At 45.1% G+C, this 50,543-nt stretch overlaps 3 protein-coding genes across 3 annotated transcripts in view; 1 reads left to right on the top strand and 2 right to left on the bottom strand.

Annotated features, from left to right (window-relative positions):
- Positions 1 to 9,391: 9,391 nt before the first annotated feature.
- T265_14995 (hypothetical protein) lies at positions 9,392 to 12,944 on the top strand (the record flags this gene model as incomplete). The annotated part of the gene is made up of 2 exons (XM_009176142.1): positions 9,392 to 9,737; positions 12,849 to 12,944. The coding sequence occupies 2 exons, from the start codon at positions 9,458 to 9,460 to the stop codon at positions 12,932 to 12,934; spliced, it is 366 nt and encodes a 121-aa protein (XP_009174406.1).
- Positions 12,945 to 19,778: 6,834 nt separating this feature from the next.
- On the bottom strand, positions 19,779 to 31,654 carry T265_09911 (hypothetical protein; the record flags this gene model as incomplete). The annotated part of the gene is made up of 3 exons (XM_009176127.1): positions 19,779 to 20,127; positions 21,942 to 22,101; positions 31,477 to 31,654. The coding sequence occupies 3 exons, from the start codon at positions 31,598 to 31,600 to the stop codon at positions 19,950 to 19,952; spliced, it is 462 nt and encodes a 153-aa protein (XP_009174391.1).
- A 17,368-nt stretch (positions 31,655 to 49,022) lies between these two features.
- Positions 49,023 to 50,543, bottom strand: part of T265_09913 (hypothetical protein) — a gene marked incomplete at both ends in the record, with an annotated part of 47,715 nt that continues 46,194 nt past the window's right edge. The window contains one exon of the mRNA XM_009176129.1: positions 49,023 to 49,343. Within this exon, the coding sequence (XP_009174393.1) occupies positions 49,137 to 49,343 (207 nt within the window). The remainder of the gene's footprint in view (positions 49,344 to 50,543) is intronic.

Consider the following 50,543-nt stretch of genomic DNA (forward strand, 5'->3'; position numbering starts at 1 on the left):
GTCACGCAGCGAGCAAACAATATGATAATGCGGATTGTGGCAATACTCTATCCCCAGCTATGTTGCTTGATCCAGACTCCTAGCAAGGCGAATAGTAAGAAGACGAAAACCTCGGACACAAACTTTAATGATCCAAAAACACGCGATCAACAGGCGATGCCCCGAGCTTCCGAACCCAAGTCAGTGGTCGGATTTAAATTTCCTTGGAGTATCAATAGGCCATTGGTTTTTCATAGTTTGACCTTGAAGATGCCGGGAGTTCGCTAGCACACAAAAACACAGAGTTTTCTGGGGGATATTGATATTGATATTGATATCGAATATCCTAAAATTATCAAAAACTAGTTTCCAGTGCTGAAGTTTTATGCAGGGCTCTCACCAAGAACTAGAGACGTCCGCCCGCAGGAGACCTCTCCACAGTAGAGATGAAAGTTACCCAATTAATCACCTGTTCAGCTTATTCGGGAATGCTTAATAAAAGGCCTTTTTAGAATGCATTTTTGTTTGCAACTTGACCCAATCATTTGCCAGAACAGTCTGGAGAGTGATGCCGTACTGGGGATTTGCAAATGGATGAAAATAGCGACAAAGTGTATGAGAGATTTTTCCATCTTCGTTGAACTGAAAATTGTGGATTTTTCTCTGTTTCTGAACATTAGCTGGAATACCAGATCCACACCGGTATATGTATCTGTTTTGTACCCGGGAGTCTTTGCGAAAACCAGTTGATCTTTTTAGCCGATTGTTCACCACGCTTCTTGATTCATGAAGTGTATAAGTAACTTCTTTTCTGAATCGGATCAATACTTAAAAAACCACTTACACAACCGTCTACTTTGCAGTCACTCACGCAGGATAGTTTGTACAATGTATAACTTAAAGTGACATAGGGAAGACGCAGAAGTGTTCATCACCCTTTATCAACCTTTTATCCGAACCTTGAACATACGGTCTAAAGAATTGGAGCTTTGTGACAATTCATTCTAGTGGAAGGGTTCACAGGTTCACTACTAATGCCTCAAGATAAGCTGCGGTCTCACGCGCTTTTGCATGGTAAAAAAACGCGGATAGCTGATTTCTGCTTTCATAGACCACGGTAACACAGGAAATACATTGAAATATGCCCTATTTCCATAAATGAAACCATGAAATAACTCGGGAAAAAACCTCCCTTGAAGATTACATCTCCATATCTTTAGTACATACTCTGGAGGAGTGCTAACTTTTACATAAAGTAACATTCAGAAACGATAACGCAAATGAGTATTAGAATTTGTAAGACAACGTTACGACTATATTTATTGTGAGTAACATATTGAACAAAATTAGCTTGCTCATGCTTTACCTACACCATGTACAGCTTGGATACTGTCGTTATGTCGTTTAGCCAACAGCTAGTCTAGTCCTATCTTGCTTCAATAGCTGTTTCGGGGTCCCCAAGCAAATTTGAGACTCCTAGGTCACCGTCCACCCAGTTAGTAAACAAACGTACCGATAAGTTAGCTGTCTACTCGGGTTACTTAGTAGTGTGGCAACCCTAAAGCATATTGAATTATTCACCTGTCTTACTCTCTGTGGTTAGCTTCTACCTTTGAAATGGCAGTTTTGTTTGAACAAAGCAGTGACGGATCAAGGAAGGAGGTAAGTCAGATTCCAGGGCTGGATTTATCTTCAACTACTGAAAACGTGTCAGTAGCAAAATCTCACTCGCGAACTCTGCACGCAGGCATTGTCAAAGCATTGTCGGAATGAATTGAGGAAGCCAGACTTGTTCGGTGGTATGCTGTATTCCGAAAGGACAAGGAATCTACCAGTATACTACAATGATTCGCGTACCGGTTGATCCAGTTACCCGACCGTGTTGCTGCACTATTTGACTCTCATTCAAGAAAACATAGTTAGCCGTACCTAATTTATTGTTGTTTCAATCTTAACGTCAATTCGACAACGTTAGATTGCTACAATATTTTCTAAAAATTACTTATGGGTCATCCCCTCTTAGTGTGTACATCAGAGTTTGTTACGTGCAACGGTGGTGTTTGGAACATACATTGTTGGCTGCTTTATTAATTAGATTGCGTGGATGTCTTATTGTAGTATTGGTCTGTCAAACAATTTGGGCTTTTAGACCACTGGACGTAAAGCACAAAGAACGTGTGCGTCATCTGCGTCAAATGACCGCTCTAACATAGGTCACCACGGCGTCGCCGTTCAGCGCATCCGTGAAAATATACCTACCAGATACCACCAAAAGAAGTGTATCCTTCAGCGTTATCGAACATGAAAACAAAACCCACTGGTTCTCCGAAGAATGAATGAATCGTTCAGCTGTAGCAACCTTTCGATGCCTAGCTGCTATGCCACATGAATAAAGCACGAGGGCTGGGATACTGTCATATGCCACATAAATAAAGCACGAGGGCTGGAATACTGTCAGGTCACCCAAGCCTAGACAGGGAAAGTGGAGAGGCAGAGGTCGGGTTCGAACCACAGATCTTCCGGTCAGTAAATTTGCGCTCCAACCTTTTGGTCCATCTCGCCTAAAGAATGGTAGAGGTAAAAGCAAATATCTAGCTACCTCAATTAAAATCGTAATCTAATCATATCAGTGAAACTTGAGTGTCTGTCTATTTGCTTTCCAAAGCCCTATACCTCCAGTTTTTCGTTCTTAAATGCCTCTAAATGGGGGAGGCGTATAGCTAGAGAATCCAGCTCTCATAGGCTCGTTTTAACAATAGTTCAAACGCCTGTGCTCACGAAGAAATAGCACGCCTTCCATCCTTCGTCATTCAAATGACAGCAATTTTGTTTGCGTTGGGTGGATGAATATGAGTGACATGCTTAAGGGTGCATAATTCAAAAGTTTAAATTACCTGGTGGGACAAAGTGACGGAAGATGTTCCATATGGAACAGTAATGTAACTGACTAGAAGTGTTCAGATCCACGAAGAAATATGAGAGCTACTTTCACGTGCACACCAATGGTGAACAGACTATGTGTCTTATGGCGAACAGTGAACACCATCAATGCGCATCATCATCATCAGCAGCAAAGACAGCAACATCAGTGTTGGCACTGATGTTTCACTGCCGTACAACCGTAAGGTTCGTCTTATTATATATATATATATATATATATATAATAGTATTAAAAGCCCTTCAGTGAAGAGAAGAGGAAATGAGTGGATAATGGAGGGAACCTAGTGCTGGCCTGTCAAGCACACTGAGGTGCCTATACCACCATCAATGCGCACTGGTAGCTGACTCGAAATCAAGCCACGCATGCCAAAAGATAAAATGATCGATGCACCACCAGCTAGATTTTCGTCATCTACATGTTTAGCCAATCAAAGAAAGTCAGGCCAAATGGCCCAACAATCACAAATAACCTGGTATAAGTCGGCCACAAAGTCGCGGACAAATCGGTCAGGTCGAGCAATCAGTGGAATCAGAAGACTGGTTCAACTCGATCCCTTCATGTGTAACGGACATTGCAGCTTGCATATGTGTTTTCAACAAGTTGATGGATGACGAATGTCTGCGCCGTCAGCACACCCCTGAAGAGTGATTAGGACCAAGCCGCATGTTTCAACATGCACAGCAAATGAGGAAGCATGAATGGATCGATCAAACCAACTTTTAAAGCGAGAACATTGACACATTCTATTAACATGTGACAAGCCTTTGGCTAAGCTTCACTACTGAGAAAACGCCTGGGTGAAATTTTGGTTGCTCTATTCACTTGATAACCATCCGTACCTTTGCTTGTATCTCACAAATGATACTGGTGTATGAAGCAGTCTTACTGAACTTCACTTATTTACTCCACCGGATACAAGTAGTAGAACTTTGTACGCATTAATCTCACTCGGTGAAACATTTCTTTAAGAGGCTTAACTGAAGACCGAGTGCCTGTTTTATGAAAAGGCTATAATAATGGTGCAACAAGTTAAGTCATAGAGCATCTATGCCACCACTCTTAGCGCTTTACACAAGGAAACCCTCCAGGGGAGAAGCTTCCGGCAGGATAGCCACAAAGACTGTTCAACCTCTGGTCAACCAATCAGAAGAGCTCCTTTACGTCATACCTCTAGAGTATAAGTTTATTGTAGTAAGGACTGGAACGTGCGGTAACTAAGACAGCCTATTTAGTAGATTAGAACGTCTTAAGTAAGACCCCTTCCCGAGTTCCCACTCAGTCGTTGATAGTGTCCGAGTGCCACTGCTTCCTAATTATTAACGACCAAAAATCTCCCAGGGTTGGACGTCCTAAAGTTTCCTAAGGAGTTCAAACACTCTCCTCTCAGTTCTTAACTACAACTCCTAAAAGTTGCTTCCTTTTTAGATGGACGACTCCCAGAGGAGACGTAGTTTGGAGATAACTTTCTCCGATCTTTCAAAACTCCTGTTGTACTATGGGCTTTACCGGACAGGCATTCTTCATAACAGATCAATTTAAATCACTTTCTGTAGGCAATACAGTTTGTACAATTAAGGTGACTTCCGTGATACTCAATCACTGGTTTTATGCAGGAGTCATCTGCATTGTCATCAACTTACTTTGCACACCTGAAGCCTTCAATAAGGTTTCATCAGCTGTATTCAGGACAAATTGTTGTCAATCAGACGCTGGTCACGACCATTGTTTTCTTTCGGGTGTCTTCTTGTCAACAGAACAACCAGGCGAGACCGATTACCGATTACTGATTACTGTGAAAGACATCCATTTTCAAACACCACACTACGGTTGGCTCCTGCACGATAAAAGCAACCTCCATTAGTCTACAGGACATCTTTTACTGATTAGGCAACCAGTTCCTGGTAACAATCCGGTTCTGCAACTAACCGATATCCATTGGTCATAAGGTCTGTCCCTAGACGCACTGATATAAGACCTAAATACGGCTTCTCGTGTGGCATCTTTGGTCTCAGAAAAAACATTTCACGTTGCAGACTTGACATTTTGGTGGTGGTTTGCTCCACAGCTGAGTAAGCGTTCCTAATAATTACGCGTCAAGCCTTTCGAAATCGATAATTCTTTGCATTGAGGTAGCAAGGGTATTTGGCACATGTGAGTCAAACTGCCCGTGACATCTTCCGTGAAGTAAATCATACATCAACCAGATGCCCAGAAATGCCGTCAGAACGTGCATCAACGAACTATTCCTTAGGGCCCCGGATGAGAGTAGCCTCGAATTCGGACGTGAATTGTGGCGACTATGAGAGAAATCGTGAACATTCTTGCGAATCACTCACTTAAATCTCCTTGTGGGTATGGTTTAAGGAGGGAGAGTTCTACTGTACAGCAGTCTGATTAGTGCATCGTTCCACTGGTTGATCAGGTTTCTGCTCTTAACAGTGTAGACCGTGCCTAACTCAGATGAAGACATCAATAGTGTTTGGGGTTCGTAAACGGCTATTTGGGGAACTCTAATGGTTTCACTAAGAACAACACAGCATGGGCGAACGGAAATTTCTCGGTATCTCTTTTTTGGTCAGCAAACGGCAGTCAGTCGGCAGTGAAACGGCCAAATGCCCAAAATATATTTTCACACTGTTCATCGCATTGTGATGTGCGGTTGACATGTGATTTATTACTTAATATCTGTGGCTCAGGAAGTGGCTGAAACTCTATAGGTGGTTAATTTCCTTGGTGATCCTTCGTTGACTTCATGAACGAGGGCAAAGTAGATGAGTGGTTAACCTGATATCCCGTATCGAGCGGTGGGACCTAAACTTAACTGCTAATGACATGGCCCAGTCGCGCTCCCAATGGCGCTCATGCATCCAAACGATTACTTTCAGTGCATAGCTCCCTTCCCAATCCCCTATCTAAAAGTCCACTGGCAGACCTGTATTTACGAATCAATTATGTCAACTCCCTCCTCCAGTGCCCCCTCCCCAAATCGTCGATGGACGGAACTGTATCAGCGACAACCACTGCACCACGTACGTGGTTTTCACAGCTGGTAATGATTTGTATTTACGAATCAATTATATCAACTCCCTCCTCCAATGCCCCCCCAGATCATCGATGGACGGAACTGTAGCAGCGACAACCACTGCATGACGTACGTGGTTTTCACAGCTGGTAATGATGATTAAGATGAGTGTCTATTGGAGGAAACTTGCCGGAATGTTTTCAAACGCCTTTACGTATAGCCGCACAATTTTTCTACCGATACACCAGACATCACGGAAGATGAATTGATAGATACACGGAATTGTTATATGGGGAAGCTCACCCTTTAGGTGTTGTCTGATGAGACAGTGAGTGACGAAGACGTCTCTTAACTCGAACATCCCGAAGGTTTCCCCAAAGTTTTCATTTAAACTTCAGTGTGTCCGACATTCAGAATTTACTGCCCTTGGTCAAACTCAAAAGCTTCAGCCATCTTCGTTATACCCTGTGCACCAAACATATTCACAAGATAGATACATGTAACTTCATCATGAAGGGTAAACTTTTAGTCACAGTAACTTTAGTTCTTTGAGTGGAAATGACTATGAACCGATCACAGGAGACGAAAATCCAACTCTCCACCGACTCATTCGGCAACAATAGAGCCATGGCACTTGTTTCAGACTATCTGATTCTAAATAGTGTTCACAGTGGTTTCTCACAGCCATCTACCCTATAAGATCCTTAACCAAGTACTCTTCCCCTTTCGAACGATACAACGGGCGGGGAAACTGTGCAAAGACAACCTCCACACAAACGTGACGCGAGATAGGATAAACGAGAAGTCCAAGTGAACTTCATCTGATATTACTTCTACTCCGACTTTTCGTAATACACGCGAAAGTTTGTGTTCCAGTACAACATAAGCTAGGGGACTAGTTCTGGCGGTGATCCGCGAGATGGATGTAGATGCCAGTCGTCGTCTATAGTTTTTCTAGCCTTATACGCAACAAAATAAACAATTTGCACCAGCCAAGTGCCTGCACGCAGTTGGTTACTAAATATAGACTGAATATGTATGGCGTATGTTTTATTCCGGTGTTGATTTCGAATTCAGTCGGAATAACTAGACAAACAGACATTTGAGCTTCACACCATTTTGAAAGGCTTTGATAAAGCTTAAGATACTATCCGAACAGTAAAGCTTCCTTAAAGCAACCTACATTACTTCTCCATTAACTGCAACGAAGGCCTTAAAGCAATCCACAAACCGTCTCTAGAGTAATACTTATTTCACTCGTCAATCGAGACCGTCTCAACACTAACTTTCAGGAAGGATTTCTTCCAGATTGCCAGCTACCAGTCAACTGAGTGAGACGTGAGCCACAGCCATGCCTGCTGCGTAGAGTAGACTAAGTATGTAGTAGCCCGCCCACCTTCCAACGACTTCCTTTTCCTTTATTCATAGCAGTCATTTTCTAATTCTCGGAGTCTTGCGGAACTTTTTCCTGTCCCCAATACTGTGCATGTCAGGTGAATAAATCTGTTTCGCAGCGTCGGTTTTCCAAGGGTTATGAACTACGCAGAAAAGCCATTAAGTCTCCCTTCTCCTAGACTTTGCACCTGGTTTGCTGTAACTGCGAAAGGTCTTTGACAGCAGTTAAGTCATCCGAGCTGCTTTCATAATGAAGGTGAGTTTCCAGCTCAACTTGATATCTTCTGTCTGTCTGAGTATTGGAGAAAATTGCTTTCTCTGAACTGCCAATTTTTCTCTGTTTTTTAGATTTCACCGGGTTCTTTTGTTTTCTATTAACTTAGAACGCAAATAAATCGTTCCATAGATGCCTTTAATTTTTACAAAAGTTCCTTGTGAAAATGGTTATTCTCTTTTGGACCTCATCTCATCCTTTTTTGTAGTAAGCGTCTGAGAAATTTTGCCCCGGTGCTTCTGAGTTGCTTTCAAGCTACTGCATTTGTTCGACCATCCCTTGTCTTCAGAGACCTCGAATTCTCCCCTTGGATCAAGGTGAATTGCGACGAATCATTCTTATTGATAAAATTTCATCTCTCCTCTTGCTTTATTCCATTTATACCCATTAAGGCTGCTTGCATATGCTTGTGTTTGATTACACCGGATTTCGAGTACACTTAGGACTTGATTATTCATAAGCTCTTGCGTTATGGCTTGGCAAAACTTAGACACAGTTTCCCGGTTAATCACCTTCCATGCACCTAACTTAGATAAGGTTCTTAATGGTCCGTGAGGGACTTGATTATGCATAAGCCCTTGTGTTATGGCTTGGCACACTTTCCCGGTTAATCACCTCCCATGCACCCAACTTAGATAAGGTTCTTAATGGTCCGTGAGGTGATTGGGTTATAATCTAGTTTTACTGTGTTGTGTGTTGTGCCTTCTTAGAATTGTATAAATGTTGTAGACCGCAATGTATCATGTATCTGAGTTTTACCACGCTTTGTGGTGATTGAGTGTATGGGCACGCCTATCCAGAGAGTTGGAGACGATCATGCGTGTGCACAGGTACCGAGGGTTGGTGCGGTGCCGTCTGCAGCTGCGCACTTTAACTACGATGAAGCAGGTGTCATATACTCCCTAACAGATAGTGTCTCCAAAGAAATACTCCCGAATGAGATATGGCAGTTGAATTCAAGTTGTGGTTGAGATAACGAATAGAAAACATGTCTTTTTTGTGTTTAACTAATAGAGTAATTTGCTGGCACACGGAACCACAGTAACCGTAAACTTCTATGTTTCTAGCGGGTTGTACTGACGAGGTAAGAAGCGCGGTTGCTAAAACTTGTTGCCCTTCTGTGAGGCTGCACGGACAGGGGTCCCCAAAAAATTGCTTTTTTAACTAATCTCCTCTCTTTTCCCATTTGTAATGACCCACGTGATTAAGAGCGATGACTGTAATGCAGTCCAACCGAAATAGTGCTGCACGGACAGGGGTCCCCAAAACATTGCTTTTTTAACTAACCTCCCCTCTTTTTACATTTGTAATGACCCACGTGATTAAGAACGATGACTGTAATGCAGTCCAACCGAAATACAGAATTGACGTATTTCTTGTTAACCGGTCGCCGCTCAATAAACTCCCCAAAGTCTGCCAATCACTACCAAGCCACAATCGATTTGCGGCCAAATGTGGTGCCAATTAGAAATACCGAAATAATGCCTGAGTTTATCAAATATTAGATTAGCATATGATGTTGGTGGTAAAGTTGGTTAAAGGGCTTGTCAGTTCATAGTCAAAAAGGTATCAGTTTCTTAGGCTACTCATAGGTGATGGTTACTGCGTTTCTATGCGCCCTTACTCTCACGACAGTACAGCAGTTGAGGAGGTTATGCCTTTTCGCACCCCATCATTGTATCAGGGGCCAATATGTCCTACCTTGTCGCATGCACTTTTTGGACTTGTTTGTAAACTTCCGTTGACCTATTCAAATCACGATCGATAGATCACGTATTCGCGTGACAGCCGCTTCCAAGAACAGGGGCAGTGGGCTCTCACCAAAGACCTTGGCGTGTACAAACTAATGACAACACTCGGCAATAACGCTGCCGACGAGAACCAGGAGATTGTGCAGCAAATTGAACGGATCCAAAACCACAAGAATGTACAAGGATTAATTTTGGTCAACGCGGAGGGTAATCCGATTCGGTCGAATTTAGATAATTCCACATCGCTCCAGTACACGAGACATATGGAAGAGCTACGAGTCATCACTGACCACGTAGTGCGTGATTTGGACCCCTGTGACGAACTGGTTGTGCTACGTGTGCGCACGAAGGTGAACGAAATCATGGTGCTTCCTGGTGAGTCCCCCTCATTACAATTCATGCAAATATTGATTCCTTCGATCGGCTAAAAAAAGGGGTCAAAACCATCGGTTGTAGATGAAATAGAACGAAATCATGGTGCTTCCTGGTGAGTCTCTCCTCATCACAATGTATTCAAACATTGACTCCTTCGGTCGGTTAGAAAAAGAGTCAAAACCATCGGCTGTAGATGAAATGTGCGTTGATATGCCCGCCTAGCTTGATATTTTGCTTGCGCTTGTAGGAACCTCATCAATACATTCTCCAACCCTGCAGCAGTGATGCCTCTACTGTCGGTGGCTGAACGAGTGAATTGCCAAGCTTGGCGATTAGACCACCAGCCACGAAGCCGCAAGATCCAATCCAGTGCATAATTGTGCGAGCTGGATTAGGGTAACATCTGAAACGATCGCAATGTATATTTACGGCAGAATTTCGTCATCTTCCAGCATTAAAATAGATACGCGTCGGGATCGGTTGCAAGTTATGCGTTGCAGCTGATATTTGAAGTGAACGCACGATTCATATGACGGCAGAGTAGCCTAAAGGGTCTAAAAGTCTATGAATCCGAATCTCTTCATCTGGCCCATAATCACTTAGTCCTGATTCGTAGTAAGATAACAGCATCTGGGTAACCCCTAAGTACACGTGAGTACGAAAAATGTACCCGTTACGAATTAAAACACAGAGCCCAGAAGTGCGCTAATCCGTCCTATTCGGCCATCTGGTGCCGCTATTACGGTTGGTGAACTGAGGTTAGGGGTCTTGTCGCCATACTTAGGCCGGCTGTTATGGACCTACAATGGCTTCTGGAGGCTGAACTGCCATAAATTCAAAAGTCCTGTTGCTACGTCGGATGCAGTTGTCAATTTGGAAACTAGGGGTGCCCACTCGAACAACCTCTAGCTGTTGGTGCGCATCCAAATCCAATGGAGTGAGCTCATTCACTAACGGGAGTTAGTTACGGTGGATCGGTAGCCTTCAGCTGCCACTTCCCGCTTGTAACAACGCTGTTTTTTAACCCTCGTCGATTACCAGTCGCTGCCTCAAACGCTTGAACACTTCACATATCAGCACATCATCCACATCACTGCACCTTACCATTTTGAGGAAGTATTGAATCAGTTCATTGGAGCTATTTGCATCATATTACACTAAAGTTCAGTATATTTGAGGTGCAAAGGCATCTCAGTCAACGCGTGCATCTATGGTGCCAACCTTTGACGCTGGCAATTGAGTCGCGGTATGTTTCATAAACAGGCATATGTGATTTTAAGGAATGTGATATTTGAGAATGTCAACAACGTTGGTGCCGTCAGCTGGTGGAAAAAACAGCAGTAGCCATTGAAGCTGAATAATTTGAATTTGACTATAACCTTTTATACCGAACAGAAGTGCATCCAACCGTCCATTCAATGCTTCAAATTGGTTTTCACTTATAGGTACGTGTCATAATGTAGGTCAGTATTAGTGAAGCATCCGCAAACGCACCAGTTTTGTTCATTTACTCAACTACTGTGTTTTACCAGAAAATACATCGGACTAAGCTAAAACTGTGTCCTCAAGACGTGCCTCCCTAGTTAAACAGCCCAGGGAAAATCAGATGCGAAGCAAAAAAGGTATAAGGTTTGTTATGCGGTACAACAGGAACGTACTGTCTAAACGAGCAATCAAATTCAATAACGACAAACATCTATGTCGTTAAGTTCTTTGTTTGAGTTCGATGACACGCAACGTCTCGCACATTTCGGTAGTTTGTTGCTCCTGGTCTCCTGTAATCCAATGCTAACAAATAATCAACTAACTTAGATTCAGTCAGGTGGGAATTAGAGCAAGGCTATAAAATGGAATTTCTTTATTACTATTTAGTTGACCTAGAAGAGTCACCAACATGGTATTTTACTCTGGATGACTGACAAGTTACGAGATCTTCGAATGAGACAAATTCTTTCGCTTATTTGTACAGGTGAGAAGAAAGTACTGAGCTATCCTAGACCTAAATTCCAGTGTTCAAACTGTGAGATATCCGGTTGACGATCTTACTACAGTCCACAAAAATGAGAATATTTATTCAGTAGATTTCTCTGCTGCGGTATTCTCTCAGGTGAAATTCCGTGAGACGCTCAATTTCTTGTCTCACTCAACGACCAGGCTAGAACGATTAACAAAATGATTATGCATCCTCAGGATCCAAAACAGCTTGAAGCATAATATCACCATCGTCACCAACAACACAGTGCAATAAAGCGACCGGGTGATAGGCCCATCCATCCTGGCCTAATGGATCAGGGTGAGTCTTGTGTTGCCTGCAACAAGGACAACAGTATCCTTAGGGCTTACGTTGGCCCGGTCATTCGTATTGAATGTTTGCTTGATTAAACCATTTTCAGCACTGTGTGTGGAGTGTCAAAGTTTGACAGCAAGCTGCGAATGTGATGCCATTGCATGTCACGTTGCATACATAGCCTACCAAAAACCAGCCTCTAGAGCGGATCCATCAGAAGTAAGCGATGAAACTGTTTTTACGACTAATCCGGAAATCACTCACTGGACAAATTAGTCCTATGGATGATACCATTTTGCACCGGTCTATTAGGAACCAAAGCTTGCACGGTGTGTGCTCAGTGGCCACGGTAGTGGTAAAATACAATGAAACAAAGGAGTCATGGGTGGCTCAACTACTTGTAGAATGCTGGAACTAGGTCTCTATTCCACTGCGCTGTTCTTCACGCATAAAGGCTTTCTCTAAACAGACTGATGCTTTGTACGAAAGACTATACTCGTGCTCAACGCTAATATTGCCGTCAGTGGTGACGATAAAATGAAGAAAACCTTGACAGAAGGTTAGAAAATAGGTAACATTCCACCCTATTTGATATGGTGCCTTGGGAGAAAACACATGATTGTTTAGCCAGTTAACTCCAAACGTAATGCGTTTCAAGCATATGCGCACCACAGTTCTGAAGCGTGAAAAATTGACAAACTTCGTAGTTGACTCTTCACAAATGATTATGCTTTAAGGACGCCAGTTGTAACTGCTTTATTGAGCAGAAACTGTGACTTGCACATTATGAGTACACGATAAACCTGACTACTTCTAACCTACAGAAAAAGGCTGCCTTGTGGTTTGCATACAAGCCAGAGAAGATCACCTGGACGAAGTGCGCATCGAAGGCAAACAGTCACAAAGCTGAAACCAGAGTAGAAAGTACAATAATATTTCCGAAAATTTTTTCTTGTTTTCTTTTAATTCTGGGTTTGAACCAGTTTTAAGGTAGCAAGAAGAGGAACAATTAGAAACCATAAGAAACCACCCATTTTCCCAATCCCCATACTTGAAAGCTCACTGAGAGACGTGTATTTATCAGCTCCCACCTCCAACACGCAGCTACCAAACTGGCAACTACAACCACTATACGAAACGTACGCTGGTAATGATGATGACACAAGATGTGCTTTGAGAAGTCCATTGTGGTGATCGTCCGAAATATGCATCTAGCTAAACGCGCGCAATAGCACGCTTACTTAATAAACGAAGCCTAGTCCATGTTCTTCATGAATTTTGATATCCTTTCCATGCATGCGATCCGCAACCAGTTTTCGAGTTCAAGAATGAAACCACCGGCATGAGGCGCCTGTTCGTAGCCTCAGAAGTGGCCTTGGACTAACAAGGTCTTCGTTGCAAATTCAATTTTACGTAACTGTTAGTGCTGGGCTTAGCAACTGCCTAGGCTCGGGCAACCTGGCATGACAGCTAGGCACATAAAAACTGTTAGTGCAATTCGCTTCCTCCCTTCCGCTGCGTGGCCAACGCTGCTGGTCACAATTTGTAACAGTCCGTCATGGTTACCTGCTAACCACGTAGTAACTCGGGACAAAAGTTCACAGACCGGCTGGAAACGTTTTGTTTAGGGGTCGACTTGTATCAGAGTAATCACGAAGCTAGACGGAGTAATCTCTCTCACGATCGAGGACTTAACTTTCCGACTGCAAGCCTAAAAGATACAATGCAACAATTGTGTGATATTAATAACCATTAGGCTGCAATAACAACTTTCCTTTATTTCAAAGCATCCACTTTCTTGTTAATCGGATTAGCCGGAGTATCGATCGAGGAGTGAAATGAAAGGATCTCGTAGTTTTCATCTTGTAACACAAAAAGCTAAAGGCAAACTCTACAACTCTTCTAGTTTCACGCGCTCTATCAAAAACACTGAAAACTATTGAGAAAAGGCTCCATTGTGCAAACAACCTCCAGAAGAAACACCACTAAAGCCACTAGTTGGTCTCGGGTGCCTTAAAGCCTTCAAACTTATCAACCCATTAAACATCCGATTTCACATTCGGTTTCTCAAATATAAATACTAAACATGCGGAACGGTTCGCAGTTCACCCTCCGGATCCGATCCATTAAATAGTCCGCCCAACAAGATTTGATTCAGCATTCCCTTACTTCTGAATACACTTATTTCAGTTTATGACGTTGAGATATACCTGTAGTATGCACTCTATGGAAGCACCAGCGGACAGTGATTCTCCGGAGGTATCTATACACGGCACTCCCTGTGGATGGAAACGGTGTAAACGGATGAAAACCGTGACTAACGGTGATACTACCGATGGGAGGGCATGCGAATAGTATGTTTTCGCGTAAATCCACTTGCATCTCTTGAAAAGTGAGATCTATTACTGAATTTGTGGAGTCGCTCTGTAGCATTCGCTTGCAACTGAGTAACAGTCAACGAATATCTAGAAGAGTCCAGGAAGACGCCTTCAAGGAGAATATGGAAATTCAGTTTTGCAAACAAGATGCATGAGAGTTTTGCTCCCCTGTCCAATAGTTTGGAACTGTCCAGTTGACATTTTCTAATAACTCCACTGCGAAGGCCTTCTTCCTTCAACCTGTAGTATGTACTCAATGGAAGCACCAGGGGACAGTGACTCTCCGGAGGTATCTATACACGACAATCTCTGTGGATGGAAAACCGAAATAAAGCCCATGAGCCGAAGCCCAGCAAGCAAGGTTGTGCATAACCAATACTTACATATAAGTCACCGAACTGGCATACACCGTATACTACAACTCAGGTAGACTGCCTATCTGATGAGCGCCAAAAAGGGTGAAATCGGCCGTGGGCTGTCGAAGAGTTTTCAGCAACCTTGTGAGTAGTTTCAGGTAGACTCAACTTTTGGGGCAACGGAGAAAGTGGTACGTTTGAAGAACTGGGATTTCTCAAGTTTACCTTAGTTCACTCATGAGACCAAACAGCGTGTTATTCACCGAGGAACAGTAGAATAAAAGAATGGAAGCCACATGTTAGAGGCGATGGCTGGATCAGTTCATTAACGTCGAATGTTTGTCCGGTGTCAGATATTGAGAGCTGCGCAGTGGAGGCGATAGCTTTGACGCAAAACCGTCACTGGCTGTGGGACAGTCATACTTATCAGGGTCACTAACCTGTCACTAACCTGCTTGTCACGTGGTCCACATTCGGGAAGACGGTATTTATCAACGCGATTGAACTGACTAGTAAGGCTTTGCACTCTTCGTGTATAGATTACGTACCGACCACCTCTGTGTTGTCTCCACTCGACACAAGGCAAACGGTCCTCGACATAAGAAGCAAGTGACCTAATCAGCGTAACATGTGGATGGTGGCCAGACGAGCAATCGAGGGAGAGTGAACTTTCAGGAAAACCATTTGGCGTACTTCGACATCACTGATTAGAGTTTCCAGTGGTCCACATTCGGGAAGACGGTATTTATCAACGCGATTGAACTGACTAGTAAGGCTTTGCACTCTTCGTGTATAGATTACGTACCGACCACCTCTGTGTTGTCTCCACTCGACACAAGGCAAACGGTCCTCGACATAAGAAGCAAGTGACCTAATCAGCGTAACATGTGGATGGTGGCCAGACGAGCAATCGAGGGAGAGTGAACTTTCAGGAAAACCATTTGGCGTACTTCGACATCACTGATTTAGAGTTTCCACAGAAATCACATGATGCCTTGGAGGCAACTCTGATCGGACACAGAGAGCCCACAAAGGTCTTCAAATGCAGCGGACACATCTCTGATGCACAAATAGGACAGATCGAACCCTTGGCAATGAAACTGTTGGTCGTTGGTTTGTTCGCTGAGCTGGGCAACTCGATCGCAAACGTCTCACCGCAAATCGAGGTGACATCATCTGTTCGTTGTTATGGAGCGCGGTGAAGCGTAGCGATGGAGGAAGGACACCGTTGTATGACACCACAGGTGGAAATTTGCCGTAGGTACGTCAGAGCCCACGGTAGGATGCATAAGAAGGCCTTATAAGAGACAAGAATTTAGTAGGGACACCGCCTCTAGACAATTCCACCGTTTCTGACTATCAAGGTAGTCAGAAGCAGACTTAAGACTACCATTGTTGGTCATCGGAAGGAGTGCTGCAGTTCTAACACTTCCCACAAGGTCAGGATATGATTAGTCCGACCACGACCAGGGCGAAACCCAGCTTGATTTTCGCAAATCTGATTCTCCCGATGACAACCAATGTGCGTAGAATGATGCCAGAGAACAATCTCGAAGCTAGGTGATGCCCCGGTGGTTCGGAGGTTCTTGCACCGCTTTTAAATATGGGAATCATCATCGAAGCGTCCCACACTGTTGGAATTTTTTCCAGAAAGTTTTCGAAAATGGTCGTTAGGTTGGCGACGACGGGTTTGCCACCTTCTCCGAAGAGTGCAGGATGCAAATCGTCTGACCCATGTACTTTGTTGCACTGAAGCAATGAAAGTGGAAATTGGACTTCCATCGACGACGTCAGACTAGCATCCGCGTCCCACTCGGGCTCAGCTAGTCATTCCACAGGGTGAGTTGATGGGGCTCAGCTGATCTTTCCTTCAAAGTGTTCAGTCTATCGTTCAAGACGAGCTATCTGTAAGCGGATCGAGGTCCCGTCCTTTTGGGATGTAGTTTCACTAAGACTACTCTCCTCGGACCAGCTGATCGGATTAGCTGGAACAGTGTGTGATTGTTCTCCGTTGCGAAAGCCTCTTCAACTTCCCGGAGCAAGCCACTTTGAACTGATTCAAAATTCTGACCCAAAAGGTGGTGAGAGAATGTAGAGCCTTGTTCGGAAAACACTTGTTCCAGTCTTGAATAAGAGCCGTGAGACAGCGGTTGTTAGGGTTTTCTTGGGGAACCCTGCCCGAAGGTAACGACTCAGTAGTCTGACCCACTAATCCAAGGTGTAAGACACGATGATATGGTCGGAGTCAAGTGGTGTACTCCAGAAAGAACGACAGTCATGCATCGAAGCCCTCCACGGGTAACTGTTTGCCATATGATCCAAGTGAGTCCACGACTGGTTTCCAATTTGTAGCCTCCAAGTCACAAGATGGTGGCTAAAAACAACTGGTGTTTAGCAAATAATTGAAAAGTCCGTTCCCTATTATCCATGCGGCGAGCGTCAACCCCGAATCGACCACCAAGATGGGCCGAACTGCGCGTCCACGTCACCAGCCAGAATCATGATCGAAGCAACCGCAACAAATCCCCATAGCGATATTTCTCAGCCTCAGAGCTGTATCAGTCGGGACGTACGCTTACACAACAAACAAATATCATTTGTCATGTCGAGGTACATGGAGCTTGATTGAACCAGTGTCACCCTGACAGCTCAGACCACTGGTTAATGGGACTCAGTCCAGTAGGACGCATCCAGGATAAGTATAACTCTCACACAGTCAATACCACCAGCCAGACAACCGAAGAATGTGAAAAACTTGGGTTGGCTCCGATTGGCTTGAGATGAATGACCGAACTGGGGTCGGACATGCTGAACCTTTAGTATTTGAGTTCCAGCCAGTACAGCCCGCAAGATCATTGTAAGACAGATGCACGACCACCCCAACAGGGATGGTATGATATAGTTGAAAGCAAACGTCGATGGTCTTCACAACGAGTGGTTTAATTTAAAGCCGCCCCTGTATTGTCTAGTTAGTTTGCTAGACGAACATGATCTCCAGACAGATTTGCCTATACAGGCCAGAATAAAACTATCACCAGACAGCATCCTACGGATCAGCTAGTCATTCCACAGGGTGAGTTGATGGGGCTCAGCTGATCTTTCCTTCAAAGTGTTCAGTCTATCGTTCAAGACGAGCTATCTGTAAGCGGATCGAGGTCCCGTCCTTTTGGGATGTAGTTTCACTAAGACTACTCTCCTCGGACCAGCTGATCGGATTAGCTGGAACAGTGTGTGATTGTTCTCCGTTGCGAAAGCCTCTTCAACTTCCCGGAGCAAGCCACTTTGAACTGATTCAAAATTCTGACCCAAAAGGTGGTGAGAGAATGTAGAGCCTTGTTCGGAAAACACTTGTTCCAGTCTTGAATAAGAGCCGTGAGACAGCGGTTGTTAGGGTTTTCTTGGGGAACCCTGCCCGAAGGTAACGACTCAGTAGTCTGACCCACTAATCCAAGGTGTAAGACACGATGATATGGTCGGAGTCAAGTGGTGTACTCCAGAAAGAACGACAGTCATGCATCGAAGCCCTCCACGGGTAACTGTTTGCCATATGATCCAAGTGAGTCCACGACTGGTTTCCAATTTGTAGCCTCCAAGTCACAAGATGGTGGCTAAAAACAACTGGTGTTTAGCAAATAATTGAAAAGTCCGTTCCCTATTATCCATGCGGCGAGCGTCAACCCCGAATCGACCACCAAGATGGGCCGAACTGCGCGTCCACGTCACCAGCCAGAATCATGATCGAAGCAACCGCAACAAATCCCCATAGCGATATTTCTCAGCCTCAGAGCTGTATCAGTCGGGACGTACGCTTACACAACAAACAAATATCATTTGTCATGTCGAGGTACATGGAGCTTGATTGAACCAGTGTCACCCTGACAGCTCAGACCACTGGTTAATGGGACTCAGTCCAGTAGGACGCATCCAGGATAAGTATAACTCTCACACAGTCAATACCACCAGCCAGACAACCGAAGAATGTGAAAAACTTGGGTTGGCTCCGATTGGCTTGAGATGAATGACCGAACTGGGGTCGGACATGCTGAACCTTTAGTATTTGAGTTCCAGCCAGTACAGCCCGCAAGATCATTGTAAGACAGATGCACGACCACCCCAACAGGGATGGTATGATATAGTTGAAAGCAAACGTCGATGGTCTTCACAACGAGTGGTTTAATTTAAAGCCGCCCCTGTATTGTCTAGTTAGTTTGCTAGACGAACATGATCTCCAGACAGATTTGCCTATACAGGCCAGAATAAAACTATCACCAGACAGCATCCTACGGATGATACAACAGTCGGTCAGGCTGGTGATGCATGAGCAACAGGTGATCTGCCATTTGATAAGAAAAAATCTAACTGGCTTCCTACGTCATCTGATTGGTTCATCCCGAAGCATGTAAGGATAAGTAGTCAATTTCTCAGTTGGTAAGTGTACATCTCCCACTATCCTGCACCACAAGCATGGAAAATAGCGCAGCGACTGCAGCACACGTTTCACGGAATCAACTGTGACCTGACATAAAAACGCCGACAGCTCAGCCTCTGTTAGTGATACGCTCTTTAACCCTAAACTTTCCAGTGAAATTTTGAACTCTGTCAACCCTGATCCTGAATGCTCTCAACCTATTCCACGAGCAAGCATAGTAATCCTGAACCCGATGGCATGAAGACAAACGTCAGCCTGGAGTTATCACAGGCCGATACTATTCACGGTAAAAGTTTTCATTGTAGTTGCTCAACTAGACCGAAGGACTAACCGAAAGGCGTTATTTTTAGCCGAATGCAGACTGTCAAGGAGCTGCTGAAACGTCGAGACATGTTGAAACTATCTTTTGAACTACTGGCGCGAATGTACACGTCCAGTTTTGGTGCTCGACTCTTTAATCGGCCATTCTGTCTAATTTTTTGTGAATGGTATACAACATTTCAACTGTATCAAGCATGCTTCAAGCATACTCGTTGTAGGAAACTTTCCCTGCAACACACTATTTCCCTGATGCGTAACATAAAAACATGCGCTCGTCTCTGTTATTATCTACTTGTGGATTTCAAACACTAGCAAACTGGGAGTTCAATGAAAACCTGTAGGAAGCAACTAGCTGATGAGAACAGGAAGAGCTCAAATACAATAGTGCATAGTTGAGGGGGTGGGGTGGAACACAGTGTAGCAAAGCGCCGCACAAACAGTTCACATAGCCCATAGCTTCTTCACACCGGTGATGAAACCAACATCGTTGTAGTTGAAATAGAGAAGACCGGCGAAACCGGCTGCAGCGAACACCTTCCAAATAGTTCGGAGAATAGGCATCAAAGCGGGCCCGTAGCGACGTTCGAAAGCATAGTCCTTGATCACTCCATCAAAACCCCTGAAACGGTAATGCGAAGACTGTAAGAATAAATCGCGGAGGGTTTGATGTGGTCAGTCAGAAGCGAACTCCCATAAACGGAGAACCATCCCAAAAACGGATACATTCAAACATGGATAGATCATCCGTATTTATTCATATTCACACACTCTTCAAAGAAAAGCAATAGTAAGGTTATCGCTTAACGCGACTGCTGTAACCGTAGTAACCGATAAAAAACAAGCCAAGCGAAATGTATTGTATTTGAAGTCTGGGTTTCTTCAATTCAGAACAGTCAACCGAAGACAAACAGTGCTAGCTGTCGAGAGAATAGGAAATACTGTCGCCCATTGGCCACGACAGAAATCTGACAGGAACCAAAAGCGTTTACTTTAGAGATTTGGAGGTTTAGTTGTACCAAACTTGAGCATCGCTAGCTTGTGCATATAAAGTTTAGACAAAAATGGAGGAGTTGCCGACGCCTGCTGAGCGAATCCACTAAGCCGCAATGGAATGATACTCTCCTCTAAATTTACGACCAAAGGCCCTCACAAGGTTCTCTTGTGTAGGTCAGGAAAACTAAACTGTTTTGTTTCCTATATAGAAACGGCTAGGTGGTTAAGACGCCAACTTACTGATCGGGAAGTTCGAGATTAAAACCCAATCTCACCATCCGGAAGCCTTCTTTGAAATTGGGTAATCTGGAAGCCATCAGCCCTCGTACTTTCTACGGGCAGTATGACAGCTAGGCACAAAAAATGTTACAGTTGTTATCATGGTCCGCACAGTTACTACGCCGATATTTTGCCTTCCAAGGAATCCTCATTGTGAAATGAAGCTTCCAAGTAATTCGTCCCTATTAAGGGAAATCCAGCTAACAAAATGGTAGAAATGTATGGGACTCTCATTTTCCAAATCGGTTCGTATAAAGCTGATAGGCGTGGAGCTCCGGGATTCTACAAATTATCGAGAACGACCAACTACCCTCTGGTGAGTTGCTAGAACGTTCAGCCAGAAGCTATCCTACGGAAAAGAGGTCCAAATTCCTTACCCAGAAAAAGTGAATTTGTCTCCTCATTTTTTTTAATCTGACTATTCCATTGGGACCGGAAATTCCCGACCTTGATGGTAATTCCAATGTTAAATTCAGAGAAATAAAGGCCGGGTAATTATAGGCTAAATGGGACATTGCCAAAACACTCATAAAAGTGGATGATTCGGATCCTCAACATTTATCCCAGCATTTATCTCAAAATCATGCCCGGAAAAGGTCAAATGTCGAACAACAGATGAGTTTATGGAACAAGTCAACATTACGCCTGCCTGAAGGCCGTCATCTTGGTGCACGAGACCGTGAGTGCTGCTAAACACCTTCCAGGTGCTCTAAATTGGTTCGGAAAGCTTGCGAATAGTTAAGGCAATATTCAATATCAAGACACCAAGCGAAATTAGCAGTTCTGACCAAACAAACAATAGTACAGAGATAACACCGAACTAACCAAAATGCACCGCAAGCAGTCTTAGGAAAGACTGCACCACGAGGTAGAATAACTACAGTTAGGTTTCTAAAAAAATACCTTCTCACTCAGCTAATTACTTAGAGCAACACTAACTCAGATAACGAGATTATCCTTAGTTTAGCCTGTCTGACAGAATGTCCAGATCTCCAAGTCCCTGTGGTCAGCATGACAGCCAACTATGGGACCGGAATGATAAGACAAACGAGCAAACTGGTTTTGCTCCTGCCAGGTCACGATCGACGCATTTTGGTTATTCTCATGAAAGCACCAAAATGGTTGAGGTGCCGTCGGAGTAGGGATAAAACCAGGACTCACCAGTAAGAATGCATCGTGACCGCAGTGACTACAATAAAGTTCATCACTGGTCCATCAACATACAAGGCGATCGGATAGAGAGGCAGCATGGCAGTGGCCAAAACACGTTCGATAGTCCAGTGCACTGATGGCAACATTCCACTTTTGTATGGAGCAGGGGCTAAATAGAGTAGACAGTATTGACAACTGATTAATAGGTGGGAAACTGCTCGTTGTGCAGAAACTTGACCTATGTGTGAGAAAATACAATATAAGTGTGCACAGAAAACTTGCGATAGCTGAAATCCTGCACTGTAGAAAATAATGGGTGTGGAAAAAAAAGTAGACCGCCGAAGAGTCCAAGTAGGGACAACCCAGTGAGATTGGCGGAGTGTGCGAAATGATAGGCAACTATCGAAATACAATGTTCACCATACAGTTCATTGCCTCTGTGTGAGAACTCCCTTAATTACTATCAGATTAACGCGTGAAACGTCAGGCTTCCCCAAAAGGGCCATAAAATGTTTGGGATTTCAGCCAACAGGGGGGAATCCTTTTAGGAAAGCGCGAAGTGTAAACACTAGTTAGCATAGTAACTGCTTTCCATTTAGGCAGGGCTTCCGAAATCTATGTTCAAGTCTACTTGTTAGCTCAAAATCAGGATACACCATACAGTGTGAGTTCCAGGGTGGTTGACCTAGGTTATTGGGTCGACTTCACTTATGAGGCTGGTAAGCCAGCTTTAAAACCCAGATAATAACGCCATAGGAAATGAAATGTTTGCGTCTCTGCAAGGTTATATGAAGATCGTCCAATCCAGTCAAAAATGTTGCGTGACATTGCTGAGTTAATGCCAAAGGTTGGTAATGTAAAGGATCTAGTATCGCCTGCTATTTCCCTGAGCTTTTTTCGAGCATCAGTTCGCAAAACATTGAAACATACTGGAAAACATAAAGTGGATAATATTGTCAGAAACTAGCTGTGCAGTTTATCAGCATACATGAGTACGAGATGAAAATCAGTTCACCTTTGTTGAGCTGAGTTCGACTGGATTGGCTTGACAAGTAACCAATAATCCAGCTTCACTTCATCCTAAATAACATTACCTGCGCGGAGAGAAATCTGAGGACAATCAACCAATCAGCTCAAAGGGAAACGAAACAATAAAGGACACGCGATAATAAAGTGACTTTAGGGCCAAGATTAAGGCTGCGGGGAATTCGACAAGATTCCGTTAACAAAAGTGAAAGTTACGTTTTAAACAACATCCCAGATTTATTACCGATTGTAAAAGAATTAGATGTTAATTGGGTCTGTATGAAAGAACAATACAAAATGCGAATACACATAAGAGGTTTCTTGAAAAATTGAATACCGAACTTAAAGTCCCTTTAGTTCACACGTAAAATATTGGATCTCGTCTCTCGCACAAGGGACCTCCCACAGCCAGAAGCAGTCATTCCAACCAGACTCTACAGATCTTTTTTAAAGGGGACAGCGGTACAGGAAAACAATTCTGACCGTTCTTCTACCGGCTCTACTTGGGAGTCACCGGTATAGCATATCGGATGAACGCAATCTACACGCCCAAAGAAGGGCAATTCACTCGTATTCTCTGCAGGTGGTCTGAATGCAACAGATTGATTTGCATGCGAAATGGACTGGTTGGTATGCGTCTGTAAGCATCGTCTGTAGACTCGTCATTTATTATATTCTATGGTTTTTCACCTCCCAATCAAAATCAAAGCAGAACACGAGATATCGGCCGGTTTATTCAACTGTCCGTCTTATTTTGTCGGTTAGAGTGAGTAGCAACGTATTTAACTAAGAAAGCTTATCTCTGAGCAATGCTTCGCCTGTGCGTGTTATGGAATTACTTCTCACTTTGCTCTCTGGGCATGTACTTCAGCACGAGTTAATTATGTTCACATCGCTTAGTAGTTTTGCTGCTTTAGGTACAGCTTGGCTTTACAGACTGATCCCGGTATGTCACCTACCAACATGACACACACTGGCCAGAACAAAAGTGACCTCAGCCCAACCCAACTTAAACAGTTGGGCTGTAACCCAAAATGACATCTGACCATCATCACCATTATCACCATTGACAGCATGACATCAGTCTTCAAAACTGATGCTTTGTCGCCGTACTACCATGATTCATGTGAAATTCTACTATGGAGGAAGGGATAAAGGGGGCTTGGAAGGGACTTAGTGCTAGCATATCACAATCGTTCTGAGGTGCCTACACCTCCAGATACTCATCCAAACAACCTGGATAGAAACTGACAAAAAGATCGCCAGTGACATCGGTTGGAAGCTATATCCTACAGCGTCTCCAACCAGGCGCAGTGGGGATTACGAGGTTCTCATCCTGAGAGGCGAGTAGCGTCGAGAAGCGTCTCCAACCAGGCGCAGTGGGGATTAGGAGTTTCCCATCTTGAGAGCCGAGTAGCATCGACAGCACGAAACCTTTTCGTAATCTCTTTCATGCCCCTCTGCCAAGTCAAGGGCCCCTTTGCCAAGTCAAGGATGTTCAGTGACTGAATGTTCAGGAACACGACCTTACACTTTGTGGGTGCAAAAAACATCCAAAGTTCATCCAAAAACACCTGCACCTTCTCCTCTTCAAAGATTAGAACGATGTCTGATTATTCCAGATCGAAATTTTCGTCACAGGCTATTTAAACACGAGGCTTCTGAAGATCTTCCAGCGTTCTTCTCATTATCTCATCGATCACAAAATTAAGTGAAAATGGAAAGTGGGCATTCGCTTTTGGAGAGCTGTCCGTATACTCTCAAGCGTCTCATACGGAAATCTGAGAATACAAAGAACCTATCACGCTCACGAACTTCAGAGTCATTCCTTGATGGGCAAGCGTGTTTAGGAGAACAGACCAGTTAACCGAGTCGACTGTGCTTTGGAAATTGAAGAATACTAAAATTGTGGGTCGTTTGTACAGGTAACGATGTTCTAGCGCCTAACGGAGTGTGGACATTCGGTCAACGAAACACATACTAAAATTGTGGGTCGTTTGTACAGGTGACGATGTTCTAGCGCCTAACGAAGTGTGAACATTCGGTCAACGAAACACCTACCCAGCCGGAATCCGGCCTACTGCTCTCCAGTCGGTGTTTCACGAGCCACCATAAGGTGACAAAGCACCAGTGACGTGAGCAGCCTCATTACGATCCGGCTCACGCTGGTCCTTCTATGGTTATCATACCCATTACGAGACCCTTTTTTGAAAATGGGCACTATCACACATTTTCCCTCGTTGAATGGGACAGTCTCCTTTTCCCAAATGCAGGAAGACATCAGGCAAGCACTGACTGAGGACTCCAACCCCATCTTTGAATATTGTGGGTAGTAGCTCATCCGGATAAGGAAATCAGTAGCGCTTAAGAGAACATATTCAGTCACAGAACTCCGACAAGACAATATCAAAATGGTCAGCTGTAAGAACCACGTACTTGTCGTGTAGTGGTTACAGCTGCCAGCTTCATCCACCAATGGTTTCCGGAGATGAGGTAGGTAGCTGCGCTTTGGAGGCGGTGGCTGAAATAATTGATGCGTAAATACAGGGTTGTCACTAGACTTTTCATTAAGGATATCAGGAGAGGAGCTATTCATTGAAGGCAATGGTTTGGATGCACTAGCGCCATCGGCGACGCGACTGGGAGGTGTCTGATAGTGTCTCCAACCGTTGATGTGTCCCGTCTCGGGATCCCCGTTTATGGAGACGGCAATGACCAGTGAAGCTGAGTTTGCTGGTAACGGCTTTCAGATTTTGCTGCCAAGTCATTGTTTGACCTCCGCCGGCTCGTTTCCAACCTTTACGTGGTTGTGCGAAAAGAGCTCTTCGAGGAACGGTCAACTTGCACACGGAACATGTGGCCAAGCCAGTGCAACCTATGGAGTTTGATCAGTTCATCATCATTTCCTCCGAAAACCATTTGACGTACTTCAGCATTACTGATCCAGTGTTCTCACCAGACTTGAGCAATGGTCCAAAGACATCGACGTCCAAACACTGAAAGTCTTTCTTCAGCATGCAGCCACCTGTATATGAAGCGCATCGCAGTTTTGCAAACCTGACCCTTAACGGACAAACTGATATAACACCTATACCACAGTTGATGCATGTTCACGAAGGCTGTTCTGGCTTTTCCGATGGGGATCAAAATATCATCTGTGGCTGGACCGTCGCGACGGATACAGCTGCCAAAGTAGACGAATTTGTCCACTACCTTAATCGGCTCATCCGCAAGCAGGGGGTTGGGGTTCGAGCCCATCCAGTCTTGCTGTAGCCCTTTACACTTAACAGGTGTGAAGCACATGTCCAACCATTTATTAATTAGATTAATTGGTACTGTTTGAATTACGACGGCATCAGATCCAATAAGACCTATATAGTCCGTTACTTGATATTTGTGGGCGAACGCCGCGAGAGCACTTTGACCCCACAAGCATTAGAGATTGGTATTGAGTCTTCCATAGTTCTATCAGTGACGAAGTTGACGAGGAAATGTGAGGGATGATAGCCTTGCCTGAAACCACTTGATAAAGTGAACTCAGGCGAGACCTTCACAATAATAATAATAATAATAACCGTTCAACTGCAGCATCCTTTCAGCGCCTAGCTCCCGTGCCACCCGAAGGAAGCACGAAGGTTGAGATGCTCTCGGGTTGCCCAAGCTTAGACAACAGCAGTCGAGATACCGAGGTGAGGTTGAAACCATGAACCTTCGGGTCAGCAAGTTTGTCTCAACCACTGAGCTATCAGTAACGGAAATCCTAAGTACAACGAGGCCGCATACCTAACTGACTTCTGACTGAGGTGCTCGTTGTCGTCCCTTCTAGCTTCTGGTCTAAACTTTCGGCTTAGCATTAATCTTACAAAATAAGCTAATCGCGATTCATTCGATTTCCTGACAAGGATCTGGTTGGATGAAAGGTTAACTAAAAGGTAGTATAAAACTCAAAAATATAAATGCCTATCGAAAAAACAAAACTACTCGAAGAGAAACGAACGGATTGGTTCCGAATCTGTCTCAAAGTAGCATCCTCGTATCAGATACGAGGATACGTGTAACGAGGCTCCTTTGTTCGCACGCCAAAAATGGGCTACCTTTGGTCTAAGGACAGCCGTAACAGATCGTAGGTTAAATGTCTCAGTGAGGAATGCCACAATGTACGGAATGACAGGGATCGAAGGGCCAGATATCGCGTATTGCATTCCACAAACGGTAAATCCACAATTGTACGTTATATATGGTTGTCCATTGCAATTATAATGCACAAAAAGGCGACACAAGTATGCAGTTGACCAAAGATTTTCATTTCCCTTAGGTTTTTACCAGGCGCGAGCATCTCATCCGAATTACAAAGTTACTACACAGAAACGGCGAAGAATTACGTCAGATGGAGTGGCAGTTGCATCCCGTATTTTTTTCACATTATTAAGTTAGCCGAGCTTCGACACGGTTTTCTTAACTTTCAATGTTATTTCTAGTATCTCCACGTCTGTCACACACGCTGCTATCCCGGTGTCCAGCGAATTGATCAAAGTGCGCTATCGCTACTCATTATTGATAATATGATTCGCTAACGTATGCGGATGGGGTGATACATGTGTATCAAAATCGCCTAATGTCAGCGCGCCCCGCCGCTGTTGTTATAGCTAATGGCAATGATCATAGATGTGTGCGTAACTCAAGCTTCATCTGGTGAAGAGAGGGGTTAATTATTTAGCAGTAATCGACATGTTCTTTCTTTAGGGGGGATGAATGGCTCTAAAGAGAAAAAAGTCTTTCATATAAGGCTACAGGACAGCATTCTAGACTTGGAGATCTAGAACTGCCGTTCACATTGCCGAAACCGTACGGGGCAGTCTCCAACTCCTAACTAATGTTATCATTCATCACACTTTGCTCTTCATTTCTCAAGATACTAACGCTTCACCCTTACCCTCGTTGCCTTTACCCATACGCTTATTGTATACTGGATGAAGCCTCAACTTGGGTACTTCAGAATACGTTGGCTCAATTACGCCCGTCAATCCGTTTGTCCAAAGCACGAAAGCCTACTTTTGTCTTGTTCCCCAAGGAGATTTTTGGGTTCAGATCGTTGGTGCACTTCTGGTTGATGACTATCAAGTCTTTGCAACTGGGTGGTCTGCGGTATTTTTCCTCGGTGACAGTAAACAAAGGAGCTACCAGTGAACAATTTAGGTTCGAGTGACCGGTATCTGACGATTTTAGGACAGGCATTTGCCATTTACTCGTTCGAGGGACGTCAGGCTTTTCAGGACTCTCCCGGCCTTTTCACCAGGCATTAAGGTGAGGCAATATATCAGAGTAACTCGACAACGAGCGCACCACCCTTTGAATATATGCGCCAAAATCAAGTTAGACGTTGGGCTGATCCACGGCCACGACGGTTGAAGTTAAGAATGACCTTATCGCTTCTGTAATGAGCACATCGCTGATACACCAGACAATTGCACCCACTGGAGTCATGCTTGTAGTTGATCAGACCATCCGAACTCTTCGATTCAAGGATACAGTAAAGGGATGCGGACCGTTTATTTCTCTGGACGCTGGTCTCGGTAGATCGCCCATCTGTCTTGGCTATCCTTTGTATTCACAGAATCGGTTCGTACTAACCCCGGTATGTTTGCTTGTTATTCACAATGGATACAATGCTTCTTTGATAAGTGTGCTTTTCAAAAATTAAACTTTTCCCCTACCGGAGCGTGTGCAACAGTCCTTCGGAAATTTAAAAAGTTACAGGACGCTACGGTCGTAACAGTCGAGTGCAGTGCATCCTTGGTTATCGAAACGGACGCCTCAGACAAAACCACTGCTGAATCTGTGAATCAGAAAACCCAGTCTGTGGCCTTTTCTAGAGCACTGACTCAGCGAAAAGAATCAATGCTATTAGGAAAGAGGCATCATTGAGCATATCCGTAAACAGAAACACTATCTCTTCGGGATGAACTTCCAGCTTTTCCTTCATGTACGCTGTATCGCAGAAAAATAGGGCAAAAACGATAAAATCCAGCTATGGGAAAGAAACTTGCCACTCTGAGATACGATGTCAGCTATAGATCTGAAAAATATAATCTGGTGGTTGAAGCCTTATCCCGTAATTTATGAGCCAACGCGACCGGTAATGATAAATTAGGATTGCTCGGATGCATCACTTTGTTCTTTTCAAAAACTCGCCGTTTTCCCTTCAAGATGTAAAAGACATCGTTTCAAAATGCCGTCAGACCGCCCCCTCTGCGCCCATCAAAGCGACCCAAACATTCGAATGAATTGGCGCCAATTTTAAAGCATCTTAGTCTTCTGTTACTCATAACCAGTATCTCCTATCATTGACGAGTTTTCTCACTTTCTGTTTGCCTTTCCCTGTGCAGATACATGCGCATCTATCGTCATTAAATGTCTATCTAAGTTGATGGTGCAACCATAGAAGATTACAACCCTGGTACATGTGACCTTCGACTTCCAATATGGTGTTTGGACACCACAAGTGACGAAAATTAGCAAACGCAATTTTGGCCTTCGAGATTCGTGCAATGACGTCAGCAGACCCTTCAGTCATAGCTAACACAACTGCCGAGGTATGTAAAACCCTCCAAAACATCCAGTGATTCTCCTCAAATTGCAAGGGGTATGTTCAGAGACTGTATGTTATCAAAAATGAGTTTAGACTTGAGAGGTACAAAGTGCATGCCGAAAGATCGAAATCGAAATCGTTCATCTCTAGCAAAATTTCGGTGCCTGACTGCCATGCTACCATAAGGAGGCACGAGGATTGGGATACTGCGAGATTGCCCAACTCTAGACAAGGGAAGTCGAGAGACGTGTTGTTATTGGTAGTAGTTAGGGTGCCCGCTTACGGACCAGAATTTACGTAATTTGAACCCGACCTCAGCATTTCGACTGCTCTTGTCTAGGTTTGGGCAACCTGCCAGTATCCCAGCCCCCGTTCCTCATTCAGTTTGCATAGCAGTTCAACACCGAAAATGTGCTATGGCTGAATGATCATTCTTATTTTACCAGAACCTTCTGGTCCCTGACAGTTCCACTGACAAGAGGTTTCACAGGAACGGTCGAAGTAATCAAGTGGAAAAGCTTGTGGATGTCTCCGGCATTGTTGCCTCGTCAGTTTTTTCGCTCTTTCAGGTTAATCGAGCTACGTGGTTAACACGGACACTCAGTTAACTCAGTTAACCCATTGAGTGTGTCCGGTTCTGAGTGTGACATTCACAGAGTCGATCATATCATGTTTAATGGGTAGAGGTGTGACTAACGCCTCCATATTGAGAGTTGGAACATGTGGCCACTTCCTCCTTAAAACCTCAGGTTGTTTTGACAGCGTCAAGCCAACTACCGCTGACTTGCGGTCCGGCTTTTGGGCCAAGGACTTTGAGGGAGGACCACCGATGTTCCTTTTCGATCTGGCCGCCTTGGCAGCATTCCAACCCATGTGCAACCAATAATGGCGCATCTAAAATAACCTCAACCCACATCCGCCGTCACGTGGGGCCATCAACTGGTACCCTTATTTGCTGTATACAGCAGTGCACCGAAAATAGGCTACAGATGACGCCTCCCTTCTTGTCCTTTCTCAAGCTCCATACCCGTTGTTGGAGATATATCCGCAGGCTTATTCTTGAGGACCAACAGACCCATTCACCGCCTGTTGCCGTTTATTACATCTACAGTTAGCCCGACCACCATGACCGCAGATACTTCAAAAACATTCCCCATGTACCGAAGCTCAATTCCCCTGGCGGCTTTTACCCTTCTGAAACAAGATAGACAACAGATCGCCCTTGCGCGTACACCGGACTCGCTTTACATGGATGTGCGCTGTCTGTCTGATTGGAATGAGGACTTAAAACCCAAGCAGCGTTGCACACAGGGTCGAGGACGCTATCGAAATGACAGCTGTAGGACGTAGCTTGGGTTTGTCGACAGACACCTATTAGTGATATCCAATATCCAGCAGAAAGGACCCCATTAAAATCTATCCGAGCATTATCTCGATATAGCTTAGTACGTTCACAAAACCGCAGCCAACGGTGGGTCTTTATTTACACCCACCATATCCCAACTCAAACTCTGCCGTCATTCAGGCATTAAATCACGATGTTATCGTAAGGGTCGTTCGTATGAGTTACAACACCATGTTAGTGACGTCAATCTTTCTCATTTTGGGTAGTTCGTGCGTGGAACAAGTTTCCTATGAGGTTGTTGACCCCGCATTTAGAACTCAGTTCAAGGCACTCCTAGATGATGTTTTATTTGGGCCTTCGCGCTGATGTGCTTACTGTCCCGCGACGATAACTTAGTGATGCAACGCCCATTTTTCTCATGTTTTTAGGTCAACAGAAGCTACTGAACGACGAGAACAACCACGATCCAGAAAACTTCGACGAACGCCTCGATTCTGTGTATCACACTATGAATCCGTGAATGATGTAGTACTTTATCACGTGGCACAGTGGCAAGTGGGTACAGGCAAGTGCAAGGAACTCACCAGTTCCAAGCTTGGAGCGATCTGAACTCCCGGTAAATATGGTCCTGCATTGAACTGGTGGAATTCGCGATGCAAGAATGCGTCGAGCGAGATTGCGGGACGCGAAAGAGTAAACCAACGACATCGGGCGAAGTCGGCGTCCGGTTATACTTAGCAGAAGGTGGGTCGAGCAATCCTCAGAACACCGATTGGTCAGCGGACTCAAGGTCTCCTCTGGCTTCTCGGTCAGTTCAGAAGCAAAATTTGTCGCTTGGATAATTTAATCGGAATCGAAGTCGACGTAGGACATCGAGGCTAGCCCCGATGATTTACACTGAAACATTGCCGTAGTATGATACTGCCGTGGCACATTCGGAAATGTTTCCGTTTCTTTCTCGTGTAAATTTGTTGCCGGACACCTTGAGGGACAGAAACGGAGAACCGACGGGTGACCCAACAGTGGTATCTGAGGTTTACAGAAAACACTATGCCAAATCCACTCTTGTCAAGGCGGAACTACGAACAGCCCCTAACCGACTTGGTCTTCACGGTGGAGGGCATTCGTCAGCTCTTGCACAAGATCAACCCATTCTGCGCGTTGAGGCCCGAAGAGGTCCATCCAGGGATGCCGAAAGAAACGTCTTCCACACTGGCAAATCATTCACACCTGCTGTTTCGTCAGTCGCTTGACGAAGGCCGCCTTCCTCTGCTTGGAAGGAAGCAATTTTCACACCAATGTACAAAGCTGGTGATTGACTATCGCCTGGCAGCTACATGTCTATAAGTCTCACTAGCGTGCCCTGCAAGGTGATGGAACGCATTCTAAAGCGAGCTATTCTAGATCACCTTACTTCCAGCAACTTGATATCTCCAGCTCAACGCGGATTTCTCCCACGCTGCTCTTGGGTTACAAACATCTCATGTTTATGGACAGCTTAACCCAAGCCAAGGACGAAGGACTCATATCGGATGTCATATTTTTCGACCTCTCAAAAGCATTTGATAGGGTCCCACACGTCCCGCTGCTCCACAAACTCGAGTCTCACGGTATTCAATGGAAAATTCTCCGCTGGGTTAAGGCGGTCCTATCAGACAGATCATTCCGAGTGAGAATAGGCTCAACCAACTCTTCTCCAGCGCCTGTCTCCATCGNTACACGCTCAATGAGGGTGACGTATTTCATGCGCCCTGTGTAGACAACTTGGTTGGCGTACTCCGGGAGCGGTCTCATATAGGCCCCATAGAGTATTTGGAAGTCCAAGCGAGTAATACGGCAGAGAGTGCGCCGAGTCGTTCGTAAAATGGCGAATGCCTTTTGGGGCGATTTCTCATGATGCAGTGAGAGGAACAAGTTTGCGGAGACCCAGAGGCCCAAATCCTTTTTGGCATCTATCCTCATCATGTTTACTGGTCCTTTCTTACCATGCATAACGAAGGCATTCGCTGGGTCTCCTCCAAATGACATATACACGCACTTTTCATCATTCAGAGGAAGGTGCCAGTCCAACGACCACCGCTTGGCTGTGTCCACATCCATTTGGAGGGCACTGGCATTGGTGCTCCAGGATTTCAAGTCGTCCGCAAAAAGTAGACATGGACTCGCAAGAACATCTGGGAGGTCGTTGACGTAGATCAGAAACAGCACTGGTCCCAGGACGGAGCCTTGAGGAACTCCGATGGAGACAGGCGCTGGAGAAGAGTTGGTTGAGCCTATTCTCACTCGGAATGATCTGTCTGATAGGACCGCCTTAACCCAGCGGAGAATTTTCCATTGAATACCGTGAGACTCGAGTTTGTGGAGCAGCGGGACGTGTGGGACCCTATCAAATGCTTTTGAGAGGTCGAAAAATATGACATCCGATATGAGTCCTTCGTCCTTGGCTTGGGTTAAGCTGTCCATAAACATGAGATGTTTGTAACCCAAGAGCAGCGTGGGAGAAATCCGCGTTGAGCTGGAGATATCAAGTTGCTGGAAGTAAGGTGATCTAGAATAGCTCGCTTTAGAATGCGTTCCATCACCTTGCAGGGCACGCTAGTGAGACTTATAGACATGTAGCTGCCAGGCGATAGTCAATCACCAGCTTTGTACATTGGTGTGAAAATTGCTTCCTTCCAAGCAGAGGAAGGCGGCCTTCGTCAAGCGACTGACGAAACAGCAGGTGTGAATGATTTGCCAGTGTGGAAGACGTTTCTTTCGGCATCCCTGGATGGACCTCTTCGGGCCTCAACGCGCAGAATGGGTTGATCTTGTGCAAGAGCTGACGAATGCCCTCCACCGTGAAGACCAAGTCGGTTAGGGGCTGTTCGTAGTTCCGCCTTGACAAGGGCGGATTTGGCGAGGACGCTGCGGCCGAGTATAGACAGGCATAGTGTTCTCTGTAAACCTCAGTTACCACTGTTGGGTCACCCGTCGGTTCTCCGCTTCTGTCCTTCGAGGAGAACGCGAATGGCTTGGTTATGCAGCGACGTCCCATGTATTTGAACAGGATGTTTTGGTTTTTTGAGCTAGCTTCAGAACGGTGACTTGTTTTCATGTGTACCATTGGTGGATTTCTGATTTACAGCGGTTCCGCATTTTACGAAATGCCATCTCATCCTCTGCATCCCCTGCGGCCAAATTTTTGCAAAAGAGTTCGGACCTTGTCTCCATAAGTCGTTGAATCCTTTTTGGCAGCCTGCGGTTTGTGCGAATGCGCGCTGGTTTTTTTTTGGAACGAACATCGTGTCAGCCTCGTGGACTTTCTGGACAGTGGTCCTATAGAGCTCTCTCACGGGAGCTGGTCCCAGTGTGAACTGTTCATGCGCATTCCTCAAAAGTCTGAACGGCAGAAGTCTCGAAACCACGTTTGAGGTTCGTGATTCCTGGCCCAATAGCAGATGAAATCAAAGGTGAGCGCATAGTGGTCGCTGTGTTCCAGTGCAGCGTTAATTGTTACCTGATCTACGAGGTGTCTTTCGTTGGTGACGTCCAAATCCAGGAGAGACGGTTGTTCGCCTGCGCGGTATCTGTTGGGTGCAACGAAATGTTCAGTCCAAGCGCTCCGTTGAATGACTTCAGTCAGCGCCGCTGCGAACAGTCCGTCTGATTAGACGCGTTGGAGCTCCATCCAGGAGGCTTTTGGAGCGTTAAAGTCGCCTGCCAGCAAGAGATGAGTGAAGTGGTATTTGGAGGAGCGTTGCTCAAGGGTTTACATGAAAAACTGGTCATCTTCAAGGGGACTCGATGGGCTATGGTAGGCCACGCCGAGAAGGAAATAATCGGAACCACGCAACGGGTTTTTGGTACACAGTGCATCGCAAATGGTGCGAGAGTGGTGTCAGAGAGGACAATCGGGATTGGTAGGGCCGCATCTAAGTACAAAACAATCCAGCTGCCCTCCCTCGTTTTGAGTCAGCTTGAAAATAGAGTAACCGTCTATCGAGATTTCCGCATCAGATATAGTTGGTGTGGACCAGGTCTCTGTAACCGCGATTATGGACAGTTGTTCGAGTTAAGCGGACTGTTTAACATAGCCGAGTTTGTTGAAAAGGCTGGGGCAGTTTGTGGACAAGCATTTCAACACTGTCTCTTCTGCCTCCGAGGGTTGGGAGCTGAAAGTTGAGCGACCAGGGTGGTTGGCAGATTTAATAGTTGTGCGCCGGGTTTGAGTCCAAGGCTCCAAAGGGACTTCTGGGGCGATGTCCTCTGCTTCCTTTCTTCGTGGTTTCTGGGGGTGCTTTTCGCTTGCGAGGTTTTTTCATTGCAAGGGAGCCCGGTTTGCTCGGGCCTTTTAGCCTTGAGGGACGGCGTTTTCTTCCCCATGGGCGAAAATTACGACCATTGCTGCTTGTGGGTCTTTCAGCACCGCATTTTTGGCGAACAGGTTTGCTGTTGATCAAAGATTTGCGGCAAGCTTTCGCCTTCCTGGGTTCTTGGGTGTTTTGGCGCTGTTTGACCGGAAAGTGTCTCTGTAAGGCTCTGAGGGCTGGGTGGTGGCACCAAGAAGTAATGACTTTAGTAGCCCTCCTAAGAGGTTCGTTTTCGCGAAAGACTGCATCTTGAAGCCAGCCAGCTATTTTCTAATCTGGCGACTTTATATGGTGGATGCGGTCGCTGTACTTTCGTGTTTGCGTGAACACCCGTTCCGCCGGCGATCAGCGTGGCCAACTGGATGTACAATGGATTTTCCGATTCGGTGTTGTCATATTTGTGGCTTTGGTTGTCAGGGTTCTGGGAGACGAAGATGTACACAATCGAAGAGGCAGTATTTGACGAAGTAGTGCTGGAGATGGGCGCTTCCACTTTCCCAGTGGTTGTAGAGTTTCACAGCATTTCAGATGTCATTGTCAACGCTTGTTTTTGATTTGCGGGTAGGTTTCATCGCTTCTCTCCACACGTCTGTCAAAATCCAGGTCAGAGGTTTTGCCTTGGGTGTGGAGTTTACTGCCGCACTTTTTTCGTCTGTCAAGGAAATGAGCGATGATAGCCCTACATAATTTGGGCACTGCATCCACGCAAGGCTTGCCACCCCCTGAACATCTCTGTTTTTGGTGGTGGGGCTCCGCGGTGGTAGAACAGAAAATTTCATCACAAGTCATCGCCGGCTGCGTCGGCGTGCTTTAAAGAGCACAATGGGCCATGACTGCCATCGGTTTTGCAACAAATTTAAGGGCGGCTAAACTGATGAAATCCCGTTGTCCACCTCCTTAGAAGTGCTGTGGCCCAGCTTACGTGACTCTAGATGGCGGTCCTCAGATAAACGTCTGATCGTTGTGTAGGCCTTTTGGATGCTGACAGTTTACCCCAGGATCTGCTGTATAGCAGATGGGGAGGAAAGGGATACTAGAAGCCCAAGTGCTCGCTTGCTTCCCTTCTGGCGTAACCAATCTGCATGAAGCGATCCGCGGTCAGGTTCTGTGAGGTCACTATCAAGGGGCGACTGTGCCTGCTTAGTTGATGCGTTTTTCCTCTCGAGAATGGCCGTCAGGTGATTAGCCTGTCCGCCTGATGCGTCCGTTCGCTAGGGACGCCGTGGCAGTCTTTATCACCGCGTCAGAGTCTTGGAAGTCCTTCTTCGCGGTCAGCGAACTCAGGATGGATAGCGCACGTAACTCGTTCAAGGAAGAAAGTTCTTTATCGACCTTCGTCCACGTCGATGCGTGCCTTGAGTTTACGTCCTCCAGAGCTTTAAAAAAAACGCCAGCTTTTGCGTCGAGCATCCCGATTGAAGTGAAACATTCACACCGGTCTTTTGACCTTGCAAGTGGGGATTTGGCTTTGTTTTTTATGACTCCCTTTTAGTTGCAAAATGACTTGCACCCATAGTAAGGGGTAACTGACGGAGGCAAAGGGGCCAGGAAAGTTAGCTATTCGGCTTAACTATCAGCTGTGCAAACCCGTGCATTTAAAATGCCACCAGACCCTGCAGGCGTTGCACTGCATGCCAGGTCTGACACCATTTTACCCACATCCGTTGTGCTTCATAGATTATTGTGAAGAGCAGGCTGTATCGATTGAGGTTGTGATTCAGACGGGGTGCACCGCAGGTACTGAGTGCAAACCAGTATTTGAGGTCATCACGCCAAGTTATCGCTAAACTAAAAGTTTAACAGATGACTGCTGTGAACTCCGTAAGTAGATCAAACAGCAAAAGGATTCTTTCACAAATGTGTGCGGGAAAAACGAAACGGGTTCTTTCGCCCTTCAATCTATGCACTGGTGCGTCGAAAAATTCTATCGAATTGAACCCAATTTTTGCGGTAATTACACATCCAAAATCGCGAGCCAGTCCATATTTTCCAACTTGTGGACAGTATAGTAATTGATGGTGCTATCTGCTGCAGATGACATCGAACCACAATAGACGTGGACGGAATGGATTTCTTTCGAATGCAAAACGTGGAGAGAAATGTTAAGATTGCCAGGCCCAGTGGCATCCTAAATGTGCGGTGTTGCAAGTGTTCACAAATAAACCAATTATAGAACTTTTCTTTCCCTTTGTATGCGTCAGTTACCGCTACCTGTGGGCTGGTATGCGCTTCAGAAATAACAAGCTACCTGTTGATGCTGAAACAAATCCTCGTTTATTAGTTGGAAGGAACGCCTTCTTCCCACTCTGCATTAATGAGTAACTTACAGCGATCTACCGAATTCAAGACGTCTTCTCGAAATTTTAGGATTTATTGGAGGTTCACCCTCTAGAGGTGCAAAATAAGTTCACGGATTCACGGATTGATACACAGGATCGAGGCTTTTGCCCAAGTTTCCCGGGTCGGTTTTGTTCTTGTCGGTCAGTGGCTGTCGTTCACCTGAAAGGCACAAGTGAAAAAAGGGTGTAGCACTGCTCTTTATGTTCTCAGCGCGGGGCAGTATGCTCGCCAGCGCGAGGATTCGCATAAATAAATGTCTAATAGTGCTTTAAATTGGGTTCGAGAAGGAGCGTGTACAACCGTCGGAGGAAGGTCATTCCACGCAGCTACTACCCGAAATGAAAAAAAGTTTTGTCTAACGGATGTGTGTGCCCTGAGCTTGAAGATTTTCTTACTATGTCCCCGCCGGGTGTTTGCTGGGTCAACGGTAAAAAACCTGTTTGCCAAGCTTTGTTCAAACAGGGCGTAGGTAAGAATTAGGTCCCCTCGGAGGCGACGGTACTCCAGGGGAAAGAGATCAAGCGTCGCGAGACGCGTTTCGTAGTCCACGGACTTGAGGCCGGCAACCATTCTCGTGGCGGCCCGCTGGACACGCTCAATGAGGGTAACGTCTTTCGTACGTCCTGAGTAGACAACTTGGTTGGCGTACTCCAGGAGCGGTCTGACGTAGGCCCCATAGAGTATTTGGAAGTCCATGCGAGTAATACGGGAGAAGGTGCGTCGGATCATCCGTAAAATGGCGAATGCCTTTTGGGCCGATTTCTCATGGTGTAGTGAGAAGGACAAGTTTGCGGAGACCCAGAGGCCCAAATCTTTTTTGGCATCTATCCTCATGATGTTTTCTGGTCCCGTTGATGTTTTCTGGTCCCTTTGATGTTACCGCTTGATTACAGGTCGGCCGGTCAAAACCTGGCAAATCCAATGGAGATTGTGGACTCTTTGTACTTAATAGCACGCTGAACCAACTGATCGTGACTCAAGATTGCAATTTCTACTTAAACGTTTCAGACCCACTAACAGCAACAAAGCTGCTTGGATTGAGACGGGCCTTTCAAGAACAGAGCATCCAACACCTTTTGAATTGATGTTGCTTGTTTTCTCGGCAGACGATAGGGGCGAAGTTGTGGGCTCCTCCATGGTCATAAAACAGTTTGATGAAAAACGTAGCGGATACCCCCAAAAATGCTAAACCACCGTCCTCCAACACTACTCTGTCAAAGGCGGCCGATCTGATTGTTTAATAATTCCTCGATGATGGCCCTGAGAGCCAGGTCTGAAAATCCTGCAATACTGGACCTGAAAGTCCGGCACAAACCAAGTAAACTTCATTGATTGCGAAAAACCTAGAGACCGTGCAAACAAAAAAGAGGAAGACTGCGAGCAAGCACCATAAACCTGCAAAAATCGTCAATCTGTTTGCTTAATTCCAGGTATGTTCCTCCATGCCTCTTGTTTGTGGGGCCAAAAAGAATATCCCATGGTTATTTCATCCAACAATGCCTGCAGATAACTCTTGACGGCGAAATCGCGCCGAAAACCCAAGAAACCAGACAAAGGCGTGTTCCACGCAAATTTTCAAACAACGAAACCAGGCACTCAAAATTTGGTGCTATGCAAGCTTCAAAACGCAAACATCAAAATTTTCGGCCACAAGTGGAGAAACTATTTCTCCTTCTTAGGCCACTCACTTGTCCATTTCTTATTGCCATTTGTTATTTCTAATCTGATTTTTTGATTGTATATTTTATTGAACACGCATACTTAGGTCCTTGTCCGCTACAACACCGGCCGGTCGGTGATAACGGTGAATATTTTGAAGTTACGCTTATCAACGATTTCCTGTATACAGGCTCTTGTTTAAACGGTTATTGTTGATGTGACAAATCACCGCCAGGAGTGTTGGTTAGCCTGTGATTCACACGCGAGCCGGTCTTCTTACGGGTAACTAATCCACAGGCCAGAGCTCTTCCAATGGAGGTCACACATAAAGTATGTCGAGAGTGATTCGAATACATATTGTACACTAAATAACAAAACTCGGGTGATCAAAGGTACGAAAAATTGTCTAAAACAATCTGGAGGATAGATTGAAAGAAATCTTTGGGTAACTCATGTGCGATATACGCGGTCTGATACTACGTGCGTTCTCGAGTGCCAAGGTAGTTTAACTTGCAGAATCTGTCTACATCCGGAAAAGTTTCACAACAAACCCTCCCACCTCAGCCTATTTAGGTCTACCCGTGTTGCGTCCCACATCGTAGGAATAGAAGGTAGCCAAAAGTCTTGGATTCACGTTTCTAGGAAAACTATATTTTTCGCACAGCAGAGACCCCACAGTCAGATACCTGACTAAAGATAGGTGTTTTAGGTTACTTTCACCTTGAGCAATCGTATTCCTATGTCGATGACAGTTGCAGTCACAGCTGATATTTTCTTTTGCTGGAGACACGAAACAAATAATGCTTTACCTGCCACCACGAGCCCCGGACAGGAAAGAGTAGCCCGCTTGACCTTCACCTAACTTTGTACCCCCGACTTCCAGCTTAGATTTCGGTTGATTAACGTATGTTGCTGCCACCACGAGCCCCGGACAGGAAAGAGTAGCCCGCTTGACCTTCACCTAACTTTGTACCCCCGACTTCCAGCTTAGATTTCGGTTGAATACACGTATGTTGTTGCCACGCTCCTGTCTTCTTTCCTTTGTGACCCGACCTGTCCGAGTGTATGCTGTGTGCCGTGTGGATTCAGTAATACCAATCTCTATATCTGCACATTTCGGAACCGACATGTGCCGTCGCTACATCCTCTCGAACGCCGAACACCGCTGACTTCCTGACGTCCCACGCCACAACTAGCTGGTTTGCCGTCTTACCGTACCAGCTGTTTGCCATTTACAGAAGCAGCGTGTCATTCCTCATTTGCAATACACAAGCCATGTACCATTTTGTTTCACCATCTCGCAGATCCTCCACCCGATGACTTATGTTAAGATAGGCTTTACAGCTGTTTGATGGCGTACCCCATTGGAGTGCTAGAAAAGTAAGACCCAACTCTCTGATTTTATCAAAATCAACTATACAAACCGAGGTCGGACAACAGAATGTGATGACTGACCCCCAGTTTCGCCACGGACGTTTGCGAAGCTCTTTAGACAAGCCAACATTCCAAGGGTGACAAATCACGAGCGTCTGAATGCCAGGTTGATGGGCTTAAGTTATTTTGTTGCTTACTTACAATTTTGGCAGTAGTTTATTCCGCAAAACGAAGACATTCAACCGCAACTTTGTTCCAGAGCTGAGGCCATTAAGCAGGGATTGAGGGATTCAACCACAAGGCTGTCGCCGGATGTAATAATAATGCCACTTAAATTAACGCTATTCTGGAACTTCAAGCCCGTTATAAACTTAGTTTCACTGACTGTTGATTATCCACCAATAGAATCCCTCAGAAATTACACATATTTACTTACCCGTTTACTTGTGTAACATTGAACATAGAAGCGGTACCTAAATACTGCAGCCAAATGAGCTGGTATTTGGGCCAGATCAGTGACGTGGCAAACGGATTGATGAAACTTCGGAAATTATAGACACACTATAGTGCGCCAAGTGAGCGATTATTTCATGGAAGGTCGCACAATGCGGATCAGGGTAAGTAATTCCGTCTGCCGGTCTTACTCTACAAAATATCCTGATGTGATGGGTAGTCTTTTGAGCGATCAATTATGCTGCGAGTAATACTGGGATAAGAGCCGCGGAATCGAAATTCGATGTTTGCAATACCGGAAAGCAACCAAATCACTTTGTGGCTTTGGTTTGTGATCAGTTACATGATTCCACGTTCTATACTTTTTTTCGTTGCCCGAGCAGCCAGCCAACACCTGTGCCCATGTGATACGAACCCAGTGATTGAACAATAGGTGGTATCATATCCTGTCTAAGGGCTGGCAGATCACATTACCGATCAGCCGTTCATGGTCAAACGGTTTAGTGTTCGATTTACCAGTCGGGGGTTCATGGGTTCGGAACTCGCTGGAGTTTCATGAGAAGCTAACCGCTGATTCAAGGTAATTCAAGGTAATTCAAGGTAATTCAAGTTTTAATGGTCTAAAAAGCAGTTAACTTTACAACGACCATAGGGTGAACATATATATACAAAGGGACGCAAAAATATGCGTAATGTATGCTGAGTATCACATGGAGTTAAACAGTTCCAGATTCGGTTTGGACATAAGATATGCATCTAAATTGTTCTTGAAAATGGTTAAACTCGGCGAATGTACAACCTTGGGAGGTAGGGAGTTCCAAATGAAACATACACGGACCGCAAAAAAGTTCCGTCGACAGTTCACCCTCGAGTGAGGTACCGCGAGCGAAAAGTCATGCCTCCTGCCCGTTCGTGTTCGACGTCGGACAAAAAGGTCTTCCAGCGGATGATTAGGTGTCTTCAGTATATTATATGTTAGAATTAGGTCTCCCCTGATGCGCCGATAGTAGAAGTCAAATAGGTTGAGACTGGCAATCCTGTCTTCGTATGGTTTATTTTGCAATCCAATTACCAGCTTCGTGGCTCGATGATATATTCGCTGTAGAAGAATTATGTCTTTTTGAAGCCATGGTGACCAAGCTTGTATAGCGTATTCCATGGTTGGTCGGATGTAGGTATTGATTACTCGGGGCAGTGCCAGTCGAGTGAAACGACCAAAAATCCGTTTTAGGAGCGACAGGACTTGTGAGGTCCTCTTGTAGACGGCTGTGCATTGCAAGGAGTTTTTTAAACAGCTGCTGACCCACACGCCAAGATCTTTTTCTTCACTAGTCCAAGAAAGTGGTTGTGGACCCAACGTATAGTTATATGCAAAGGGCTTCCCTACACGGAGCATTTTACATTTTTGGAGGTTAAACGGTAGTCTGTTTTTCAGTGACCAATCATAAAGTGTATCGAGATCTTTTTGTAATCGGTGACTGTCTTCAATGGTGCGTATGCTTGACCATATCTTGATATCGTCTGCGAATAAAGTGATTTTACTGCTCACGAGCTCAGGTATATCGTTTACGTATAATAAAAATAAAGTAGGCCCAAGAACAGAGCCTTGGGGTACTCCACTTGTAGCTGCAATTGGCTTGGACAGAGCGCCGTCAACACATACACGCGCGTCTCGGTCAGCCAAATAGATTTCAAGCCAAGCCAGCAGCTTTCCCGTAATACCATAATGCTCGAGTTTTTGCAACAATATGTTATGGTTCACGCGATCAAATGCCTTGGAGATGTCTAGATAGCATGCGTGAACGGGATTTCCATTGTCCACAGCTTGCGTCCAGTCGTCTAAGGTAATGAGGAGATTGGACAGACAGGATCTGTTTTTTCTGAAACCATGCTGGGCAGCCGAAAGCAATCCGTTTTCCTCTAAGTGTTTAATGATTTTGTTTGCCACCAGTCGCTCAAGTACTTTGGAGATCACCGGCAACAGAGTCACCGGCCGGTAATTTGACACGACCGAACGATTACCTCCTTTATATATGGGAGTGATAACGCCCCTCTTCCAGTCGGTGGGAACCACACCGTTATTTAGGGACAAATTAAATAACTCAGCGAGAGGTGTGCATAGGGAATGAGCACACTGCTTGAGGATAAATGGTGTTATCTGATCGGCACCGGGAGATTTTCTGTGATTTAGTTCAAGTAACGTTCGGAGTACACACTCTGGAGTCACAATTACTTCATGTAGGGAGGTGGGCGGTGAGGGAGACATAAACGACATTCGGCTTATGTATTCCTTCTGACAGTAAACAGTGGAATAGAACTCCGCCAGTTCTTCAGCTGCAGCTGACGCAGTGGCCGTCAGTCCATTAGGGGTATGCAGAGGTGAAATACCCGGTTTCACAGACGCCTTATTATTAATGATCCAATAGAGAAGCTTCGGATTTTTTTCCATTTTCTCTAAAAGCATTAGCTGGTAATCCTTTTTGTCGCTCGCGACCAGCGTGTTGACTTTATTTCTTAGTAACCGATATTTTTCCCATGTTGTTGTTGTTCGGTGACGTCGGTATTCAGCCCAGGCTGCATTTCGCTCCAGAATCCATTTTCGGGTTCTGCTTCGTAACTTAAAATCGAATCCCATCTGAGTATTCTTTGGAACGAAGTGGGAATGCAAACGTATTTTATTGACCAAGTTCCCCATGAAGCTAGACCATTGCTGGTGGACGTCTGGACCTTCTGAATACCAGTCCGTACAATGACTCAGGGTATTCGACAGTGCTTTCGTGTTCACTTTCCTGATCATTTTAAGCTCATCATTAGGTCTCACCGCCGAACAAACATAATCAAAAATGAGAACGACGTGATCACTCGATCCTAATGGACTTTCATATGCGATGTTTTCCACAACGTTCTCTTCGCTTGTTATGATGAGGTCCAGAATGGAAGGTATATCTGATCCTCTATACCGCGTGTTGCATGATATATGATTGTGAAAGTCAAGATCATGTAACGTCTCCTGGAAGGCACAATCGAGGGAATTTATCGGATGTTGTTGAGTCCGTAGCAAGTTTGGGAGATTGAAATCACCCATAATTAGTATCTTACTTTTATACCGGGAAGCCACGAGGCGCAGCTTCTCCATTATGGTGTAATTGTGCAGTTCCTCCGCTGAAGGTGGTCGATAGATCACACCAACAACACAGTCGTTTCCTGCTACCGTCTTTAACGAGCACCACAAGGTATCCGATAGTATCAAATCTTCATCAGTTAGCTCTTTGCACAATAGTTGCCTGCTATGGTAAATAGCTACACCACCTCCCCGAGAAATGCGATCCCGACGAAGAAGCGTCATTCCAGGGATGGCAAGTTCACTATCCGATAAGTGTGGCTGGAACCAAGTCTCGCTGATAGCAATCAAGTTTGGCAAATGCTTTTCACACAATTCAGATAATTCTGGAATCTTGTTAGTCAAGCATTGCGCGTTCGTGTATAAACATTTAATGGTGTTTATTGACAGCAGTGTTGGGCAGTACGCAAGATAATGTGCAGGTTGGGCGGTTATAATTGTGCCGACCCTGGCAGAGTCGGCAGCTGGTCGTTTTTTGAAGTTTCACCTACGGCTTCATCTTCATTAACCTTGGTCTCTTCTGTGGGTATATTGTTCCGCATGGATGTGCTTATCCTTAACTCCCTAGGGAGTAAGTTCCTGTGACGTTGCCATTGTGTTTGGATTAAGTTTAGCATATCACCACGAAGTAGTGTGAGTTTCAGGGGCCTCGGGCCGGTACCCAAATATTTTGGTGATTTCGGAATCCGATAAGTATCAACCACGGCCACGTTTTCAATTTCAAGTGTACTGCATAGAAATTGCCACTGCATGTAGTCGTGTGTGTTTTGCGCTATTTTATCTGACGTTTTGTTGGGTTCCGGAACACCCAAGATGATCAAACTGCGGTCATTTGTATGTTTGTTGGTTGAGTTTGTAGGATGAGGTGTATTTTTGCGCGATCTTTCCGACCACGGTATATCAGCGAAAATCCTTTCGCCATTGTCAGCTTCCCCCCTAAGTTGGAATGCTGATAATAGAATGCTCTCCAGGTCTTTCTCGGTATTAACGGTAACTCTGAGAAGTCTTGGCTTACCGTTATGTGGCGAATTCGGTGGTCGACTTAATCGTGTTAGGGAAACTGGTTCGATAGGTTTTAACTTCATTTTAGCGCAAAGTTTGAACCACTCCTCCAGTTCGCGCTTGTGCCTCGCTTGTAATAACGTATCGCAAGGTTCTGTGACATTAGTGCAAATAACACTAAGTCCCGATGATGCTTTCCGGTTATTACTGAGCGACATAGTTTTGGATTCAATGGCCTTTTTTGACGTTACTACATCAGTTTGTAACAGAGGTATGGAGTTCTTTGTTAATCCAACATGCTCCACTCCCCCCACCGGCCCAGACTCACGTGGTTGTAACAGCTCTTTGATATGTTTTAGTTGGTTCTCTAATGAGCCCAGTCTAATCTCCAATAGGTCATTCCTTTTGCTGATGTCATTTGTGTTCGCATTTTGGCTGCCGTTATTCAAGATGTTATCTCGACAAGTGACACATAGATAACATACTGAAGGGTGACTGGCATCATTAACCATCTGCACCGTTGCATCAGTTAATGTTCTATCACAACGGGCGTGCACATGCAGTTTACAAAAACAACATTGAACTGAGGGCGTATTGAGACTCACCGGGTCAGAACAAGTCATACATGGGTCGCGTTGAATTTTTTTGTTATCGTGCGCGCTGTCGACGCTCTCGTTAATGTTGATGCTATAGAACGGGTGACGCGTTTGGACATGTTTGGGCTTGTGTGTAGGGCAGGTTAGATAGCGAAATTGCGAGTGTGTGTCGGTTTTGCGTCTACACTCGGACTAGCGTGTGCGTTAGCCGGTTAGCAGAGTTGTGAACGCAGTCAACTCGGAAGGCCAGTGATTAGCGATCCGCAACGAAGAGGGATTCAATGGTGAAACTTGCGCGGACAGATTTCTCGATAGCGTCCATAAATCTTCACCGATATTTGCAGAAGTGGTTGCAAAGGATAGAACTTGTCGAGGACTACCGTTTCGTGTAGGCAACATGGAGTATCTTCGGAGACTGCGGGTAGTTATGTGCGTGTATGTGGAATCCGTGACGTGAGCCAGATCCCAATATCCGTAGCTCCTCAACGGCGACTGACGGGATTTCAGAAGTTATACAGATCAATTTAGCTTGCGGAGAGCAAGCGATTGATATGCAGATCAACGGTGTAGGCTAGAATAGATCCAAGAAAACTGTTCCAAATGCAGCCGTACGGTAGTGTTTGTGTGGGTGATGATTACCAATAAGGGTAGAAGAGATGTATATCGGTTTTTTTCAGCATTGACCTCCACTTAAAGGACGAAACCTCCGACAAAATACTTCTTTGCGTCTTCGCTGTCTCTGCTGCGACTGAAAACACCGTTCCATGCAAACCAACCGGTAACTTATTAGATGGTTAGTACACTTTCAGTGCAGTCTTCCACAAACCTTGCAAGCTTTAGGAATTTCATACTCCACGGTAGCTGATGCCTTCACAAACATCATGGTTTTCGCCACAAAAACAGTTCGCTACGTGAATGTTTTGATCCGTGGTAGGTTATGGGGTAAAATCTATGATGTTTTTCTCATGATGCAAACCAAACAGTATGCTTTGTGGTTGTTTTAACAAAAGTAGTCGGATGCATAGGAAAGTAAGCTGGTATCATTGGCATTGTCACGGCCTTGCGAACCCATTTTACGGAAAAGAATACTTACGCCTAATGGGTGCTTTGGAATAACTCAGGTAATAATTGCACAGATTGAAAAACGGACGACATCAGGACGTTAATTGGTAATTAATTTTAACCATATAAGTTAAAAAAAACCTTCCTCCCATACTTGGTTGCAACGGTAAAGGGACTGCTAGCCATCAGAGTGCTAGGGTTCTTTAAACTGCGAGAGCGTCGAGTCATTTCAGNAGTGCTAGGGTTCTTTAAACTGCGAGAGCGTCGTGTCATTTCAGCTTTTGAACTATTTGAATATGCTTCGGGTGAAGTAATGAATGAATCCTGTTGAAATTAACTGTGATTGAAAGCGGGTTAACCTTTTGCTAAAGGCAACTCTTCTCATTTTTAAAACTTTGGTATCTTTATCAGTCGTTTGAGCGGTATCAAAATGTCACGAAATCGTGATTTTTCAGACGCCTTTCATTAGTCTTGAAGTAGCTGATTTTTTCAACCGAACTCTAAATGAGAAATGACGTGTCAGCAAAAAAAACTGAACAGGATGTTGACAAATTAGTCGATACTTTTTCACGTGTTAGTAGTGGTAATACGGCCTCAGAATTCATACATAGTTACGCAGTATCTTGATTCCGGCTGCTGGTGCCAATTACGCAGTGGAAGTACTCAACACGTACAGATATATAGGTAGTCGGCTGAGAGCAAGGACTTTCGTCCAACCGAAAATGCAACTTTGTACAGCCAGCCCATTTGTTGACATACTATCGAATATAAATCCCAAAATAACCAAATGGGAACAGCTCAGGTATCTAAAGACGGACTTGGTGGAAGTAACGTCTCTAGACATTCGCAGAGTGTGCCTCGAATGGAGCACTGATTTCCATACGGCTTTCCACGGTTTCCTCTAGTCACTTGTCTCGGTCAACACCACTTGCAATGTACGTGCTTCATGCGCGTTGCTGACATGGTCAGTTCGGCGGATGAGTAGCCATATAAATGCATTTGCAAAGACCATAAGCCTAACCAGCTTTTTCACTGAATACTCTAATCCGCCTCTTGGCAATCGATTCCGACTCGTGGCAAGAGCTGTAATCCCAATCACCAAGAACTAGAAGGTAAACTCTCTTTGTGGCGCTGGGGTACCATTGTAAACCCACCCATCATACCGCCAGAAGGCGACATTCGTGTTCTTTCCGAGAGTTTCTGGGGGATATTTCGTTGGACTCAGTCCTGGTGACAAACCGGTAGTCCCTTTTCTAGCAACTCACACCGTTCTTCAGGGCTGAAGACCAAGGTTGCACATAACTCAAAACCGCGGCACATAGAAGCCTTCAAAAGTAATACCTCTCCTAGCCGGCTAGAATGAATGGTCTTGAGCTGTTGCCTACCTGTTGCTGTTTTACTCGGCCGCTTGCCATGAAATCCTTTGGGTGTTAACAATTTTATTCAAGCTGCTGGTACCTGTTGTAGGATGTGAACATAACGTGAGCTGCAGGCTGTCCGTGTGAAAATACGGTGCGCTTTCGTTGGATTATTAACCTACACGCCACCCAAATCCAACAACTGAAGGGAGTCATCCAGAGCAGAAATAGAGTGAATTATTCACCCTTGCCGGACGAGAGCCGAGATTGGTCATACATGTTAGTTCTAAAGGATGAAAGCGAATGCTTACACAGTAGTCTAAGGTATTTTACTTTCTGAGTGCATAAAATTTTCATCGAACACTTTCAGCAAGTATTCGTCATAGTGTCACCGTCTCTGAAGATCAGCGGTCTGGAGATGAACTTGAACCCGATAGCCTCTTCTTGACAGCAGTACTCCAACAGGCGCTGTGGGGAGCTAAGAGGTGCTTCATGCGCCCTCTCTGAACTTTGGTTAGGTGTCCCTACCAAGGGGTTACCTGTGGTGAATCCTGGAGTGAACTGTACCTCAAAATACGGTGCTTCCTCTGGGGCGGCACTGACGCTAAAAAGTTAGTGGGCAAGGTTGTGGTGTGAAAGTCAATTTGACTTTTGTTTTAGTTTAGAGCTGGTTTTGAAACGGGTATGTTTAGTTAATGCAACCGGACAACGAAGAGGCGTTATTAATTGATTCCACAATAACTTCCGAAAACAAGCAAACAGAATTCAAACTAACGAATGATCTATTCACTTAAGAAGCAGCTGATCACATAGAGGAAACACAGATTACATGCGCATAGAGCCAGGTAGATAGGGAAAAGGCACGATTACGCTTGCGGAAAGGCAAAATACGAGGGAGTAGTGGAAAAGCGATCTGGTAATCTGACGTCATACAATAGGTTGATTGAAAGGCTGCTGGTGACGATAGTGCATAAACAAACATTTAGTCGGTATCCGGGGTACATTGGACCCTGAAATGCGACGAATCACAGCGGAGTCGAGAATATTATACTCATTCACACGGATATTGGTTGGATAACGGATGGAACGAGTCTGGACTATTGGGACGCTCTTAGGGACTTGAAGTTGCCAGGGCTGCGGTGAAAGAAAGATGACAAGAAATATGAGGGGGGTTAGACAAGTTACCGATACTACGATTAACAAATTCTCAATGTAAACATCGGCATCAACAGAGAGACTCGTTAAATATCGTGCCCACCATTTGCCTTATGCTGTCAATCGAGAACAGTCAGTTCTTCGGATAAGCATGCAAGCGGCGGGAGATATTAACGCAGTGAAGTGAACAGCCCAGTGTGACTCAGGAAGAGGTACCTTAGTGGTCAAACAAACTTGTGTTAAGAATGATCAAAGCCAAAGCGGTGTCATTTGAACCCCTCGCTCACAGCCAGTACACAACATGAGCGCAACCTGATTCTGCCGGTCCAGGCCACTGTGAAGGCCTGTCAATTCAGGCGTTTGGAGTGTGAAAATAAGGCGAAAACTCAGGTTGTGCAGCGCACAGGCGATGACAGCAAGATGTACAAAAGGTGGATTGCAAAAGTCGTAAAAAGTAAAGCCACTCAATTTAGGACTCTCAGAAGGACGATCACATTACGACATTGGAAGACGAGAAAACAAAAGAATGAGAAGCGTTGTGCGCTGTCGATCATACGGGTACACTTTACAGGCTACATAAACCAGTCCTTTCGTGAAAGTGTAAGTTTCCTCTGCGTTATACAACATGCCCTGGCGGAAATAAAAGCGAAATAAGTCCCAAGGATGTCCTTCCAATTGTTTGAAATGGATTCCGGTTGCAAATAAATTGGAAGTCATCAGGTCCAATATAAACTGTAGAGAATCGACAGAAAAAGGAGGCCATGAAATTCCTTCGAAAGCGCAGTGTACGTATCCGTGCCAAGTGACCTGGATAACGAAAGTAAAGAGATGAGACGATGGCGGCTATTTTGCCAACAACCACAGAATCTGCTCAGTAAAAATCAAGGGCGGTTCCGTTAGGTTTAAACACGTCCGTTTACTGAGCTGAGGGAAAAAGTAACTGACATTGTTCGCAGGCTGACGGTGATTGCTATCCTTCGGGAAGGTTGTTACGGCAGCTTCACGAAATAAAGTCGAAGAACTTAAGCACATCGACCGACCGTTAGTGGACTTTGTGACGGATATACGGAACCCAATTTTCTGGGACAAACTGGTTACTCACTAGCAAGTCAAGAGACAATTATCGTCCGCTTTTAGTGATATTATGAGACTCTGTGTGATTAGTGGAAAATCATTCCG

The sequence above is a fragment of the Opisthorchis viverrini genome, assembly GCF_000715545.1.
Source record: "Opisthorchis viverrini unplaced genomic scaffold opera_v5_318, whole genome shotgun sequence".
NCBI lineage: Eukaryota > Metazoa > Platyhelminthes > Trematoda > Opisthorchiida > Opisthorchiidae > Opisthorchis > Opisthorchis viverrini.